At 39.3% G+C, this 60948-nt stretch overlaps 1 pseudogene; it reads right to left on the bottom strand.

Annotated features, from left to right (window-relative positions):
* Positions 1 to 16972: 16972 nt before the first annotated feature.
* LOC118996967 (exonuclease V-like) lies at positions 16973 to 18136 on the bottom strand (annotated as a pseudogene).
* Positions 18137 to 60948: the final 42812 nt, after the last annotated feature.

Here is a 60948-nt window from a genome sequence, read left to right as displayed (position 1 = left end):
CTATTAGTGATAACATTTTGTGTTATGATGCCTCCTCCCCAGTTATTTTTTATGGACTTAAAAAAGTTTCTAATACAAAGGTTATGTTATCAACAAATGCTAGCTTGAAAGAACCAAATAGGATTTTGGAGATTATCCTTCTTTAACAATGCCTTAAATTTTTATCTCCTTACTCATTCCTCATTGCTTTCTTTCTCAAGACATTATGGTTTATTGTGTCTCCACTAGGCACCTTGCATGTGATTTACACAGTGAATGGCCCTGCTTTCGGAGCAAGTTAATGATATAATATTCCCATTTATATTCAGAGCAGTCAACACTTTCTAGCTCTCAGAATAATAAAAGCACCTGCATTTAATATACATGGAAGAATGGAAACGCAAATAGCAGATAAGGCACAATCAGGTAAGTGTAATCAGATAAAATATCACAATATTATAGTAGATCAGCATCTGGTAATGACTTGAATTTTGAAAGACTGACAAACAGCATGGCCTAAAGCAGCCAGGCATACCTCATTCAGAGCAACTCTTCCCAGAGTTGATTGCTCCTCTCCTGTGTTTTCTGGCAGATTAAAGAGGTAGGGTTTCTTATTTTAACTCTTATAGGACTGCATTGTGCCACTGGAAAAACACTGGTAATGTTCCGTATGAGCCCAGATTGGGAACACAAAGAAATGATGTATCTAAAAGTAAAACCTTGCATCTCCCAGCAGTTATATCAAAGTGATCCAAACCAGTTTTATTTAAAAAATAAGCTTGCAGGGATAAGCAGAGCTTTCATTTTCATCTCTATTTGTCTGCATGGCACTGACATTTTATTCTTATTTTCTTTAAAGCAGGAGAAAACACTTTATTAGAAACTGATTTGTCTCTCAGAGCATCTTCACTTTGACCATGGGTGGCAGGTACACCTAGTTGTGTATATGTCAGATTTGCAGGAGCCCTAATGTAATGGGACCTTATGGTGTCTGATAGAAAGCTGCAGATTTGCAAAAGTCAGAACTGAACAGACCTGGTTTGTGTACTGGAATTTAGCAGTTTTCCTTTCCTTTTAAGGAACTCTTTGTTGGAGGCCAATGATATTTTCAGTTAATTCGCTTCACTTTACGGGATGAAGATCTGGGGAGTGTGCGTGCAGGTGTGGGAGGGCGCCCAGGTAAGGAAGGGCTGTCTAGCTGAACCTGCCTGCCCAGCCCACAGTCTGCCCCAGCAGTGGCCTCCACAGTGGCAGGACCCCAGCTCCTTCCCACTGGGGTCAGGAGATGCCTTTGCATCTTGTCTGCTACAAGTGAAGTAGGAGGGATGTAGGACATCATGGATAGCAAATAGAATTGACTGCTCTATCTTCTGAGGAGGACTGTATTCACTCTTGTTCCTCGGTTCTTATGCTTTTGTTTGCTGTACAAAGAAAGGGTGGCAGCCCTGGACACTGGCCAAGCAGTGTCTATTTGAATGAAACTTTCATGAATATGAATATGAAGCAAATGAAATAACTGACCAATACATTTAGAACAACTCTATTTTTATGGAAATGACTCTTACCAAAATGTCTGTCTCTCTACCTGGTTTAGTCAGCTCAGCCTGTGATGACAAAACACAATAGCCTGGCTGGCTTACACAACAGAAGTTCATTTCTCATCATTCTGGAGACTGAAAGTTTGAGGTCCAGGCACCAGCATGGCGGGGTTCTAGGGAGAGCTCCCCTCCTGGCATACTGGCAGTGGACACTTTGATGTGGCTCAGGTGACCTCTTTGCACAGAGTGAAAGAGTGAGCTCTCTGGAGTCTCTTCTTATAATGACACTAGTCCCATGAGCCCCCACCAGCATGACCTCATCTAAACCTATTTACTGTCCAGAGGCCCTATCTCCAAATACCATCACTTTGGGGATTAGGGCTACACCCAAATGAATACAACTCAGAAGATACAACTCAGAAGATACAACTCAGCCCATAGCATACCCAACTGTGTTACTGTGGCCAAGGTAATGAGCAATTGTAATATATTGGCTGAGACAAAGAAAGCTACTGTCTGGCCAAAAAGGATGACAAGAAGAGTATATATTTTTTTTAATTAGTATATAATAGTTCAGTCCATGATGGAGCAAATGTCAACCAACTGAAATCTCAGAGCCATATCCTTCACCTTTCTTCTCACACACTCCCACACCTGCACTCGCCCATCCCTTCCACACCCACTTTGGCTTTTAGAAAACGAGATCACAAGAGAAAGTACTGTGTCAGGAATTAAATGGAAAATGGAAAGTAACTTTCATAATGTTTATGGTATCAACATTCTCTTGTACTTTCTATGACACTTTCTATCCTTGCAGTAGCATGGGTTGATCTCTGATTTCAGAATGATGAATTAATCCCTAAGGGGGCTTTATTTACCCCAAAAGTTTCTAGTTATATGAATACCAAGGATGGAGAGAAAACTAAGTTGCAGAAGATTTCTAATGACAGGAGTGGAAAGAAGAAGGAGTTTGTGGAGAATCCTGGGTTAGTTACAACACTGTTTCTCAAGCTTCCCATTAAAAGTAATATTTTTCTTTCATAGAATTTCATTGAATGCTTTTGGTAGGTGGGCAGGTTTTGAAAAATGGTGAGCTTTTTCTTTTTCTTTTTCTAAAAAGATTTTATTTATTTATCTTCGAGGGGAAGGGAAGGAGAGAGAGAGAGAGAGAGAAATATCAATGTATGGTTGCCTCTCATTAGTCCCCTGCCGGGAACCGGGAACCAGCCTGCAACCCAGGCATGTGCCCTGACTGGGAATCGAACTGAGATAGTGTGGTTCGCAGGCCCATGCTCAATCCACTGAGCTACACCAGCCAGGGCATGGTGAGCTTTTTCAAGGTCATGAGGAGAGAGCTGGATTACCCATTTAAAGTTGAACTGTACAATATTGAAAATTGAAAACACATCCCCCCAAACAGTTTTTTCTTTTTTCCTTTTTGGATTAGTTGGTTGAGGTTTTGGGGTGTTTTGTTTTGTTCTGTTTGGTTTTATTTTTTTTTTCATTTTACTTGTGGCCCAGGAGGAATAAACAAAGCAACTTACTGTTATTTTCACTTGTCATTTTGTGAGCCCAGGCCATGTTAAAAAAAGAGATGTATCACCATCTGATTTGTGATAGAGGCAGCCTTTTATCTAAGCACAACTCAGGCTATTTCAGCCTCCAAATTGAAAATGGTTTTGCTTCTGCTAGAAGCCACAGTAAGAGGTATTTCATAAACAGTGATGGTCGTAATGCAACCAGCCGTATCATTCTCTGGCTGCACCTGCATTCCTCTCCCTTTCCTCAGTGCCCTCTTCCTGGGGGCTAGGCTATGCCGTCAGTGAGCAGTAACACAGTCATCTTCAGTATAGTGTGAGCATGGATTCTTCCTGAGTATTTAGAGGTGGACTGTGATATGTGTAATTGGATATGAGGCATAAGACTTTCTAAAACACCGTGAGTTACACATTTCACCACACCACCATCCCATTTTGTGCAGATAAAGTACTGATCTCTTAGAAGTGACAGTGAAAATAGATTGAAGAAAATAAAGAGACTGGGGAGACATGTGTGTGATGGTATTCACCTCTTAAAAAGGATAACAATCATTGCCTTAAGAGAGAATTTATATTTTAGGTAACAACAAAAATAAATACTTATTAGTTACTTTTCAATACTCTTTGAATTATATACTCTAACCAAGAGAAATACCTGAGTGTGCCTTTGTTTTTTTTTTAAAAAAAATATTTATTTATTTATCTTTAGAGGGGAAGGGAAAGAGAGAGGGAGAGAAACATCAATGTATGGTTGCCTCTCATGCGTCCACTGCCGGGAACCGGAACTGGGAACCGGAACCAGGAACCGGGAACTGGCCTGCAACCTAGGCATGTGCCCTGACTGGGAATCGAACTGCGATCGTGTGGTTCGCAGGCCCACACTCAATCCACTGAGCTACACCAGCCAGGGCTCTGAGTGTGCCTTTGTCAAATGCACGTCTCAAAGCTAAACTTAGTATATGTTAACCTTCTAGAACTAAAAAATTTTAGATTTTCATGCATGTTCATTCTTTAATTTTTTTGTTTCAGCTGTCTCATTTCAAAAGCAAGAACATCAGATTTTATGCCAGGTTTAATAATCTACTCATTTCTTAGCTAAATTTTTAGATATATGTCAGAATGTTTTGTCATTATGTGATGAGGCACAATAATTGTTTAATTTGTTACTATAAAGACATTATAACATACATATATAAATAGAGATCTAAAGGACAAGTGTGCAAAGATGCACATGACAAATTGTTAAATATCAAAAATGATTAATAGAGAAAAACTATCTGGAAAAATAGTAACTTAGCTGAATAATGAGTGCTAGAATTAACATATTCTACAAATTTATCAGTGCTATGGTTCAGCATGTCCTTATTACTCTCTAAAATTAATAATGACAGATATCAAGACCCTATTAATATTTTAATAGTTTAATAGGCACCGGCAAGCATGCAGCAGAGAAGAATGCAAATCAGTGGTCAGGGTAGCTGTGCCATCTTGAAAGAGTCTGCTAGGCGGGAGAGCTAAGTCCTCGTAAAGCTTGCATAACTGCTTCCTGCATTCGTGGTCGTGTCAGCACCCACTTTCGGGAAATGTATTGATTTTGAACAGAAGGATGGATGTGCTTGTACAAAGCCAAACACTCTGAGTATTTACCATTCTTAATGCCCACAATGTATTTTAAGAAAATCTTTAAGATATTCTTGTCAGTGTATATCCTCAAATGCTCTGTCATCTGAAAAATAGTGGAACTTTTACAAAGAATATATGTCTGGGAACTTGAAGAAATAGGTTTACTCTGACTCTAGCACTGGCTGTCTCCTTGTTCTAATCATCCCCAGATTTACCCTTAGTAAAAATGATATAAGTGTACAGAATACTGTGAAATACTGGAAAGAATCAAACTGAATGATAGAAGGAGAGAAGAAAAGAAAAATGCTAAATAACACATGTGAAGTACTTAGGGTAGGGGTTCAGAGAGAAAGGAGTTGGGGTGCAGGGAGCTGGAAGAAAGGAGGTATGATTCTAGAAAAAAAGGGAAAGAGAGGATCTTTTGCCAGGAAGCCAGAATTTATATGCTCCCTTCAGGCCGAATGCCCCAAAATGTAGGTTTGGTAGCAGTTGCCAGTATCTGTATGAGACCACCATGACAGTTGTCCCTTGCTATATCACAGTTCACTTATTGCATCTTCACTGTATTGCAGTTTTTAAAAATATATATATCTAATTCTGTATTGCAGAATTTTCACTATATTGCAGGATTTTGTGATATATAGATATTTATATAATATTTATTATTTTAATTATTTTTGCCTAAAAATTTAAGGCAATATAAAAATATAAAAAATGTTAATTCAAACATATTAAAAGAATATTAAATCAAAATACAATACAGTATGTATTTCATCAGTGATGGATACCATACTGTACACAATGAAAATGCAGTGCGCCACTACTGCTTGCACAAGTTTGCCCATGTGAGATTGTACACAGCACACTGTTGACTGATGGAATGGAAGGCGACCAACCACAGCACTGTGTTCTGTATCCTGGGTGCTGATTGGCTCAGTGACCATAGCATCGGTTTGTTTGCTCTCCTGCACTGTGCCCATACATTCAGCATCTCTCTTTGTCCACTTCACATTGAGGTCTGATCACTGTGAATAGTGTTGCTCTGCGATGTTGTGTTTTTGTGAAATTTTCCTAAAAGTTTGAATTTATTTCAAGCCCTACAATGCTACCCAAACATTCTGCACCTTCTAAGCTTCTGGCAGTGAACCCAAGTGCCAGAGGAATATGCTTATCATCAAAGAAAAGGTGGAACTTCTCAACATGTTAAAGGAAGACAAAAGCTACACTGCTGTAGGCCGCCATTAGGGGATCGCCATTAGTGAATCTACTGTTCACTACAAAAGAAAGATGAGAAGAGTACTAGGTCTGCGGCAACAATGACTTTTAACAAGACTGAATAGAGGATGATCACTTCCTGCAATAAGGCCACTTTGAGGTTGGAGTCTGCATTGGCCCTGTGGATAAATGACTGCAGGGAGAAGAATGTCTCGCTGGATACCAGCACTATCCAGATGAAGGCCAAGAAACTTTATGATAGTTTTGTGGAAAGCATGGACATTCGCAACAGTGACAAGGATAAAGACGAGGACGGTGATGCAGAAGCAGGACAGTTGAGTGCTTCTCCCACCAGACCAACCCCATTCAGTGCCAGCAAAGGCTGGTTTGACAAATTTCACAGATGCTTTGGCCTCAAGAGGGCGGCTCTGCATGGAGAAGCTGCCTCTGTGGATAAAAAGCAGTGCCAGCAACCCCCCAATAACTATGTTCATCACTCGGATGAAGATATCAGTTACACCTACTCCTTTAGTGGAAATAGAAGTTATAGCCCAGGGCGAAGATATTGCACCACCTGATGAAGCACCTGATGAAGTGGTGCCTTCAGAAGAGCCGTGATGCTCTTCTTGGCTGTGCAGTACATTCATCTTATCATCACCTTCATCGCCATCAGTACTGCACAGCTACCTAATTCATGATCTTCATCATTCAAGTTGTAGTATACTTCACTGGTAAGTACCCATATAAAATTTTATATGTTGGTAAAATGATGTAGCTTTAAGAGTATAGAAAGTGTTTAAGAGCATATGAAGTGTTTATAAGAGTGTGACAAAGGTTGGTAAGAGAGTGGGAAAGGTTTATAGGAGTGTGGGAAGGGTTTATAAAGCCTTAAGATATACATAAGTAATAAAATAAATATAACACCTCTACTTCGTAGATTTTCACCTATGGAGGGGGTCTCTGGAACATAACTCCCATGATAGCTAAGGGATCACTGTAGTTTTGTTCTTGTGGATTTCCTATAGTTCAGCTGGTAGTGACTCACTTTTAATCACCTGATTACAGTTAGAGCCCAGAAAAAAGAAACATTCCTTCTCTCTGTCTGTCTGTCTCTCAAATAATTGCCTTACAATTTAAAATATGTTGGTTTTCATTTGGGTCTTAACTCAGCTGCCGTTTTGCCTGGCTGACTTTTCTCTCCACAAGCCCCACCCAGCTCCCACTGCTATGTGCGCTTGCTGTGTTGTCTGATCATTTTCACAGTTTCACCCCTTACAACCCTTCACTAAGCTGTTATGCCAGGTACAATTAAAAGTGACCAACTTCTCCTGTTTGCCATGGTTGGTATGGCTTAGTGGGTTGAGCACGGGCCTGTGAACCAAAGGGTTGCTGATTCGATTCCCAGTCAGGGCACATGCCTGGGTTGTGGGCCAGGTCCCCAGTACGGGCATGAGAGAGGCAACCACACGTTTGCTGTTTCTCTCCTTCTGTTTCTCCCTCTATTCCCCTCTCTGTAAAAGCAAATAAATAAAATCTTTTTTAAAAAGTGACCACCTTCTTATCTCCTGCCTAAGGACCAAATGTTTTCCCTCAGAGTTTATTCCAACATCATCTGTCAGTGCAGTTTTCTCTTTCTCCTCTTCTGTCTGAGGTCTGATGAGCTCTATTATCTTTAATTCCACAGCACAATGAACATTATAAAGTGTGTTTGCAAGATTATGCTCATATGTAGGCATGCTTGTCTTCTTTACTGGATGGCTGGCTCCTTGATGACAAGGTTTGTGCCATTCATTGTTTTAATTTAAAAATGTTTTTCAATTCCACTTGACATACAATGTTATATTACTTTTAGGTGTACTGCATAGTGATTAAACATTTATACACCTTACAAAATGGTTACCCTGATAAGTTGAGTATGCATCTGACACCATACGTAGTTATTACAGTATTATCGATTATATTCCCTATGCTGTACTTTAACATCTCTGTGACTATTTTGTGACAGCCAGTTTGTACTTCGTAATCCCTTCACCTTTTTCACTCATCCCCCAACCCCACCTCCCATCTAGTGACCATCAGAATGTTCTCTGTATCTGTGAGTTTGTGTTTGTTTATTTGTTTTATTTTTTAGATTCTTCATATAAGTGAACTCATACGGTATTTGTCTTTCTCTGTCTGACTTATTTCACTTGCTATAATACACTGTAGGTCCATTTATGCAGTCACAAAAGGTAAGATTTTGTTCTCTTTTTATTTTTAAAAATTTATTATTTTTTTATTTTAATTGTTGTTCAGGTACAGTTTTCTGTCTTTTACTCCAATCCCAGCCCACCCTCCAGCCCTCCCCACCTCCCTCCCATTTCCACATCCCCCCTAGTTTTTGTCCATGTGTCTTTTATACTTGTTTCTGTAAACCCTTCCTTTTTTCCCCTGAAATTCCCTTGAAATTCCCTCCCCTCCCCACTCTGGACACTGTCAGTCTGTTCTCTATTTCAGTGTCTTTGGTTATATTTTGCTTGTTTGTTTGTTTTCTTGTTTAGGTTCCTGTTAAAGGTGAGAGCATATGATATTTGTCTTTCACCAAGATTTCATTCTTTATTGTGGCTGAGTAGTATTCCGTTATGTAAATGTACCACAGCTTTTTTACCCACACTTACTGAAGGAAGCACTTGTGTTGCTTCTATACCTTGGCTATTGTAAAAATGCTGCAGTGAACATAAAGGTACGTATATTTTTTTTCAAATTAATGTTTTGGATTTCTTTGGAATACCCAAAAGTGGGATATGTAGGTCATATGGTAGTTTTGTGTTTAATTTTTTGAGGACCCTGTATACTGCTTTCCACAATGGCTGCACAAGTGTGCATTCCCACCAACAGTGCACAAGGGTTTCTTTTTCTCCACATCTTTGCCAGCAATTGTTGTTTGTTGATTTATTGAGAATAGCCATTCTGACAGGTGTGAAGCGATATCTCTTTGTGGTTTTAATTTACCTCTCTCTGATGATTAGTGATGTTGAACATTTTTTCATATGTTTGTTGGTCATCTGTATGTCCTCTTTGGAGAAATGTCTGTTCAGGACCTCTGCCCATTTTTTAATCAGATTGGTTGTCTTTTTCTTGTTAAGTTGTATGAGTGCCTTATTTACTTTGGATACTAACCCCTTATGTGATTATCATTGGTGAACATCTCTCATTCAGTAGGTTGTCTTTTTATTTTACTAATGGTTTTCTTTGGTGTGCAAAAACTTTTTAAGTTTGGTGTAGCTCCATTTGTTTATTTTTTTCTTTTTGTTTTCCTGTGCCATTCATTTTTATATGCCTGGCACATAGTAAGTGCCAATGGAATATTTGTTCAGCAAACATGTTTTCTTTTGTTATATACAACAAAGTAATTTGAAATTAGTAGGAAGCTTTGTGAAAAATATTAGTGAAAAGAATAAGTGCTTGTGTTTTACTTGAGAACTACAGATATTTGATAAATATGAGGGAAATAGTTGACTTTGAAATAGGTGAAATAGGTGATGGTAATGGGACAACCCATCTTAAAGGACAGCATCCTGAGGTGTGACACAGCACAGGTTTCAGGATTCACTAGCCAGGCTTCCAGGCACGGCTCTGCCATAGAATTTTGTGATAGTACCTGCAGCCTTCCCCTTTCTAGACCTACTGTTCTCATCCTCCAAGATAGAAAGAATGAGATGATCTTACATGAATTCCATGTCGTCAAGCACTGAACTCCGTCATCTGCCCTAACAATCTCCAGTAGGGATTGTGTGTCACTGCCCAGAAGCCTCATCTCTCTACCACCATGTAAAGAAAGGCACTTGAACAATTCTCGTGCCTTATTCAGATTTGGGGTTTTCTGTGTTCTTTGTCTTAGTTTCTTCCTTTCATACCCTTCGTCTTCTCCATCTAAAGCTGTAGGTTTTGCCTTGAAGCTTAGAGATAGTTGCAGTATAGCGAGGGGTAATATGGCTCTCCCGTTCCTCGCATAGGGAGACCCTACTCACCTATACACTGCCCACCTTTGCATCATTCAACAGCCCCTCACACAGTCTGCAGCCCCTCTCCAACTAGCCCTTAGCTCAAGCTGGCCTGGATGAGATTTTAAAGCCTCACTGCATTTTGAGGCTTTAAATTGATTTACATTGATTATCTTCATTTTTAGTGCAAAAACCGTATCACCATTAAAGTCTGTGTCAACTTCATCATCAGTTCACCTCCCTTTTTTCTGTTTTTCAGAACTCTTCCATCTTTTATATGGCAATAGCAATAAGTATGATTTACTGAATGTTTCCTATGAGCCATATATTGTGATAGGCACTGACTTACCCTCTCATCCCCACAGCACCCCTGAAGGGTCGATGACGAAACTGATTCTCCGATTGTTTAAATAACTCATCCACCTAGTCTGTCTCCAAAGACAGTGTCATTTCTATGGCATTATGTTACACTTCAGCAGAGGCAAGGCCATGTCAATTTGTGGCTGTGTTGTTCACGGCAGCTTTTTATTTATTTCAGAATCAATAGTAGTATACCATCAAAAAGAAAAGAGATTTTGCCATAGTTTGTGATATAATAACCTGCTGTTTTAAAGAGTTATGACCATAATGTGGATAAAGTCCTTATTGTAAAATAATAATTCCGTGAGAATTTTCTTCATTGCGCTCTTCCATATTGTCATTTTAATGGCTGTGTGATTTTCATCAGATCAGTTTATCAGAGTTTTTATTTCTACTTCAGAACATTTAGATTATTTCCATCCAGTTCTACAATAAATTATGTTATAATAATTATATTTATGTATTTTTTAGATTAAAGGTAATGCATTGGCATTTAAAAGCTATATTATTACAGAAATTTTGAAATATTCACAAGAGACTGGAAGGCACCTGCATCTAGTTACCACATAGCTTCCTTAATAATCAACATATTGTCCATTTTGTTTCATCTACTCCCCCACTTTTTTCTTGAGAACATTAAATAAAATTTCAAGTATCTTTTCATTTTACTTGTAAATACTTAAGGATATACTTGTAACTGGTAAGGACTTTTTGCTACTGTCACCTGATACTTAGGCTATGTTCAAATTTTCCTAAATATCATGGGTCACATTTGGTTTGTGCAAATTAGGATTCAAATATGATCCCCACATTGCCATTGGTTGTTACATCATTCACACACACACACACACACACACACACATTTTTTAATGCCATCAACTTGTTGGAGAATCTATGTCAGAAGTCCTGTAGGATGTATCACATTCTGGGGTCGGTGTTTCCTCAGATTTATTTACCTTATTTTTCTATCTGTTATATTTGTTTTTAGAGGTTGAGATCTTAATGATATTGTGGCTCAATTCTTTAAAAGAATGTTTTGAAATAGGGTTTTTTTTTCAATTTGAGTTCAAGCTTAACATACTTCTCAGAACATTTCGCCAGATCATAAGCTTGTTTTCTTGCTTGTCCTGCTAGAAAACCTCTTCCACAGGCAGTTTATTCAGATAAGAGCCCCTTCATGTCACATGCATATAACTGCATCCCTGCCAATTCCAGCTTCTTCTGCCCTCCTGTGTATGGGACACTTTGTTAATATCAACCAATTTCCTCTAACCCCTTCAACCTTGGTAGAAAACCAGGAATTGCTCAAAATACTTTTGAAAGCAGTTGGAGATCCAAAACCCTGGATTTGAAAGAGGCGTAATTGAGAATTGAAAAAGGATGCCTCAACCCGAGACACTGAACGTTATGGTTCACGGGTGAAATTCCAGTGGATCAGGTATGACTATCAGATTGATGCCTCTGCAGGTCAAAGAAGGGCTGAGACGCCCACCCATTTTTTGGCCTCTGTACTCTTTGAGGGTAGTTTAATGAGGTTTCACTTCTTTTGGTTGTTAGTGTGGAAAACCATCAGAAAGCAATAAGTTCAAATGAGTCTGGTTTCATGATGCTGTATCTCTGGGTACGGTGAAGGAGCCATGGCTAGAGCAGGGGAGTGAGGCACCTTCCTATCTCCTTATAACACACTCCTCCCTTGTACTCTAGATGGGGTATTTGAGGCTTCTGTTCAGGGCTACATAATACTCAAAGTCCCAGGAATTGGGAGATCACTGATATTTTCCTTTTTCCCTGGTCCCACAACATTGCAAGACCTACTTGGCTTTCTCTTTAGATCATAGGTGAAATCAGATATTCCACCTCCCGGTTTGCCCAGCTATTTCAACCCACTGTATCTTCACAACCCATTACAGCTCTATAGGTAAAGCTGTAGCATTACTGAACAAGAAGGCATAAGGCCCCACTACAACCTTCTCTATCATTCCTGCAACTGAAATGCTGGATCAAACTGCTAGTACATTTTCCAAATGAATGTCAGAGGCAGTTATGCCATTGTGTTCACTGGAACATGGGTGGAAGGGCTATTGACAATTACTTCAGAGAGAGCAGGTTGGTGAAGTTCTTTATTTAATGAGATGGCTTTTCTTTGGGGACAAAATTCAAGTCTCTGAATTTCTCCCTTTTATCTTATGGATAGGCTATTAAATAGCAACTTTGAATTTTGACTTTGAGCTATAGGAATACAGAGATTTTTCTCATTCTTTTAGCTGCTGGTTGCTCATTTGTTTTATTCATTACCATTGTGGTTACAGGCACCTCACTGGAAGGTCAGCCAGAAAAAAAGCAAATCTGAAAATAGAAGAAAAGAAACTCAGCAATGACTGTCTAATACTATAAATCCCTGTTTAAACCTAGTTTCGACAACTTGATTTTTGCCCAGTTTAAGCTTAAGTGGTAACCATTTTTCTTCTTTATTTTTCCTAAGAAATGGCTTTGCCATGTGGTAGGCATGCCCGAGAACCCTGTTATTTTTCCCCTGGTTGTCTACAGGTAGCCTCTTTGCGGATAGTAAGCAATTCCTCCTCTTTCTTATTTGGAGGTTTTAAAGTTGCTACTGGTAAACTGCACTGTTTGCAGCATTTGTTCTTTGGCTGTATGATTCTTGTTACTCTTGATAGTTTATATAATGTGTGTTCAGAGAGTATAGGTAATGTATGTGCAAGGAGTAGTGTGCAGTGAGTCGTGTGTGTGGTATGAGAGAACAGCACCCAACAACTTCTGGTTTAGAGCAAGTCGTGTAAGGAATAGAAGTGAAATTGAAAGGAGGATGTTGCTTCAGGCTTGAATTTATATGACTAGTTTTAAAGATCCCTTTCAATGCTATTGCTCAGTATTTCTCAGGAGTAGTGAGACCTAGACTATAAATATAGTGTGCTTTTCTTTTAGACTAGCTAGTAATTTGTCAGTTAAGCATACTTAAAAGTTGGAAATTAATATCTAAGAACCCATACTCCATGGAAGGCAACAGTATCACGGCTCTTAGAGTTAATCATAGAACTTCATGGCGAAAAGAGGACCTAAGAAATTGTACTGTTTTAGTACTCTTACCTTGTACGTGATGGAGCTGAAGCTCCTGAATTTTTCTAGCTCACTCAGCTACTTAGTTGCTAAGCCCAGTTAAATTTTTCCTCCTAATTCTATGCTTTATTTTTTTATTTTTTATTTTTAAACTATTTATTTATTTATTTATTTATTTATCTTCAGAGGGGAAGGAGAGAGGGAGAGAAACATCAATGTACGGTTGCCTTTCATGTGTCCCCTGCTGGGAGTTGGCCTGCAGGGAACCGGCCTGCAACCCAAGCATATGCCCTGGCTGGGAATCGAACCGCGATTCTCTGGTTCGCAGGCCCACACTCAATCCACTGAGCTACACCAGCCAGGGCCCTCTATGCTTTATTATGTTTAGTGAATGCTGAGTGGGAATGACCTTATGTACTACAATTTCTGTTTTGTATTTTTTAACATTTCTATCATGGGTTATTTCTCATTTCACAGTGAATGTTACCTTGATGTTCAACATTGCTACTTATTATTATTATTTGGCAAATACTGAACATGTCAATACATTAAGTTCTTCCAAAATGATGTCAGACTATGAATTCTTGTGCTGGCCATTCTGAAATTGTAAAAACAGTGTCTAGCTCCATAATGTTGTTTTGCCTGAGTTTGTATCAGCATCTAAATTATATATGTTCACCAATGCAGAAAGGACAAAAGTTATTCAGGTAGTAAATGAAGAATGTTGGTAATCATTTCCAAGGTCAACAAATCTTTTGCCTTTCAGGCTCTTAGATGGAAAATATAAATAAGGAAGCACCTAAAATGGAGGATCAATTTCTAACTTGAGACCTGGTATGGACATAACTTTATTTCTCTCCTGTGTGCTTATCTAGATTTTTTGTCTTTGAGTATATTCCATTATTTAATTGTTTTGTTTGTTTTTTAAAGCCACTTAATATTGAGGTATGATTGACATTGACATAAAACATTTTTGTGTAATTTTATTTAGTGTATGAAACTTGATGAGTTTGGAGGTAAGTGTATAAGTGAAACCAGTACCACAATTTCTATCTTAAACCTATTTATCACCTCCAAAGGTTTCTTCTTGCCAACTTTATTTATTTTTCATTTATTTAATTCTTATCTGCTGGCATTCTGTTTTTTAAAGGAATTATTCTGTAACTCATGGACACCATTTTTTCTTTGTTTTACCATGTTAATTTGCTATATTCTGGTATATCCTAGTCATTCCCTGTGAGAATAAATAATTTGTAAGATCAGTAATTGGTATATGCTACCTAGTAATCAGTATTCATTTCCTTCTATTGCATATGCAGTTCTGGTTTTTAAGCAAACAAAAAAGTACATTTCTGTATATATGGAGGAAGCTAAAATAAAAAGGCTTGAACATCAGACATGAATCATACATAAGTGCTTTGCAGACTAATCCATTATTTGAGACTATCTGGGAGTACATGAATTAATCTTGATCATGTTTACTTTTTAAAAAGTATCAACAGTTAAAAACTGCATATCTTATTATTAAAAATGGTTTGGAGCTGAGATGGAATCTCCTGAAGGAAGGAATAAAAATAAGAGCAGATGTTCCAGCTAACCATTTTTCTTCCTAACAACTTTAAATAAATGAAGATCAGGAATGTTACATCTTTAAATAAATCAGAGGTCTAATGATACTACTAATATTTTATTAAGAAATGTTTGATTTGATTTATCTATTTAAAATAACTATCAAGGTATTCTCTAAGTGCTGAAATACAAATTACAAACACAAAAGCTTGATTTATGTTAATGGTAGATAATACATGGGACATAACAAGTTATCACACATTTTATAATATTTCCTGAGTTGGGGAATTATAGAAAAGTACTGAAAAAAGTGCTGCCTTAAGCTGCATTTGTTGATAGATAGAGGTGACAGTCTTGTAAGAAGTGACGTGAACTTTCCCTTCTATTTCAGACACTTCTGGATTTTGATGAAACCTGCTCAAGATTTCTGAGTGTGTCTGAGTCTCTGATGGATCAGACACATTCAGATCTTTGTGAAGATGGCACCAGAGCAAAGGAAAAAGTTCTGCTTAGGTAAAGATGGGGTCTCTCTGCTCTCTGGCAGAATGTTAACATGTTTGTATTCCCCACTTAGACCCTTAGTGACACCGACTGCCAATTCCCAGTCCTGTATCCATCCAAATATGCCTCCTGTGTTCTTTACTTGGCTGCTGAACATTACTGGACAAAAGTCACATGGTTCTGCAAATTGGTGCCAGTTCATGTTTTTATTTTCCAGCTTTAAGAACTCGTTTGCCCCCTGCACTGTCTGTCTCCCTGTTCTTTGCACGACTGTTCTCTTCTGAACCTTTCAGTCTCCCCTTCAATGTGAGTATCTCACAGACTCCTTTCCTGCTCTCCCTGTGTAAGCCAGGTCCCCTCCCCAAGCCCCTGTTCACTCATTTCAGGCCTTTTGCACTTTTTGTAATTCTTTATTTAGTGTTTGTCTGACTTATTATTTGTCCCACAACTAATTTTTTACGCATAGGGACAGCATCTGTTTTACTAATTACAGTGGTGAGTGCTTCCTGACACACAGTAGGCACTCAGGCAAAATTTTTGTATAAATAATAAATCATGAGATTGCATTTGAAAAAAAAGCATGCCCTAATGAAAAGCACTGCTTTAAATAAATGTGGTTATAACCCAAGAGATATCCTTAGATGTCAGGTTGCAAATACCTTTCCTTTTCCTTTTTCTTTTTATACCCAACCCAGACAGTATTTCATTTTATTTAATTATAAAATGTAGAAAGCCTTAAAGACCAGTTCAAATGAACCTATGCACCCTTATGTTCATGACAGTGTTATATACAATTGCCAAGTGCTGGAAAGAGCCTAGGTGCCCATCAGTAAATGAGTGGATCAAAAAACTGTGGTACATTTACACAGAGGAATGCTATGCAGCAGAGAGAAGGAGCTCCTACTCTTCACAACAGCGTGGATGGAACTGGAGAACATTATGCTAAGGGAAATAAGCCAGGTGGTGAAAAATACCATATGATCTCACCTATAAGTGGAACCTAATCAATAAAGAAACAAGCAAACAAAAGAGAACCAGAGACATGAAAATAAAGAACAAAGAGGCAGTGACCAGAGGAGTAGGGGAGGGGGTAACGGGAAAGAAGGGGAAACATCAAGTCATGGAACACGTACAAATTACCCATAGACAAGGACAATGGGGTGGAGATTGTCTTTGGGAGTCGGGGTTAGATGGATCAGGGGAGAGAAATGGGGGGAAAATGGGGACAGCTGTAACTGAACAACAATAAAAAATAAAATGTAGAAAGCCTTGATTGAGAAAACATAGGGAAGAGACTTAACAGAAACTATAGAGTCTTTTTAGGAAAACAACGATGGCTTTGTACCAGCTATGATGAGCATCTGTCTTCTTGGCAAACTATGGTGAAGCTTCAGGTACAGTATAATCTCAGATCTCTCCCACTCATCTACACTTTGGACTGAGATTTGAATGGTTATAAATGGAGAAACTATGAAAAGAACCAAAATAAAAACACTGTCCATGAAAGCCAAGTTCAGAGAGACTGGTTCTCTTTTACTCTGTTGAGTACATCAGGGGCAGGAAGGATCAAAGTTCAAGACATACCTTCTATTCATTTGGCCTTTTTGGTTTGAGGCTCTGGCATGGAGCTGTGCCCCCCACTTCCCTTCCTTCACTCACAGATATCTGTGTAGCTGCATGTCCCACATTTCCAAGCCCCCTCCACATCAACCCCTTCAGTCTCTCTGTGGTCCACCCAGTAGGCCACACCGTGCTGCACTTTGTTTCTCAGCTTCTGCTCTTCAAAGGACACAGTCTCTGAACCCAGCAAAGTGACAGTCTCTTGATGGTTATACTCAATTTTCAGAATATCAATGATTGGAAGGTCAGACAGTGTTAGAGGCAAGAAGACCAGCTCCATGAGGTCACCCAAGGACATCACAGAGAAGCCTCCCTGCTGGACAGGCTTCAGCACTGAAGGTCCCACTGGCTTTTCTGGATGCAGTTTTGTGTGGTGGGTTAGGCTAGCAGTGGTCACTTTTCTTTGTACCATGGCATCAAAGATACCTTTGTATAGGCTGACTTGAAAACAGTCCTCTTTTTTTTTCTGAGCTTCCAGAGGGAGCATAGGACGACTGCATGTCTTGAGTTTAACCAGTTCTAGTTCCCCCTTGGCTGTATAGTGCAGCTCATCATCAATCACGTCCTCCACCTCTCCAGACACTGGAAACACTGATGCATCCTCTGACTGCAGGGTAGGAATCACTGATAACATATTCAGAATCTTAACTGCCCGAGCCTCTTCTTTCCTGGTGATGGGGACAGTCACAAGATCATGAACTTCCAGTTCTCTAGCTCAGTGGATGCTGGCACCAGTGTCCAAAACAGCTGCCTTCTCAGATGCCAAGAAACCAGGAAGCTCCTTCCCATATACCATTTGCTGTTCACAGCAGTTCTGAGTAGACAAGTCAGTCACACACAAATATTTAAGGTAGAATAGCTCCATGGGCCGGTGAGACATTCAAATCTCTTTTCCATTTTGGTAAGCTTATGAGCCTGCCATTCTTCCCAGGGAGTTCAGAAGAAGGGCTGGCTTACTAAGTGGAGCACTCGACACTTGAGTATCTTCCAGATCCAGAAACTGAGTCACTCAAGTTTGAAAATCCTGAGTCCTCTGCAGACATTGTTCCCTCTTCCCCAGTTTCTGCCATGGCACAGCTCTGGCCTCAGCCAGGCCCTGCGACTTCACTGATCTTCCTCCTCTGAAGGAAAGTCAGAATGCTGAAATGCCAAAGCTGACCAGTCCTTTACATTGTGGCCATTCCTCCTCTCTGTTCCACACTGTACAAACTGTATCCCACCCAGGTCCTAGGTAATGCTTGCCTCTCTCCAGGGGCAAATCCTCCATGATTTTTTCACTATCCTGATACCCTGGATGTAGTTTCTTGATCCATCCCCTGCTCCCTGAGATACTCCTGTGAACTCCAAACTCCACTGAGCTCCGCCATAACCTCAGAACTGCTCTTGGACTCTATTCCCCACCAGCAAGAGCAGGTTATGCAGTAGCCCTTCCCTTCCAGGCTTTGCACAAAACTTCTGGGAGACCAGGCTGCATCTGCCTTTCAAATAAACTTCTTATGTGTAATTACATAGTTAAAGAGAACCTGATTCAGAACAAGGAGCATTTGCTAAGCCATTTTAACAATGGTTCTAGACCTCCCTTTGTCTGCATGTGCACACAGGTGAAAGCTCTGTTGAAATGTGCTGTGAACACACCCAGTGCTGCCTATGGTTCCCAGAGCCTTGGCTGGTTCTGCACCACTTTCTAACCCACTTCAGAAACCATGTTGGGATAGAAGTGAGTGAGTGTGCACATAAGGCTATCAGAGGAATTAACTTAAATGTGTTCTAATTTATATTAAAAAGCAAAATAAAATAATTAGGATTTTTAATAGTAAGGAATTACTCATAATCAAAACACATCAGTGTGCCATGATGCATGATTTTTTAACTGGTGTTTTGAAAATTAGTTTCAAATCACTGGGTAGAGCGTCATTGCTTATGCAACTTTTGAGGAAGAAGAAACTGCATGAGTTGAGAGTGCAAAATAGCAATCTTTAGAGTAAAGGAACCCATGAAAAGGATAATTGCAGTAAAATGTCTACTGTTACATGTAGGACATTGCCTCTGATGTCCTCCCTCAATGATTAAAATAAAATACTAATTATTTAAGGTGATTCATATGAGTGCAAATATTTGACATCTTGGGCCTAAAATTGCAATTCCATATGGTTCAAACTAATTAACTTGTTAATATACTTTATCACTCATCTAAAATGCATTTGAAAATGAGCTATAAGCACTTGTAAAAAGAACAGTGATGTAATAATGGATTTTTTGGTGTTTCTTTTTGATTTTTTTTTACTTTTTTATTGTTGTTCAAGTATGGTTGTCTCAATTTTTCCCCCACCATTCCCCCCAACCCCAGCCATTCCCACCTCCCACCCTCAATCCTACCCCCCATTTGGCTTTGTCCACGGGTCCTTTATTCATGTTCCTTGACAACCCTTCCCCCTAATCCATCCAATATCCCCTCTCACCACCCCTCTGGGTACTGTCAGTTTGTTCTTTATTTCCATGTTTCTGCTTCTCTTTTGTTTGCTTGTTTGTCTTGTTGATTAGCTTCCACTTATGTGTGAGATCATATGGTATTTGTCTTTTACTGCCTGGCTTATTTCACTTAGCATAATGCTCTCTAGTTCCATCTATGCTCTCGTGAAGGGTAGGAGCTCCTTCTTTCTGCAGCTTAGTATTCCACTAGTACATTGTGTAAATGTACCATAGTTTTCAGATCCACTCATTTACTAATGGTGTTTTTTTTAGTGTCTTCGTTCTCGGGTCAAGTTCACCAATCAATGAGTAGCTGGTCTTGATTGTCATCCTTATCCCAGCAGTGGGGATACTAGAGCCCAGGAACTCTGTTCCATAAGAAGTCACAATATAGAAGGAAGAACAAGATGCATGCAGAAAATAAAAAAGTTTATGCATGCTAAATTATGCAGCCCTAACAGCTAAAGCACACCNTTACTGCCTGGCTTATTTCACTTAGCATAATGCTCTCCAGTTCCATCTATGCTCTCATGAAGGGTAGGAGCTCCTTCTTTCTGCAGCTTAGTATTCCACTAAGTACATTGTGTAAATGTACCATAGTTTTCAGATCCACTCATTTACTAATGGTGTTTTTTTAGTGTCTTCGTTCTCGGGTCAAGTTCACCAATCAATGAGTAGCTGGTCTTGATTGTCATCCTTATCCAAGCAGTGGGGATACTAGAGCCCAGGAACTCTGTTCCATAAGAAGTCACAATATAGAAGGAAGAACAAGATGCATGCAGAAAATAAAAAAGTTTATGCATGCTAAATTATGCAGCCCTAACAGCTAAAGCACACCATTGTGCTTTATGGTGTGCTTCCTGCCATTATGGTTTCTAATGTGGCTTGCCATACAAGTATTTTTAAAAACTTCTTGTCTTGCCCTGGCTGCTATGATTCAGTGGATTGAGTGCTGGCCTGTGAATCAAAGGATTGCCAGTTGGATTCCTAGTCAGGGCACATGCCTGGGTTGCAGACCAGGTCCCCGATAAGGAGTGCATGAGAGGCAACTACACATTGGTGTTTCTCTCCCTCTCTTTCTTCCTCCCTTCCCCTCACAAAAATAAATGAATAAAATCTTTAAAAAATTACATTATTAAAAATACCTGGCTGGTGTAGCTCAGTGGATTGAGCGCAGGCCTGCAAACCAGAGTATTGTGGTTTGATTCCCAGACAGGGCACATGCCTGGGTTGCAGGCCAGTTTCCAGTAGGGGACCCGCAAGAGGCAACCATACATTAATATTTCTCTCCCTCTTTCCTTCCCTTCCCCTCTAAAGATAAATAAATGAAATCTTTAAAAAATAAAATAAAAGTTACATTATTAAAAATAAAAAATAAAAAGTTTTTATCTTGAAAAATCATTTTATATTTATAGAAGAGGTTCAGTGTTAGCACAAGGAGTTCTCATAATAAATTTTCAGCTTCCCCTAATGTTAACAAGTTGCATAACCATGGTGCAATGATCAGACTAAGATAATGCCATGGTTCATTACTCTTAACTAATCTATAGACTTTTTCCAGATTTTCCAGGTATTTCCATTACTTTTTCTGTTCAAGGTACAACCTAGAATACCACACTCCATTTAGCCTACAAGTATTTTAATAATGGATGAGACATAAAAGTAAGAGGGAAAGCATTTTTCCCCCTCATACTCAGATATCACTGCTGTTACCATTTTGGTATATTCTCTCCCTAACATACTCAAATAAATATGCATCATATATATTGTAGGTTCAAACTGCATACCTATTTTTGTACTCTATTTTCAGCATTGAACAAATCATAAATATTACCCTGTTCTATTAATTACTGTTTGAAATGTTTAAGTGTACATAGTTTTTATCACATGGATATAGTTTAAGCAAACATTACCAGATTACTGAATGCTTTTTCCATTTTTCTTCTTACAAATGACACTGATGATTTTAAGTGCACATGAGCTCTGGGAAGCTTTCGTACTTCTATAGGCTGATCACAAGGAAGAATATACAATGTGAAGATCTGGGTTTTCCCCCTTTTATTATAATTTCAAATTCAAGAGAAACACATTTAAACTATACTGAATTCTGTAAAATTGAAAATGAAAATCTCCCCCTGCCTTATTCCCTGAGGGCAGGAGAGTGGTGTGAGGTCTCTGGCTTTAACCTGCAACAGTGTGACTGAAATTACTAAGGATATTTCCAGTAACTGTAAAAATGAGCTTTGATGTGAGCTTTTAATAAAGATTCAAACTTGCAGTGAGTTCTCAGCAAGAATATTCTAGGCCCAACATCTTTTTAAAAAATATTTTATTTATTTATTTTTAGAGAGTGGGGGAGGGAGAGAAATATCAATGTGACTGATCCATGACTGGGAATTGAACTGGTGACTGTTGTTGGCACTCCTGGCTCCCCAAACTGCTGCCACAATGGCTAGATGCTGAGAGACAGCTCTCTGTTGATGCTGGGGCTTACTACTACCAGGGAACAGAGTGTGAAAGATGGAAGAAGTGTGGCCTCTGAAGTTAGACAGGCCTGGACTCAAATCCTAATTGGTAGTATTCAATACCTATTAGGAACTCTGACTTTAAGCCAGTAACTGAGCCCTCTGAACTTCAGGTTTTCAACTGTGAAAATGAGAACATTATACATGCTGTTGTATAATTTGAATAAGATGTGACAATATCAGGTACAGTGCCTGACCCATAGTATGCTGTCGGACAAAACTGGTTAGATGGAGGATAGATGGACTCACGGCGCAAGTTAAACACACTATTTTTTTAAATAGTGGTGTGGCCATTGGTAACAGAAAGCATACGAAATATCAGTGCAATTAGTTAAATGTCCATTTCATTTCCTCCCCAAGGTGGCAGACAACATAAACCAATTCCAGCTAGCTAACATGAAAGGAATGTATTGACAAGACATTCCCATCCTGAGGTCTCAGAACTAAAACAGCCATCTTTGGATAGACTGGAGTGGGTGACTTCAGGGACCTCAGAAGCATAAAACCATAGAGCTTTTCTCTAGAACACTGAATATATTTGTGTTTCTAATCTTTAGTGACCTGCCACTGGATGAACCAGCTCTGGCCAGGAAGGCAGGGACATGGGGCACAGGCCTGGCTGCTGGGACCCCTCTTGTGTCTCAGGGGCAATTCCCAAGGCAAGGGAAATTCTGGGAGCCAACAACTACATATACATAGAGTTTACAAAACTGATACATTCATTCCCTGTCTCCCTCCAGGACACTATCATCATGAGGCAAATAACATATTCATCATCTCTGAAAATTTCCTTGTGTCCTTTGTACCCCCTCTGCCTGTCCCTCAGCAATCACTGATTTGCTTCTGTCACTATAGATCACTTTGTACTTTTTAGAATTATATAGAAATGGGATCATACAATATGCATTCTTTCTCATCTGACTTCTTTCATTTAGCATAATTATTTTGAGATTCATCCATGTTGTAGCATGTATCAGTACTTTATTCCTTTTTATGGATGAATAATATTTCATTGTATGAATATAACACAGTTTGTTTATCCATTTCCTTGTTCATGGACACTTGGGTTGTTCCTAGTTTGGGGCTATTAAACCACAAAGCTGCTATGAAAATTCATGCACAAGTCTTTGTTTCAAGAAAATATGTTTTTTATGTCTCTTGGGTAAAAATCTAGGAATGGAATGGTTGGGTCATATTATAGGTGTATATTTAACTTTTTCAGAAACTGCCAAGCAGTTCTCCAGAGTGTTGGTACCATTTTACATTGTTACCAGCAAGGTATGAGAGTCCCACTTATTCCATATTTTTGGTTTGTATCCAGAATTTGTTTTTAAAAACTCTTAGTTTTTTTAAAAACTAAGAAGACTAACAAGCTAATTTTTAAAAATGGGTAAAAGATTTCAATAGGTAATTTTCTAAAAGGATATAGTCACTGAAGAAATGAATACTAAAACCACAATGGCATGCTTATTTCAATGGCTGACATTAAAAAGGAGCCAATAATTTTATGCTATTATGCTTTCCATTTTACAGATGATAAAAATTAGTCTCAGGGAAATAAGTAACCAGCGTTAACCAGTGGTAGAATTTAAATTTGGATCCAGGCCTGCTAACCCCCACCTAACCTCTGTGCTGCTCCAGCAGCATCCTTTGGAGGAAAAAAGAGAACTCACTCACTACCCAGGAATAGGATTCCCATTTCCTCTCAAATGGGACAGCCTACCACCCATCACAGTATATACCATGTAACTTCAAGTTTTGGCACCTATTTTGCCTAAAAAATAAAATTTATGTTTTTTCAATATCTGGCTTTGTCTAGATTCCTCTTGAAAAGATCACTCAAGGTGCAGGACACACACCAAAGTTGCTCCAACAAATATCTAGGCCTGTCTAACCATGATGACTAAGGAAAAGGTTTTCTTTTTTTGTTGTTTTTATTTCTGGTTTGTACAGGTCTGAGTTTGAATTATAGATCTACTATTTCTTTACTGTGTAATCCTGGACAAGTTGCTAAACACTTTGAGCTTTGCTTTCTTTGTCTATAAAGTGGGAACAACACTGACCTTACAGTGTTTAAAGGGTTAGAGGGACTGATGTATATATAGTATTTACCACAATATCCTGTACTTAATACACTCTCAAACACTGTTACCATATCACAAACAATAATGTATATCCACACTAAGCATAGGTGTGCTAAGCTTCTCACTCACTACAGAGCCTAAATAAAATACTAAATCATTATTCACTAATGTTTTGCATCTCTCTGGGGACTTGCTCCTTCATTGAAGAAATGATAATTCACCAACAAATGGTGGGGCATTTAAGTCTATAAGAATTATTAATAAGTCAGTGAAATATTTATCCTTTAATTATAAACATTAGAAACATTCTTCGGAAGGAATATATATGGTTGCTGAGTATCTGCATGGAGTTTTACAGTTCAGTTATTAGATATTCATGGCATAAAGAAATCAGAGTAACTGGGCCCTAGGGAGCACCATTCCTCATGCCAAGATGACTAAAGCCTGGCCATGGTTTTGTGTGGCGTATAAGCCTTATCAGGCACTCACACTCGGTATACTCCCTGCATCCTTTACCTGCTTTAACTCCACAAGCTCTTTTCCCAGACCCCTGGAAGTGCTACTTTTCCAACCAATGATACATTTTCCTCTGTCTTATTGTGTTTTTTTTTGAAACATAATCAGTGTTTTCAGTCAGTTCTTACACAGTGAAGCTTCCTCCAAGCACTTAGATGTACGATTATATGAGGAGAGACAAGCCAGGTTCTCCATGGGATGCCTCCAGCAACTTCCTCTTAGGTAGCTCAGTAATGAGCTGGCCCTGTAGAGAGAGCCAAAGTTCTACTGGTTGGCACAGTGTTGATATGCAAACTTCTCAGAAGATGAGCCCTGAGAATAGAAAGTTTCTCCATACAGGCAAGGCCGTGCCTCATTTTCAGAGCCACTGGGACCAGGTATCACTGTCACCTCCCATCTGTAAATATATGAGTGACAGGGAACTAGAAGGTCTCTGTCCTGAAGAAGCACAATTTAAATCATCTCCAAGCTGTGCCAGTGTAAGCAGGACGTACTCAGCTGAAGCTATGGGACGGCCAGAGTCTAGGCGTCTGCTAGGTGTATCCTGTTCCTTGAGTCCAAATGTTGACATTTCATTGTGTGTCGTTGTGATGTTTAACCCTATCTCTTCTGCAACAGAAAAATAATAGTCATTCACTCATAATTCAACTAAAAAAAAAGCACAGCACATAGCACTTCAGAGTGGAGACACCTAAAGTCAACTCCGGAGCCTGCAAGATATACCTCATCTGATCCATTCATTTCTTTTTCAAAAATTGTGATAAAATACACATGAAATTCACCATTTTTTGCCATTTTTAACTGTACAGTTCACTGGTATTAAGTACAGTCATGTTGTGTAACCATCACCACCATCTATTTCCAGAATTCTTTTCATCTTGCAAAACAAAAATTCTGTACCCCTTAAATGGTAAGTCCCATTCCCACTCTTCACAGTGCCTGAAAAGTACCATTCTACTTTCTGTCTCTATAATTTGACTACTCTAGGTACTTAATGTAAGTGGAATCATGCAATATTTGTCATTTTGTCCTATTCATTTGCAGGGTACATTGATAAGATCAGAAGCTAGCCAGTAACTTAAGGATCCTTGGCAAGGAAATTTCTAAAGAGTCGAGTGGATCTGCTGTCTATCTGGATGACATTAAACATTTGTGTGTCTGGATTTCTTCTGATTCCATGTTCACAAAGCAACCCTGTGATTATTGTATGGCTTCTTATAGCAGATGCATTTAATTGCCTTCTGAGCACGCATCCCATCCTCTTTGTATTATATAGCATTGTAGTACAGTTTGGGTGGTACTGCTACCCCTTAACTCTGGAGATCGGTGTTAAACCAGTTTTCACAAACCCATATTCTTTGTCACAGTGATTGATTCGGGGATGGATACTGACCTAGGCTTAAACCAATTTTCTGGCTACTGTGATTAGTTCATGGACAGGTACTTATCTAATTTAGCTCAATTAAAGTGACGTTTGGGACCTGTATTTGATGGTTGGCCAGAAAGAACCCTTTTTTCTTTTATTAAAGTTGAATAAAACAATACATGTCATATTACTGTTACCAACAACCATGAAAACAAGTAGCCCTAGAGGGTGCCAATATAATGGAAAATAGAGGCAATACATTGAAGGGAATTTGATTCTTGGTGACATCCTTAAACTGCAGGATTTAGCCTTGCCTGGAGTACTTCCTACCACAAACCTTTTGAATTGTATGAGTCAACAAATTCTCTTTATTTTTTAACCAGATATGAGCTGGATTTTCTATTACTTGTTTTTGAGTGCATTCCAGTGGACTCTCCGTAAACAACTGTGTACAGGGTTAGGAAACAATGGTTACATAGACTTTATGTTCCCTTTGATACTAATTTCTCACTGTGAAAACAATATCTTGGCATTGTAGTTATATGCATTAGCTTATTTCTTTATCTTGTTTAATGTGAAATGTGGATTCATTTTCAGGATCCTGACAAAGTTTCATTTCTGACTTTGTCCTACTGGGACCCATGGTATACTTTCAAGATAATGAGTAATGTCCCATGGTGACATCTTAGGAGACCTTAGTGATTATACATAGTTTGCTTTGAAGGCTTTCTTTGAACCTGAGCTTCTATTTCATCCCTTTGAATTTTTCTAGCCACTGGAAATTGTTTTGAAGATTAGTGATTGTTCTAAAATAGCAACCAGCACCAGTCATACTGTTAGCCACCTGGTCTCTCTCTGACATTTGGACTCACAATCCTGGGAGCCTCCTAACTTAGGTCCTGTGGCATTCACTGGTGAGCAAAAGGTAGCCAAGTCTTCTTCTGGTCATTTCTGAATGCTTTGCAAGTGGCCATGTTGGAAGCCATATGATCCAGCACAATGTCTAGTGTCACTATATAGAGCATTGACTCTGAACCTAAGGGCCTCCTCTAGTGTTATCACTGGCAGCTCTGAGAAATTTGGAAGATATGCTATTCATGAAGGCTCAAACTTTTCTGACTTATCCAGAGGCCATGGAACTTTCTTGTGGCATAATTGTGTGTTCTCAGTGATTTTCCCCTTAAAGAAATCTATGGTTCATTCCTCCTTTTGCTGGCCCTGTGTAAAAATATATTATACAGAATAGAAACAACACATTAGCAGTAGGGTTCTTTCTACATGGTCTGCTCAAGAAACATGTTTTTATTAATCATTTTTTACTTTTCAATTACAGCTGACATATTATATTAGTTTTAGGTGTATACCCCAGTGATTACACATTATATAACTTACTAAGTCATCATCCCATTATATCTCATAGCATTCTGACACCATACAGTTATTATAATATTATTGACTATATTCCCTATGCTGTAAGTTACATCTCCATGACTATTCTGTAACTGCCAATTTGTACTTTTTACTCCCCTCACCTTTTTCACTCATTCTTCTAACTGCCCTCCATCTGGCAACCATCCAAATGGTTCTCTGTATCTATGAGTCTGTTTCTGTTCTGCTTGTGTATTTATTTTGTTTTTTAGATCCAATTGTTGATAGATATGTATTTATTGCCATTTTATTGTTCATATTTTTATTTTCTTTTATTATTTTTCTTAAAGAAGACCTTTTAACATTTCGTGTTGTACTGATTTGGTCATGATGAACTCCTTTGCCTTTTTCTCATCTGAGAAGTTCTTTATGTGTCCTTTGATTCTAAACGATAGCTTCTCTGGGTAAAGTAACCTTGTTTTTTGGCCCTTGCTTTTCATCATCATGACTATTTCTTCCCAATCTTTTCTGGCCTGAAAAATTTTTGTTGAAAGATTAGCTGAAAGTGTTACAGGAGCTCCCTTGTAGGTGACTAACTGCTTTTCTCCTGCTGCTTTAAGAGTCTCTCTTTAACTCTAACCTTTTAATTATGATGTTTCTTGGTGTGGGCCTTTTTGAGTTTATCTCATTTGGGACTCTCTTCACTTCCTGGACTTGTATGTCTATTTTCTATACTAGGTAAGGGAAGTTTTCTGTCATTTTTTCAAATAGGCTTCCAATTTCTGAAGCATTTCTTTCTTAAGGGACACAAAATACAAAAAGAAGATGCTAACAAAGGATTAACATTACATAGAAAACCTGAGTGTTTATTGTTTTTAATTTTACCCTAGAAGTTGAGGATCCTCTGAACGCAGGGGAAGTTGTGGATGAAATTATGTTCAGCCATCCTTTGGGAAGTGTCCAGAGTCACATCTTCTATCACTTGTGGCTAAATGTGGAGCTATTTTCCTTGTCAGCATCAAGAAAAGATATACTTGAAATTCACTGTCTATAAACATTTAAATCTAGTCACTTTAAACTTATGTGGTCCTGTCTTCTATTTTCTCATTTCCCGTGATGGGATCATTTTTTAACAGAGCATACTGTGTACACTGGCTAAATGGAGTGCCATGAAGGTCTTCAATAAATTATAGGTGGATTTATGTGTTCTTCTCAAGGCCATGGTAGATTGGCTGAGTTGCAATGAAATGGGACATATTTATCCAGATGGTCCAGTGGGTCCTAGGTATTAGGAAAGGATTCATGAGTGGAAACTTTTTTTTCCCACCTTATAGGTGAAGGTGAAAAAAGAACCTTTTTTTCCACCATGTATAATATTTTCTATTATACATGGGCAATTGTCTCTAGGATTCAATAGTCCACCACATTAAAGTGACACATTTTTCTAATTGGTTACTTGGGAAAATGCCTTCAGAATTACCCAATTTACCTTCTGCAAAAACACAGCAATGTGCAAACTCCCAAAGTCAGCCCCACAGTTAAAACAGAAAAACGTTAAAACAATTCAAGACAGATGGGCCTCATTTATATGTTTATCATTTCTAAGAACAGATATTTTATACCCTCTCTTGCAACTCGTGTTTCTCAGCATATATTACATCTCCACCTCCCCTGCCCTCACTAGAAGGAGGTGATGACTGTAAAGGAAATGCCAGCTTCTGCTGAACTGGCCACTTCTAGGGATGTCATTGGTTTTGTTAGTCCATTGTGACTTTCCATACTCCATTATAGATAAACCTCCTGTGAGAAACCTCCTGTGCTTGTGAGAAAAATGGAAGATGAGTGGGAGTTAGGTTCTAAATGAAAAAGTAGTATCTTAAATTGGGGTCAGTGTGTTAACAGAAGCAGTGGTGTTTGGAATTTTTTGCTGAAATAAATGGCATTTTGAAGGAAAGTTAAGAAAACTTGAAGGTTGTATATATTGAGTATGCATATTGAAATGTAAAAGAATTGTTCCATTTGCTGCCAAAAGTGTTTACATGAAGCTAATTTCTAGCTAAAGTGATGACAGCGTGCATTGTGCCTCTTTGTCCCTTGACATGGAGTTTCTCTTCAGCTCTGTCTTTGGTATGGCTCATAACTACCACGGATGTTTGCTATTTGTCTTCATTGAACTTGTGTATTCAGTTTATGTTGATCAAGCCAGTGATATAACCAGTCACACCATTCTGCCTGTGACTAAAGTTTCTGAAATAAAACCAGGACAGTTTTATTTAAAATTTTTATTTTCTCTTGTTTTCCTCTTCCAGAGTTTGCTAAAATGGCTGGAAGGTCAATGTCATTTGTGCTCTAGAAGAGCTCCCAGTAGATAGTGTGAAGTACAAGGCAAGAGTAAAGAGAGAAAGAAAACAAGCAAACTCATTTTTGTTGACAAAAATAATATTGATGTTTTGCTGCCCCCCAAAGTTTTTTTTACCTGTTTGCCCTTACCTAACATCTGTGTTCTGACAAGTTTCTGTGAAGGTCCTACTCTGTGTGAAGTTAAGGCCAACGACAGATCAAGTTCCAGTGCATGGGGTGGAATTGTCTCTTTTTCTCATAGAATCAGGTTATGGAATGAATCTGGACATTTGTTGGATGTGTCTTAACACTGGAAGCAATTTCATGCAAGGATGCAGCACTGTTTTAAATGGACTCCTATGAATCACTCAGGGATCTGTTTTCTTAGAGAAATGCTAAAAATGTCATCTTCAAAGAGAGCAGGATACACACTGGCCCCTCTGCCTGGAATATCCTTCCTTTACTTGGCCACCTGCAAAACCCTGAACATCTGTTAAACAAAGTGCAAGTGTCTTTCACCTCTCTTTGCTATAGAGAACTGCCTTCCTTTGCTCCCCTAGAATATTTAGTTCTTAGTTTGTTTAGTTCTTGCCTCTGTTATAACACCTTTCAAAGTATAATGAGTAGCTGTTGACTTACCTTATGTCAGCAACTGGCTAATTGCTTCATAACCACCTAGGATTATCCCCACTTTACAGATGAGGAAATGAGGTAGTGTGTGAAAAATGGTTAGTATCTAGCACAGAGTAAAAATGCAAGCTAAATTACTAGAAATCATTAATATTATGTGTTGACATAGTGTCCTAATGTCCCTTGAGATTAGGGTGAGTCTTCTTCTTGTTTGTAGTTCTAGCACCTCACAGAGTGCTCGCGATCTATTTAGGTACTTAATAAATTAATTAAAGGTGTGAGTAATTGACCAGTTGATCTGAATATTCTTTAGAGTAGAGCAAAAGTGATTTATGTTAGATAGAAAGCAGAGCTTTTTATCGTTTATACCTTACAAAAGATAAATATATGTTCATTGAAGAAAATTAGGAGAATACAGAATGTATGCTTGTCATAGTCTCTATCACTCAGAGACAGTGATTTTTTCTGGTCTTTTCTCTATGCGTTTTTACTCTGATATCATGTATCACTTTATACACACACACACATCTTTGTATGCTGCTTTTGTGCTATTTCAATATCATAAATATATTCCATGCCATCAAAAACTTTTGGCAAGCCTTGCGTCTAATTGGCATATGTAAATGTGTTTATTATATAAATTTACTTAACCATTCTTTTATGTTTAATATTTAGAATGTTTGTAATTTTCACTATGATAAGTAGTACTATAATGAACATCTTTGTGCTTATATAAGTCTGTGCACATCTTTGGCAGGTACTGTTGGTATAGGGCTTTCTAGAAATGGAATTAGTGGTGGAAGTGCATCAATATTTTTAGGCTTCTGATACATACTGTCAGTTGGCAGCCAAGAGGGGTTATAACAGTTTAAAACACACATTAGCTGTGTCTGAGCACACTCACTAACATTGTTACTACCTTTTACATCTTTATTAATTTGATAGACCGAAAAAGACAGTAAGTCAGGCTTAGAAGGCTACTTACTGTACAATTTTGTTTATATTACATTTCTGAAAAAGGAAAAACTATGGGGAAAAAAGTTGAGTCAGGATCTGGGCTTGAGGAAAGATTGACAGGAAAGGGACCTAAGGAAACTTTTGGGGGGTGATAGAAATATTTTATATCTTGATTTTGATGCTGCTTTCAAGATTGTATATATTTGTCAAAACTCACTGAACTATACACTTGAAAACAGTGAATTTCACTGTATGTAAGTTATATTTCAATAAACCTGACTTTTTAAAAAGTGCCTTGTGGTTAGCCATTTATAATCCTTCTGTGGAGAATTGTCTTTTTGTTCTTCTGCAGAATTGTCTACTGAGTCTGAGAGTTTTTTCTTGTTAATTTGCACAATCTTTGAATATCGTCTGTCATACTTGCCACAGATATCCTAATTTTTAAAATTTTTAGTGAATATTTTATGTATTTCTTTCATATAGCCAAACTTGTTGATATTTGCTTTAGTGGTTTCTTTAATTTTTTAACACAATTTCATGATAAAAACTGTTAAAACACTGAAATGTTTCAATAAATTTTACTTCAAGTTCTGAAGTATAATCACCATGTGTGGTCTGGGTAGACCTGTCCAATTAAAAGAAAATAATCCCTCTACACGTTGAGCGTAGTTTTTGACCTTCCTGAACAAAGTTCTTTGGGCCCCGCTGCCGTCCTGTTCCTACTGGCACCACTGGGCTGAGTGACTGGAGCTCGCCTGTGGCCAAAAGCCCTATCCTTTCCCCTCCGAGGCAGCAGCAACAGGGTAGGCGTGGGGCCCTGCAAAGTGATGTGTAGCAGTAGAGACTGAATAAAACCTCAACCAGTGGAAAACCTCATTTAACATTTCCCTCTGTTCTCCAGGTTTTGGAAGGTCTGTTTTGTCTTGATTTGCTCCGTAATGGGATTGAGGAGAAAAATATTATTACTTCAGTTGTACATTTCATTAAATAGTCATTGAATGCTTACTCTGTGCCTGGCACTTTGCTAGGTGCTGGACAGGCAATGGTGGATAAGATGGGCTCAGCTCCTGTTCTCTCAGAATTTCCAGGCCAGCTGTGCAGACAGACAATGATACCAAACAAGGACAGAAAACAATCGGAATTTACGATAAGTGTTGTGAAGCTAAGGCACCTCCACTCCGAGTGGGGATGTGAACAGTGGCAGGGCGCCGTCTTCTCGCTCTGCTCAGAAGTTTTTTTGGCCTCAAGTTCCCCACACAGTTTCACTTGTAAGAAGTCTTCAGCAGAAGAAAAATGTTTGCAAAACCACTGCCTTATGGAATTATAAATAAACGTGAGAAGCTGAGTGAGCTTGGGCAAGGCCAAGTTTTTTCATCTATAAATTATAATGTTATCTGTCCTAGGAGTTGCTCTGAGAATTAGCTAAAATAAATGTATAAGAGGCAGAAGAGATAGTGGCTGAAAACCGGAGGCAGGCAGCCAGGGTGCAAATCCTAACCCCACTTAATAGCTGCTGCTATCTCAGGTAATTTGCTTATTCTCTCTATGCCTCAGTTTCCTCGTGTAGAAAATGGGGATAGCAATAGTGCCTGCCTTATTGGGTTGGTTTGAGAATTAAATGACAAAACAAAAAACCACATATATGCGGCTTTTAAAATAGTGCATGCTGTGTGGAAGTGTTCAGTCGGGGCGGGCTTCTGCCGTTGTCATCCTCATCATCACATAGTGCAGGTCCCAACATGAACAAAAAAGAGACGGTAACCGTGTGGTCAGATTACTCTGGAGCAGCCCGGCCCTGGGAATATGAGAAATGGGCACATGGCACAATGACAGTATGTGAGCAGCACACTGGCAATAGACTCTCTGTGTGAAAGGGGTCAGGGGTCTCATCCCAGTTCTAGCCCCATTTCCCTTTCCCTGCTTTACTGGGGAAAATGACCTTGACGCAGGGAGAAATGCACTTGGAGTGGATGGAACAGCCTTGGCTGCCGCCCAGCTCCACCACCCAGACCAGAGGAGAGCCCTCTGATGTCTCTTGAATGATTTAGTTTTATTGCCTATTCTCGCTCTGTCCAAATTGCCTTCAGGATAAATGTCCCAGCTGGAACCTGTATAGAGGACACTAGGTTCCAAGCATTTCACGGGATGCTGATACTATCCCTTTATATGAAACATCCTTCAAACTGACCATTAATGGAGGCTGTATTTTGCACCTTACGAACACAAAATTACACTGCACTAGAAGTTCTGCACCCTGGCTTAGGCATTGAGTTCGATGAGGGGTCCAGGCTGGGTGCTTTCCTGCTGGGTATAATACCCAATTTATTTTCATTTACATTAACTTCTCTGCATCACTGACCACTCGAGGCATTAAACTGTTAAACGGCAGCAATTCCCAATTGCTTGACACAGATAGAAATGTTTAATGAATAATAATAAAAAGGAGCCTGTGGATGACATCGATACGCAAAATTGTGAGAGCGCATTAATCAACACTTCTCATCGGCGAGAACTCCACAAACTCCTATTCTCCCTCCTTCCCTCTTTCCCTCCTTCTCCATCCTCCGAAATTTGTTTTGAAAAGACAAAGCGAATACATTTCATTGGGACAAAAGAGAGTAGTGTAGCATTAGTAACACAGCTAATAAAATGCACAGATGTGAAAGCCTTTCTCTGGAGGATTCCAAGGTGCAAATGCCTTTTAAAAGCCTATTTTCCTTAAGCTCATGGATGGAGCAGTTTGGCTGCTAGTGTGAAAGGGGTTTTAATTTATGAATTTTCTCTCAGTATGAATTACATTGACTTTAGGTCCTGTAGCCTCACTGACCTGTTAGACTGGGAGTCAGTTTAGGAAAAAGGAAGATCAGCACCTCATCCCCGGGCTTGTGGGAACATTGGGGGTCACCTCGGGCAACAGTGGAATCTTAAAGCCTTCCTCAAAAGTGATGGGTGTTCCCCCACAGTTTCACACTCACCTCCTAACATCATGGTCTGCAGTGGGTAAAAGAGGTTTGTTGTTAAGAGAGATCTAGGTGGGGATCCAGGTTCTGCCCCTCATGAGCAGTGTAACTGGGCAAAGTAGCTCTAACTGCTTCAACCCTCAAATTCCTTATCTACAAAACAAGCAACAACTATTTGTCATCCATGCCTATTTGTAACTCTGAGAGCAGAAGCTTAAGTCTAAAAATATGCATAGAAAAGAGACTGGGAGGAGAGACAATAGAATGTCAACAATAGCTGTTTATTTTTCCTCTTTCCTGAACATTTTAACTTTCTATATAGGTAAGCATTATCTTTTGATAGGAAAAGTATGAGTTATAAAGGTACATTTTTTTCATGCGCACATAGATTATAATTATTGAAATTCCTTTTCTTTTGCCCCATGTAATCCACTTTTCTCTGTTCCTCTTTTGAAGGGAAAACATATGGGGTATATTAGTCTCCAATTGCTTCTGAAACAAATTACCCGGCAAACTTAGTGGCTTAAAACAACACAAAGTTATTCTCCTACAGTTCTGGAAATAGAAATGTGAAATGAATCTTGCCAGGCTGAAATTGAGGCGCAAGCAGGGCTGGCTCCTCTAGAGGCTATGAAAGGAGAATCAGCTTGCTGGCCTGTTTTCGCTTCCAGTGGCTGCCAATGTTCCTTGCCTTGTGTGTCCTTCCTTCATCCTCAAGCACATCACTGCAGTCTCTGCTTCTGTCATTCTACCAACTTCTCCCCTTGTAAGGGCCCTTATAATAACATCCGACATATCCGCATAGTCTAGCATAATCTCCCCCCCTCAAAATCCCCATTCACATCTGCAGAGTCCTTTTTGCCATATTCGATAACACAGGCACATCTTTTAGTGGCAGATGGGGGTGGTGTGGGAATGGGGTGCACCATTCAGCCTAACACAGGGGACTTACATAACAGGTGGAAGAGTAAATAAACACACCGACAAAGTTCCTGATAATGTGGAGTAACAAGCCAGGTCCTCTCTACAGAGTGCTATTCGATTCTTACATGCTGTAACCGTACCAGACCAAGTGCCCTGACAGGAACGACAAGGCATTTGGGTCTGGTGTGAACGTAGAAGCTGATGTAGCTTATTAAAGAAAAAACAGAATCATAACACACAACCATGAAAACTGTCAAGTCCTTCCTCCCCAAATCTCTACAAGGCCAGAAATTCAGTCTAAAATTATTGTTATTATTATGTCTTTGAAATGTCAGTTCTCCCAGTTAAAAGGCACCAGAGAGACCCGTGTCAGGAGTTCCTGTTTCAAACGCAGCCTGTTTTCTCCAGGTTGATACTAAGATGTGCCAAGAATGATTTTTTTTAAGCAAAAAGATTTAAATTGTTATTTTTTTGTTGAAAAATGCCACAGGTTATTAAACTAACATCAGGAATGGATATAATCAGATCTCATCTATTATTAATGAGGTTCTGCCTTAATGTGATCATTATAGGTCTATGCCTTACACCTAGACACTATCATCTAACATAATAACAACCTGAAATAATGAGTTGCCAGCATGATATTTTTCTTCTGTGGAGGGTTATACCTGTAGGGTTACTTTTTCCTTTTCTTATAACAACACCAATAACAATAAACTATAACATTTTAGATAGACACAGTTGTAAGTTTTATTTGTAACATAACAGTTACTGCTTAACATCTTTATAGTTAAGATCTTCTACAGAGCCAACCCAAAAATGTTTTGAAAACCATTATTATTACTACCTGTAATAATGATCCTAGAGCTAGAAAAACTCACATCGCTTTCTATAACAAACATCTACTCTGTGTGTGTGTGTGTGTGTGTGTGTGTGTGTGAGAGAGAGAGAGAGAGAGAGAGAGAGAGAGAGAGAGAGAGAAATAGAGAGAGAGAGTCAAGACATGATTGTGCTTATAGGTCAGTTTACTAAAATATTTAAAATACTTTTTTTCTCATGTATAAGCCTTTTCACTGCGATCCCTTTCCTTTTCTAAGGGATGGGCTCCAAAGAGACACAGACTGAGCCTTTGTGAACAGAGGCAGAGACAGGCCACACGCTGAAGGGCTTAGCTTGCTCTGTAGCAGGGTGTTGCAGGGAGCTGTGCTGGGGCTGGCTCACAAAGTCCTGTTTACTCCTTAATGCAGTGGGATTATGTGAGTGTCATTATCTAGAGACCAGATTGGACCAACTGAACTCTCAGAGGTAATAGTGAATGAGACCCAAGTGTCTGATCAACGGACACCTTCATCTCTCACATGGATATTCTACTATTCCACCATTCCCTCCCTTTACTACTACACTCTACTTCCTCATAATCCACTCGCTTCTAGCTCTGCAGCCTGACTTTTGCTCTTCGGGCTGGTTTCTGGGCAGCCTCCAGGATTTTTCCAAACCATTTGTCAGACTTGATCTCTCTGGTACATTAGCTCTGTTACAGTCTAGAGGCTCTTCTCTGGCATCTTCAGCTCCCACTTTCCTGAGTTTCCTTCACCTTTCTTCCCATGGTGCTCAGCTGGCTCCTGTGCCTCCATCTACTCCTGAAACATCATCACCCTCCAGGCCTTTTTGTGTCCAGCTTCCATGATCAGATCTTTACTGGTAACTCCTAAGCCTACCTCTCTAGCCCTATCCCTGCTAATGAAATTCAGTCTTGAATTTTCACCCACTCACCAGATGGCTTCATAGGAATGTTCCAGCAGCCTCTCAGATTGACCAAGTCCAGTTTTGCTTATGAGCTTCCATTCTTCATCTTCTATTCACCTACTCTGTTCTTATTGATTGTCTTGTTTAAAGGCCTCATGTTCTTCCAACTCCTTCAGTCAAAAAAACATGTCTTCCTCCACTAGGGTCTTTAATTTGTAGGTTTCCCACTTTCATTTTTTTTTTGACAAGGGGACATGCATCTTCCTTACTGCTTTTCTTGCTATATTGCCTGGAAGATTATAGTACCCACAAAACTGGTCTCTCTGCTTCAACCCAGCCCTTGTGTTGCTGCCAGAGCTAACTTGTGCAAACACAGGTGGACTCATGATAGTGCTGGAAGAGCTGCTTCACAGAGTAGTTGCCCAGCAAATGCCGTCTCGTTATTCTTTGGCTTTGGTAACTTTACATGGTCAACTGAAAGGTTTAGACAGGATGCCTCTAAAATCCAGCCTCACTATGATCTTTTATATGACCCTAAGAAATAGAGGATAGAATTTCCATTTGACTTTTGCCTGCAAATCTTATCACTGGGTCCAAATCTAAAGAATGATTCCAACATTTGAGGCTTATTTTTACTTTGAAACTCTCTTTTCTCCATGGATTTAGCCAATGTCAGGATATCTCAATCTCTCAAATCAATGATGCTCAGAATATACACTATATTCTGCTGAGAAAGAGGACGGTGGGCCATTTTCTATAGGGTGGATGATCTGAAATAACTTCATCTATAAAAGAAGGATGATTGGTTAGGGAATGCTAAGTCCATTCTTTCTCCTTCTAAAAATAAAGTGTCTCTTTGGAACCTTATCGATATGCTGAATTTGGAGATTTAAAATTATTCATGTTATAGAATGACACACTTTCATACGTATATTTTCTATGGTTTTCTTTGAATGATGATCTCTGACAAGCAGGGTAATTGTTAAAGCTGCTAGCCTCCAAAATTCAGGCCTGCGATTATATGAGGCCATACTTCCCACAGGAGAGTGGCTAGGTTGTATAGGACACCTATGGCTGGGAGACGCACATTCCACCCGTGGGTGACTTTGACTCAAAAGCTCCTCATCAGCCTTGAGGAACTTTTCTTAGAACTTCACTGCATTTCCAACTGCTTCTACTCAATCTCCCTTCTTTCCCCTTCCCTTTCACTTAGGGTCAGACCTGCATGACAGTCTGACTGCTTGCCCAGCTCCTTCCCATTTTCTCACACAGGCATTTTCCCTAATGAAGTTCTTTTACGTCTTAGCTACTGCTTCTTGGTTGACCTGGACCCACATACAATCTATATTCAGTATCATTAGAAATTCACATTTGTCCATGGAGGAAAATGGAACAATTGGTCTTGTTTCAGCATCGTCTGTACAACTGCAACCTGTTGTACAGGTTGCAGATTCTTTTTTCCCATAGTAATGGTGCTTACTCACCTTTTTTTTTTAAGTTTTATCTTCAAATTAAAAAGAAATACATAATATTTGTAAAACATATACATGTATAAAAAGGAGATAAAATGATCCATAATCTCTTCATTCCTAAGAAACCACTGCTTTCAGGTCTTTTTTACAGAACACATAAAATTCTTATATATCAATATTAAGTGAGAGTTGATACCCATGATAGTTTAGTGGAAGAGTTGGCAGACTTTTTCTCTAAAAGACCAGATTAGAGAATATGTTCAAGTTTCTTGGCCACACAGACTCTGCTAAATCTTGTCAACTCTGGCTGATAGGGTGAAAGTAGGCAGAGACAATAAGTACATGAGAGTGTGGCTGTATTCTAATAAAACCCTGTTTAAAAATCAGGTGGGGCCTGGATTTGGCCTTGGACCCATAGCTTGCTGACCCATGATTTAACGAAAAGATCTCAGAAGACCTAACCTGTGGCTGGATGAGGATCTCCAGATCCTACTGAAAGTGGCCCCCTGGGACCTGTGGAAATCAGCCTGGGACTTTTGCAAAGTGGCTGCTGGAAGACAGGGCCCTAGCTATCAGGGTCTCGGCAAGAGCACACCACTACGTGGCCAGCTTACCTCTGTCAGGGAACAAAGGTGGAGAAATTTCTCCTTCTTCCCTTCTAGGTTCTTTGGTTGGTCTGACAATTAGCTCAACACCAGAAAGGTTAATAGGAGAGAATACAAATTTAATTTTCTATATACAGACGCCTCAAAGAGATGAGACCAGAGGATGAGTGGGATATTTGAGGCTTGCATGCCATACTGAGCTAGGGGATGAGTTTTGGGCCTGGACTCCCAAGGGAAGAAGAGTAATTCCCAGGGCAATGAGAAGAACGGATAGATGATTGGTAAGCAGAAGTTTGCCCTGCCTTAGAGATAGGTCTTTTTGATAAAAAGTTATCTTTGGTAATAACTTTTTCTGCTACAGGTTCCTTATCTAAATTGTTTTAGGTAGTTAAGAGAGATGTAAAAGTTTTTATTGAGTCAGCTGTCTTTATTGTCTTGATTGTCTTTAGCCCAAAATAATGTTGATGCCAAAGTGGTGTATTTTCAGGTGGCATGTCCTTCTCCTCCCCAGGCCACAGGAGGCAGCCATTGGATGTGTGACAGTCTCCTGCTTGGATGGAACTTTCCCAGAAGGACTAATCATGACTTAAAGTGGAAAGAAGAACAACCAAGCTGACAGCTATGTTGTGGTCTTTTGCTGTTGTCAGGCATGAGTTAAATAGGTTTCAAACCCTTCCTAATGTGCTTTTCTCATTTAATTTTGTGGCTGCATAAACTTTCATAGCAAATAATGAGTCAGGGCTGAAGCCCAAATGTTATGGACTCTTTATGGATCTGGAGAATCGCTGTGCATTCTAATGGCCTGCTTAACCAGGCGCTGCCTGGGCCCAGCAAGCTTGTTTTGGCGTGGAGAGGAATTCTGCAGAATGTGAGGGGAGCCCACTAGAGACCTCCTTGGCCTTACTGCCACTCTCTCCTCTCCACAGAAAGTTTTTTTCCCAAAGTCTTGACAGCTGGTTCTCTCAGGTTAGAGTGAATTTGTCCCTCAGCTAGAATTCTGATTGTGTCTGTTTTGATTTGAGTGTTGAGGGATAAATTCTTACCTAGGAGTCCTGTTTTCAACATCTACACTTGATACTCCTATTAGTTCATGGAAATCAACACTGACTACCTATTCTCCAGCCCATCTGCTGGGATGGCACCTTGCCTGGTTCCTGGCAGGGTGTGCGTGCTCCACAGGACTGGGGTTTCAGTGCCCTGTGTTTGGATGGATGGCTGTGAGGAATGGGGAAGGGAGAGGGCTCAGGAAGAGAAAGGTTGCAGGAAGCGTCTCTCTCATGCATTACCCCCATTTGCAGGTTCCTCACCCGTTATGTCAGCAGACCCTGCACTTTCAGTCTATCTTGATCATCTAAAAGTGAAGCCCTTCAGAAAATCTGGGCATTGGAATTGCTTGTTTGCATGGAGGGTAACAAATATTGGGATCTTGTTTCAGTGCTCTTTCCAGAGCAGTCATCACTCAAGACAGAGTAGAGAGGGGGAAAGCAGATTACAAAATGATAATGCAGAGTGTTACCATTAATGTAAAAAGTGTGTGTGCATGTGTGCATTTGTGCACCTGTTAGTATTTCCAGAGGGAGGTGGAGGAATTATGGGTGATTTTCATTTTTTATTTCTTTTTTGTCTGTTTTTATGTTTTCTATAATAGATATATGGATGATTAAAAATCAAAGCAAAACAAAAGTAGCTGCAGGGTGTTAGGTATAAGAAAGGACTTCACTGAAAGACCTAACCTTTGGCTGAGAAAGAATTTCTAAGTCCTCTATAAAGTGCCAATCTATTGGTGCTGGTGAAGTTCAAGCTGAGACTTCCGGACATGAGGCAAACAACCTGAGAACAGAGAAGATGATGCAGAGGCTGGCACAGAGGGATGTGCAGTGCTGATTCTGGAGGTACTGGGGTGGACAGGACTAGGAGCAGAGCCGGACCTTTGCGGGGCAGTACTGCCTATGTCACTTTCCCTGAGATGGCTTCAGTTGCTCCCCACCATGCCCATGCCCAGGCTTCCCTAGAAGAATTGATTGCTCCTTTTCTGAGTCCAAAGAAGCCTTTTACAGGCTGTTCTCTTGAAGTAGTGTTTCCACTGTGGATGTGATTGATTGACATATTCCAGTCCCTCTCTCCATCAGATGCATGGGTTCTTTGATGGAAGGAATCACCTCCCAGGGCTTAAAAGAGAGCCTATTTTATGGTGGATGCTCAAATGAAATCTCTCACCCAAGGACAGAAACTTTACTCATTTTTATTTTATTGCTTTAGTTTGTTTTTATTATTTCTTTGCGATAATATATAGAAAATTTATCATCTCAACCACTTTTTAAGTATATCATTTTGTGTGAGTAAATGCATTCACATTATTGTTCGGCCATCACCACCACCCGTCTCCAGAACTTCTCATCTTCCCCAGCTGAGACTCCATGCTCATTAAGCAGTAGTTTTCCACTCTTGCCTCCAGTCATCTCTGGCAACTACCATTCTTCTGTTTCTATGAATCTGAGTACTCTAGATACTGCATGTAAATGGACTCATAAAAAACTTGTCCTTTTGTGACTGGTTATTTCACTTTGTATGCTGTCCTCAAGGCTTATGCATGTTGTAGAATATGTCATAATTTCCTCCCTTTTTAAGACTGAATAATACTCCATTGTATGAATAAACCACATTTTGTTTATCCATTTAACTGTTGATGGACACCTGAGATACTTCCACATTTTGGCTATTGTGAATACTACTGCTATAAACATGGGTGTATAAATCTCCATTCAAGTGGCTGCTTTTACTTCTTTAGGGTATATCCCTAGAAGTGGAATTGCTCACAAAACTGTACTTAAAGTGTAGCTGTAGCCTGGCATGAGGTGGAAGCAAGATGTAAAAGAGGTCATAGCTACAGCAGTTAGAGTCCAAATGTAGTTGGAGAACTACCTATCCCAGATTTACCTACTGAATCAGAATCCTTCTGTGAACTGGGCTAGGAATATGTAGTTTTAAATAAGATCTCCAGGTATTTTTAAAGATTTTATTTATTTATCTTTAGAGGGGAAGGGAAGGAAAGAAGGAGAGAAGTATCAATGTATGGTGGCCTCTCATGAGTCCCCCACTAAGAACTGGCCTGCGACCCAGGCATGTGCCCTGACTGGGAATCGAACTGCAATCTTGTGGTTCGCAGGCCCAAGCTCAATCCACTGAGCTATGCCAGTCAGGTATTTTTGATGACCAGTGCGGTTTGGAGATCACAGAACTCTGTGATTTTCAAGTTATCTTCCCACTCTACTACTGACTAAATAACTGTTACCCCATCTATCTATGGGGCTTTGATGAAATACTTAGATATTTTCCTTGCAGATGCAAAATAGAATTTGAAGAGTAACTCACTATCTAATTTTCATAAAAGGAGTCAGAATGGTAAACAAAATTGTACCTATTAATGGGTTATTTTTCTCCATGAGGAAACAATAATCTTAAAACTACACCTTAAGTGCATTGCTGTCACTATCTTCACCCTGCAACTTTGCTGCTGATTTTATCAGTATTCCATGCAGATTTACAGTAACACTAGCTACCATTTTTGGTAGCAAAGAATATTCTTGGCACTCTTTTGGATATACTGTATTTAATTTCCCCTACATCTTGCAAGGCAAGATCACCTTCCCTTTTACAAAGGCAGACAAGACACTAAGGCATCGAAGCCTGAAGCACTTACCTGAAGTCACATGATAATATGCACCTGTTTGTCTATATGCATGACATACCAGAAATGTACTTTTAAAGGGAATCCAATCCAGTGCCCCCATTTTCCAGACTCATGTAGAAACTAGGAGGTGAAATGTCTAGCAGAGGACCCATGGTGGACAGCGCTAGGGTGAGAAGCCTTCTACTGTGTCTGTAGAGACTGACTCCCTTGAAATTATTTCATGTTTCTTCCCAGACAGACCCTGACTTTCTTATAGGTATGAACTCATTGCAGACCTCAGTCCCATTGGGCCTAGGATAGTGCTATGCACATAATAGGGGGTAGCTGAGTGAATGGAAGGGGTAGAACAGATGAAAGAAAGAAACGTGATGTGCAGAATGACTCTCCTTAAACAGCATAATTTGTATCTATGAAGAGTTGTTCTTATCAGTTTTCTGTGTAGTGGGAAGAGTGCATGGGATTTAGAGCCCAGAAAGACTTGGGTTTAATCTCATTTTATTGTTTTATTACTGAAGGGGATCAGATTTTGCCATCCCCCAAATGGACCACTTTGAAATAAGAATTATTTTGAGTTAAAGACTACTGAGAATGAACAGATGCAGAGAGACTTCTCAGCCCTCTTCTTAACTGCCTGGAGGCAGGGCACAGATTCCCATTTGTAAAAGAATCATCCTGTAACAGGAAGAAGAGAGCCCTATTATTATCATAGATGGAGAGTTGAAGCAGAGACAAGTTTACATAACAGACCTTGCTAAATAATCCTTTTCTTCCATTAGTTCTATCATACATTTTCTTATCACTTACCCATAACTTATTGTCTTGTGAAACCCCAAGGGGACAAATCCCCTGTCCTTTGTTAAAATGGTTTATAAGTCCCAGAGTCTGACCTATTCTTTGAATTTTATTTCTTTTCTGTGGACTCCTGTACATGTAAATATTAATAAAAATTGCCCACCTTTATTTTCTGTTAATTTAGATTTGTTAGCTTAACTTGCAAGTCTCCATATGCTCTGAATAAGAGAGTTGATGACATACTATTCCTCCCTGACATTACATAGAGATCTTGCACAAATGGTTAAATTCTCGGCCTCAGTTTCCGAATTTCTAAAACAAATAGATTAACATCTACTTCAAAGGATTATTAGAAATAGAAAGCAAAAGCACCCTTCACAGAGCGGGACCTCTAACCCACTCCCAGGAAGAAGCACATCAATCTCAAAGAGAAGTCTGGTTCACCAGCTGCAGGGGGTGCATTGCAGAAGCAACTGGGCAACCAGAGACTGAAGTCAGGGTCAAGTTTCTGGCCCAGAAAGTCTCTTTTTATACCAAATCAATAGAAGGGTCCAGCTATACACCCATGTTCATAGTAGCACTGTCTATAGTAGCCAAAAGGTGGAACAACTCAGGTATACATCAACAAATCTATACAAGGCAAGATCTTGCAAGGCAAGATCACTTTGCAAGATCTATACATTTGTATAGATAAACAAATGTGGTGTATACATATAATGGAATATCTATTCAGCCTTAGAAAAGAAGGTAATTCTGACATATGTTACATCATGGATGAACCTTGAAGACATCATGCTAAGTGAAATGAGTCAGTCATAAAAGACAAATACTGTTTGGCCAAGAGGGAGGCATAGGTAGATACACTGTATCACACTACTACTAAACGATCACACTTAAAAAATGGTTCAGATGGTAGATTTTATGTTATATGTATTTTACCACAATGAAAATTTAAAAAAGAAAAGAGTCTAGGAGCCATGATTATTATTTTATTTCAGATGCACCTAAACCCACATCTTTTCTCTCTGAGTCCAGCTGAAGGGCCCAAAGCCCTTTCTTTGGAGGCAAAACTTCATCTGTGCTGCTATGGGTAAGAAAGAGCTTCATAATTTTCAGATTAGCATCCTTTCTCTGTTAATGTCTCACTAATTATCATGTAGTCTTAGCATTAAACCATAATTATTATCAGTTAATTAGACCTTAAAATGTATCTTTGATAACACCTCTGGCATTTAATTATATAGCTAGTAACTTATGAAAGTTATTCAGGGAATATATGACTACAGTAAAGTATAATTAGATCTCATTTTTGTTTCTTGATATCATATTGATTGTGATAACAGTTTTGTAGTTTTTATAGGTTAAATGGAAATGGTCACATTAAATTGATGGTCTATAAAACAAATGAACACTTAACATATTTTAAAAGCATATTAAATGAGAGAGGCTATAGGAAGAGAAAAAGTGTCTGTCACTCAGGATTCCATTTAACAAAAGTTCAAAATAGATAAATTGCTTATTTCCAAGGTCATATTTTGCCTAAAAATAAATAACATTTAAAAGTTATGTAATAAAATTTACATAATAAAAATTAATTTTATTAAATCCTACTGTTGGCAAACAGAAAAAAACAAACTACCAAATTCTTCCCAGTATTGCAAAAGTAACTATTTGCCCCCAAGAGTTGTGTACACATCAACTCACATTTTAAACATCCAATTGCAACTCATATTTTAAACATCCATTAGGAAATGCACAGCAAATCTTTTTATAAAATAATCTTTTTTCAGAGTCACGTGGTCAATTTTCTCTCTTTGTAGGAGAATTCCAGGTCAGCTAGAAATCAGATGGTCTGGTTACGGCTGGTGGGTCCTAAACCCCTGGAGAGCAGTGTTCTGTTCCCATTACATAGCTTTAAATTTTATTTTTCAATTACAGTTTATACTCAATATGATTTTGTATTAGTTTCAGGGGTACAGCATAGTGGTTAATACAATCATATACTTTAAAAAGTTGCCCTTTTACGTATTAACATCATTAATAACTCCTAACCTGGTGGTTCATTCGTAGCAGGTATTTTTTCAGCTTTTATTGAGGTAAAATTGACACTTAAAATGGCAAGATATTTGGAATGTACATCATGATGATTTGATATACGCACACGTACACACATTGCGATAGGGCTCCTCTTATCTAGTTAAGTGACACATCCATCACCTCACATATTTATCTTTTTTATTTGTGTGTGGGAACATTTAAGATCTATTCTCTTAGTAAACTTTAATTATACCATACAGTGTTATTAACTGTAGTGATCATGTTATCCATTATATCCTCAAACCTTAGAAAGTTATTTCTATTTCCCCATCTTCCAACCCTGGGCAACCACTTCCCTATTCTATCTATGAGTTTGACTTTTTATTTAGATTTCACATATAAATTATACTATGGTTTATCGTTGTCTGGCTTATCTCACTTAACATGATACAATGCCCTCAAGGTCCATCTATGTTGTTCCTTCCTTCTCATGGCTGAGTAATAGCCCACTGTATGAGTGCAGTATATCTGCTTTATTAATCCATCTGTTGATGGACACTTGAGTTGTTTCCATATCTTGGCTGTTGTGCGGCAAAGAACACAGGAGTGTGAACATCCTTTTGCTATCCTGTTTTCAAGTCCTTTGGATGTATACCCAAAAGTAGAATTGTTAGATCATACAGTGTGAATATGAACTGCCTTTTGAGTGAGAGAGCTTGGGGAAAAATAAAGAAACTCTGGGACTTCCGGCCAAGGTGGAAGCATAGGTAGGAACACTGTACCTCCTTGCACAACCAGGTTTATGAACAACAAAGATGTAGAAACCAGAATGCAACCAGAACAGAGAGAAAATTGAACTGTACCAAAGTCCAACAACAACAAACCATTCAGCCAGACCGGTAAGAGGGGCAGCGTCTGTGGCTGACTGAGATGGGTGGTACAGGAAAAAGCAGCCAGACTGACCCAGGTGCACAGGTGGCGGTTGGCAGACCCCGGGGTGGCAACAGGCAGACCCAGTGAGGTGCAAGGAGGCTGGCTGACAGCAGTCACACATTTGTGCTCAGATAAGCCAGACAAAGGAGTGAGCAGTGAGACAGATCACGCGACCCAGGGCCCCAGTGCTGGGAAATAAAGCCTAAAAGCACCAATTGGAAAAACTTTTGGGGGTCGAGGTGCCGGGAGAGGCACCCAGGCTCACAGAGAGTTTGTTGGAGAGACCTACAGGGTCCTAGAATGTACACAAGCCCACCCACTCAGAAACCAGCACCAAAAGGGCCCAATTTGCTTGGAGGAAGTGGCAGAGGGGACTGAAATCCAAGAGAGAGCAAAAAAACACCATTGCTCCTCTCTGACCTCACCCCCACATATAGCATCAAAACCCAGCAACCTGAGTTGCCCTGCCCTGGTGAACACCGAAGGCTCCCCACCCCATACAAAACAGGGGCAAACAGACCAAAACATTATGGCTCAAGAAGAACAGCTCAAAGCCCCAGAGCCAATACTTCTAAGTGACCAAGAGATAGCCAACCTATCTGATGCACAGTTCAAAATACTGGTGATTGGGATGCTCACAGAACTGGTTGATTTTAGTCACAAATTAGAGGAACAAATGAAGGCTAAACTAAATGAAATGAAGGGAAATGCACAGGAAACGAATAGTGATGGGAAGGAAATTGGGACTCAAATCAAGGGAGTGGACGAGAAGGAAAATATGAAGAAACAAGAATTCAAAAAAATGAGGAGAGGCTTAGGAACCCTCCAGGACATCTTTAAACATCCCAACATCTGAATTATAGAGGTATCGGAAGGTGAAGAGGAAGAGCAACAAGTGGAAAACTTATTTGAACAAATAATAATGGAGAACTTCCCCAGTCTGGCAAAGGAAGTAGACTCCCAGGAAGTCCAGGAAGCTCAGAGAGTCCCAAAAAACATGGACCCAAGGAGGAACACACCAAGGCACACCATAATTACATTAGCCAATGTTAAAATGAAGGAGAGAATTCTAGAAGCAGCAAGAGATAAGGGGACAGTCACCTACAAAGGAGTTCCAATCAGACTGTCATCAGATTTCTCAAAAGAGACCTTACAGGCAAGAAGGGGCTGGAAAGAAGTATTCTAAGTCATGAAATCCAAAGACCTACATCCAAGATTGCTCTACTCAGCAACCCTTTTATTTAGAATGGAAGGGCAGATAAAGTGCTTCTCAGATAAAGTCAAATTCAAGGAGTTCATCATCACCAAGCCCTCATTATATGAAATGTTAAAGAGTCTTATCTAAGAATAAGAAGATAAAAACAGTGAAAGGTCAGCAAACTCATAGTTATTAACAACCACACCTAAAACAAAAGCAAACCAAGAGGACAGCTAGATCAGGAGCAGAACCATAGAAATGAAGATCACATGGAGGGTTAGCAACAGGGGAGTGAGAGGAGGAGAAGGGGGGAGAAAGTACAGAGAATAAGTAGCATAGACGGTAGGTAGAAAATAGACAGCGGGGAGGGCAAGAATAGTGTGGGAAATACCGAATCTAAAGAACTTATGACACATGGATGTAAACTAAATGGGGAATTGGGGGAGGAGGTGTGCAGAGTGGTGGGGAATGAAGGGGGGAAATGGGACAACTGTAATGGCATAATCAATAAAACATATTAAAAAAAGAAACTCTGCTTTATGTACTTTCTTTCCAAAAAAATGAACAATAAAACATGCCTTAGGAAAACAAGGAAACATTCTGGAGTTGAAAGGATACTTAGAGCCTGGTGAATGTATGCGTATTTGGTCACACAGGAGACAGTGGAATATACTTGTATAAGGAATAAAGGTACAAAATAACCTTCCAAAGTTATTAAGAATCATTGTAATACATTCTCTAACCAACTTACCATATCTATTAAGTAAATATATCACATTCTTGAGGAACTTTTCTCTTTATAATGCTTAGTGCCTTGTTACCCTGCACAATAAAGAATTTAAACTGCTTTAGATAGTATTTTAAGAGTTCATCAAGGCAAAAGTCATGAAATAAAATCATATTACCATCATTACCCTCTTGCAAAGCTTGGGTGCTGCTCCCTGGTGCTGATGACATGTAATTACACTTCACAGAAGTTCTGTCCAATGTTCGAGTCAAATGTTGATGGAACCTACACCAGCAGTTCTCAAAACCAAACACCCCTGCACACTATCTGGATAGGAAATGTGAAATTACAATCCAGACCAACTGGGCAAAGCAATGGGGAGCAGGATGACTTCACCTTTTAATAGAAACAAATCCATTTCTGAGAAATCATCGTGGGCAATTTAATACAATTGAACTTTGTTTTTAACCTTTTACTATAATTTATGTGATTAGGCCCCTAGGGGAAGTGGTTTTCAACAGCATGATTAAAGCACTTTGAAGAAATAATTTCTGTCTTTAAGCACCTTGTGTACATTTTTGTTTTCAAGTGTTTGTCTTTTCTCATTAAAAAAAAGAGGCAGGAAATGAAGTAATATTGACTTTTAAACATTGTCTTGGACAGAAAGAAAGATCCCAGAATGGCAGAGTCAAAGCCACGATGCTGGTCTAGGCAGCCTGGTGCGGAGGCACAGCTCTGTGCCTCGGGAGTGCTGGGGCCGGGGGTGCAGGCATTCAGCATTCCCCAGACTGGAAAATTCCCCTCATCAGCCATTTTCCCCCTACATTTAGGACACCCACAAACTTCTACATTTCACTAAGCAAGAAATTATTATAAAGCAAACAACACATGACTACCATCTACTAAGAACCAATTTTATAAAAGAAAGGACATTTTAATGCCTGAAAAATAGGAAGGGCATAATTTTATAACAATAGACAATTTTATCCAAGAAAATACAGTTGTGCCTTGGCTGGCTGTAGCTCAGTGGATTGAGCATGGGCCTGCGAACCAGATGATCGTGGTTGGATTCCCAGTCAGGGCACATGCCTGGGTTGCAGGCCAGTTCCCAGCAGGGGACACACGAGAGGCAACCATACATTGATATTTCTCTCCCTCTCTCCTTCCCTTCTCCTCTAAAGATAAATAAATACAATCTTTTTAAAAAAGGAAGTTTTTTAAAAAGGCCCCTTTCAAAAAAAGAAAGAAAAGAAAATACAGTTGTTACATTACTCTTTGGTTTTCTCATTTTGCCAGAGGGTAAAACAGGGTGACAGACCAGGTTTAAAATTTCCTCTTCAAATGAACTGCTTAAATCTAGTTCTGACTAATTTTAGGCCAAAAACATTTGACTCTGCCTCTCTATTTGCTACTGTGCCTCAAATGATGTTCAGAGTTTCCCCAGTCTTAAAAATCAATGAAATTTGTAAGTAATATATATGAGTCCACATTTTGGGGAGTAGGGAGGAATGTTATAAGAATTTGACTAAGAATAGTAAGATTTCCAAATCCCAAGATTCTGAGTCATCATTCCGAATTCTGCTCGTCCTTTGCTATTTTCTTTTGAGACACAGGATCTTGTGTCACTGTCCCACAGAACTTTACATCTCAACAAAAAGGAGAAGAGGATGTGTTCTTTCTGGAGAGAGAATAGATTGTGGGTGACCTATCTGGGTTAACCAGCTCACTGAACAGTGATTAACATTTAAAATGTATGCAGACTAGACTCCTAATTAAAGTTCAACAATGTAAGATTTTGAACCTGTTCATTGCCTTTGGAAATAATCACAGATGCCCGCTGCTTATCATGAAAAAGTCATTATGGTAAATGACCAACTCCCCCACCTTCTCCTTTCCATCAACTGCAAAAGTGATTCTACATTGCAGGGATTTGCAAATGGTGCCTGTTGCAGAGTCAAATGTCTCCTGGTAGCTGTAATTGTTATGCAAATTATCTGGATATAGGAAGAATAAAAATTTGCAGAGCTCCTATCATCTGTGAATTTGAAAACATGTACCAAATTCAGGAGGGTGGGCACTAGTGTTTATCTAGGGGGTCAGGAAAAACTCGTAATGGCAATTTGATGTGAGGGACAAGTGATCCTGCCTCCCATTCCTTGTTCATCCTCCCTTGCTTTCCTGACTCTACATGGGAGAGTGAATAAGAAACTCCCACAGAGAAGGGAATCAGGCAAAAGGGATGGACTCCAAAAGATGTCAAAGGATGGAAATATCCAGGAAGCAGATATTAGTTGCAGATTGAAGAATTAAAGGCAATTTGTTTTCCAAAGGTAAAGAATCTGGGTAAGAACCAAAGACTCAAACTGAGAAGGGAACATAAAGGAAAAGAGAGAATAAGTATTGTTGTGCCCTTGCTGTGTGCCAGAGATTCCAGTAGGTATGTTACCTGTTTTCTCATTTGGCCCAGGTGATAGCCTGGTGGCCTAAGCTGTATTATTTTACAGATGAGGAATCAGGGGTTTGGAAAGGTTGGTGAACATGCTTCTAATGACTCAGGTAAACTTCAACTCTAAATTATCTGATTTATAAGTTCACAGTCTTTGCCATGTCCAAGCTGCCTCTCAAAATTACTCGAAAATGCACTCTCAGAAATGAACTTTGGAAACATTATTTCAGAGCTGCATTATCCCTCCCTCATTCACTGGGACTTCGGGGACACAGAGACAATGTGGCTACTGTAGCTGTTTGTGACAGAAGCAGTTGCTAAGCAGAGCAGTGCACCGTGTTCCTGGAATAGACCGTGATGGGACCCGTCGTTTCAAAGGAGCTTCACGAGGCTCTTCTCTGTGCTCTGTGGCTTTCTTACCATGCTCCATGGCAGATGTGGGGGGGTTAATTTAATGTTAATATTGAGTAAGCCAATATTAAAATGTAGTCAGCAAATGAAATTATTTTCACCTTTCAGAAATCATTGACTTGATGGAGACATTTAAGAAGTGGAAGTTATTCCTTTGATGATTTATAAACAGAAAAAGTGGCAATGAGCTATGAGAGAATAAATTCCCCCCTTTATTCTTGTCCCTCTCTTTGCTCTGACAGGAAATATTTATGAAGCTCGGGGCACAAGTACACATACAGGCCTAGGTACCATACGTCTAAATATTTAAAGTTGTAAATCAAGCCAGCAAACTATGAAATATATTCTATCATTCTATTTTTAAAGATGCCTTCATAGTAGTGTGGAAGTCCAGGCTCGAATTTAGACTTCTTGGACCCCATGGAGCTGTCCTCTAGAATGTGTGAGCACAGCAAGAGAAGGCCCAGTTCCTGGATGGTCCATTCCCTTCACTCCCCAGCCTACTTACTCCTGCATTGTAAGAGGCCTCAGATGCACCCACAGGTGAATTGACTACTTCCCAGGCTAAATGTGCAAGCTCCGTCCACAAGCTCCACCAATAGCCATCCTTTCTCTATTCACTCCTTGGGCCTAGGGCTGTGTATCCTGGTGGTGCAGTCTGTATCCTTCAGGACAGACCTGGGGAAGAAAACCCTACTGGTCCTAGAAGAGGTTTGGGGTTAGGTTAAGCTGGGGATTCTAAGCATCTCTGGGCCCCAGAGGTAGTCTGGTAAAGGGAAGGTATGGGTTTGGGGTGGGCAGGTCTTTTTGGCCGTGCAAACTTCTCACCCCCTGGGAAGAAGAGCGGCTGGAGAAGGACTCTGGCAGGGTCCCTTGTAAGCCTGGGATCCAGGGCGGGCCCCTCTTGCTGAGTCCAAGAGTGGCACTCCTGTTCAAAGTATGTGGAAGAGAAAGGCAGCCTGTAATTGGGAGATGGGAGTTGCAATTTGTTACAGGACAAATATTCTTTAATATATTTTTATTGTACTAAGTCTTCACTACTAAAAATGTTTCAGCTTAGCAGTTTCTTACAAAACTAGACTAGCTAGTATTATTCTAACCAATACAACTACAGAGCTCTTTGCTCTTGCGTGAAGTGGAAAGGTCACCAACTGCTTATTCGCAGAAAACCATGTCAGGAAGAAAATTGCTGGTGCATACACCCAACAACTTTAATCTTGATATTATTGGAGGAGAATGAGCACAGAATTCATAAAGGCTATTTACAGAGAGTCACTTTTCTGCTTTCAGTTGCATTCTAATTAATATCACGGAGTGTTAGCAAACTAAGTATGGAGCAATTATTAGCTATCAGATTCTGGGTTGGGGAGAGAAATGATGGTATACTGTGCATAATTTTTGCATCATTAAAAATTAAATTCCATAAGCATAATGACTCAAACATCAGACCCTGACAGCATCCGCAAATGATAAACTATGGTACGTAAAAACAATTTACTAGGTGATGGTACAATATTTTCTGTATTTAGACAGACATTCTCCCAAAATGGGGCAAATGATATTTTACATAAAATTACTTCTAAGCATAAGTTAGCATAAAAATAAGGATAGTATTTTCTTTTACTTATGAATCCACAGATGTATAGGATGGCCCATTGTATAGAAAATGGGCACAATTTTTCTATTTTATAGAAGATAACAATTGGAACATCATGGATTTCATTGTCAAATAGACCCATGTTTGAATCTAGGTTTATATAAACTCAATAACTGTGATAACCAGAGCTGGTTTCCAAATCTCACACATCTTCAGTTTTAACACCTGTCAGAATGAGACACTCACCTTATCTTGTAGAGTTTTTGTACAAATTAAATGAGATAACATAGTTAGAGAACTCCATGTCGGGTCTAGTACATAGTAGACAATTAATAAGTGGTAGTTCATTTCTTCCTTCTCTTCTCCATGTTGTTGAGCTCTTTCTCTGAGGAGAGTACCTTAAGATAAGAATCTGTTGTTATTGCAGAAAGGCAGTCTGTTGGGATGAATCACGCTATGGATCAAAAAATGCTAACTGAAAGATTCCAGCCTTGAAGGGCCACCTGTGAGATGACTGAGCTCTAAGCCGGTGATGGGTGCAAGGGCAGCCAACCTCTGCGGCGGTTGCTAGGACTTCCGTGGGATGGGAGAATGATTGGCATTTGTGCCTCTTGGTTTGCTTTTCCCTGGGGAATTGTCATAGTTTCCTCAGTGAAGGCTTTAAGGCTTTAAGGAAATAAAATGCAGCTGATGTCTGAGCCCCCTCACGGGCATGTGTCAGTGAGAACAAGACCATGGATTTGGTCTGGCTCAGGCTCCAGAGCCATAGCCTGCCATTCTAATGTCTGACTGGTCATCTCACGAATGTACACTCTGGGTCAAAGTTGGGAGTATAAGAGAAACCGTCGATGGTGACTATTACCTGGAGATGAGATGACTTCTGTTCCTGAATGAAGCTTGTGACTTCTGTGACCCTCAGCCACTGATGTGTCCTTTGCTTTCTTTAGTTTTCCTCACTGTTAGCTATTTTTGCCTTACTCAAATTCTTTCTTGAAAATCCTTAAGCAGATCAAACTACCTACACAATGCAATGTCATTAATAATTTTGTATCTGGTTCTGTGCCCATTGTATGCAGTGCAGTGTGTGGCAAGTGCTTGTCCTTCCACTGTGTGGGGGCACATTTTGGTGTCATGTAAATTGCTAAGGCCTCAGAGCCAGAAACACCCGTGTTCCCATCCCTATTCTGTGACTTAGCAGCTGTGAGACCTCAGTTCACTTAACTTCCCTGGAATTGAACTTTCTCTTCTGAAAAGTTGGGTTAATAATGCCAAATTTATAGAGTTATGTCGAGTATTAAATAAAATAACATAAAAATGTTATGTTTTTTAAATTCCTTTTAGCTCTATGCTTAAAAGTAAAATAATTTAAAGAAGGTGTGTGCTGGGTGGCTTAGCCATGAAGTAGTTAATAAAGTATTATAATGGGAATACAGAATTTCTCTGTAGCTTCCCAGATGCTTTGTATATTTCAGGGATTCCTCACATTTTTCATGGTCTGTTGTGAGTTCCCTTTTTTTGTTTTCAGGCACCCTTTATACACACATACTATGTTTATTTGAAAAGCATGTATTCTTTTGATCCATAAAGGGAAATGTGTTCAGTCCACTATCCTGAACCTGAAAGTCCTATGCTTGCAAATACTTTTAAAAGCTTAGTTTTCTTCCTTTCACTTGAGTTGCCTCTCAGTCAAGAGGGCTGTGCACAGTAGCAATGGTAGGGCAGTGTGATACTGAGAAGGAATAAATATAGTCACAAATATAGTCAAGGTTTTATGTATTCATCATGAAGTGGAAAGGAACAGAAAAATATACATCAAGTGGAATGAAAAGAGATTAAAAATAATAAAATACTTCCCTCCAAAAAGTCAAGATTCGAAAGAAGCCTCAAGGCTCTCCCAAGAAGTAAAATGATGAAAGTGAAGAACAAGGCATTGACTTGAGATTGAGGGAATCTAAACTTTTTCCTGGTTCTGCCATGCCCACTTTGAAAATTGGGCAATTTGCACCAGCCCCTTGAGCCTTGGTTCTATCTTTCCTGAAATGGTGGTGTAGGAGGGATATTGCACAGATGACTTGCATTGTCTCACTCAAATCTTGAAACAATTAAGGTCAACACCTAATTCTTTGAGTGTCACTGCCAGAGGCTTAAAAGCAGAGTTCTATGGGAAAAAAAAAAAACAAAGAAAAACAAGTGATAAATCCATGACATGAGGATTCTATTTGAAAAAGAGAGACTGAGGGTGAAACTCTAGGAGTCAAAGATGCCATAACATTGTCATAGGAATATTAATATAAAATATTAAACTGTGAAACTCTATGACCTAACCAGAGGAGAAGAAGTCAGTCACACTGAGCAATTAAAAATATTCATATGGGAAGAATGTCCATTTGTAACAGTATCTGCCTGCCTTACACCCTTGGTAGTAGGTAATAAGATATAAATACATTGATTTTTTAAGAAATTAGTGCAACTCACCAAATATTTTGTGTGCATATACTCATATACACAGCTATAGAAGCTATAATTGGATATCAGTAACCTAATATGGCTTGCCCATGCAGAGATTGTAAGTGCCTTATCAATCAATAGATCATACAAAAAAATTGAAAGTAGAGTGTTTTTCTAGTGAAAGAGGATTAGACATAAGCACACTGCCTTAGATCTTTGAATACCTTACATCTTTGTGTCTTTGAAGTTTTGTTTTATATTATAATACTAATGGAGAGAGTAGAATAGAAAAGGGAATATGACCCAAGTTTATTCTTCCTTATTCAGGATAAGAAAATATCAGCTTTCAAAAAGTAAAAGCCAAGGCATTTGGGAGGGGTAGCACAGGAAAGATTGATGATTGGAATAAATGGAGATTTCACTAATGTTTTCTCTCGGTGGATGTTTATCAGGAACCTATTATAAACCATAGTTTAAAAGCTTCACAAAGGAAAAGTGAGTGGGCAAAGATGAATTTCATGTTCATATAAGATGTATGTGATCTGATGTGCAATTATTCTTCAAAATTTTAACCATTTAAGTTATTTTCAGTTGTAGTTCATATTCAGTATTATTTTGTCTTAGTTTAGGTGAACCACACAGTGTTCAGACAACCACACACCTCACAATGTGCTCTCCTTTATGTTTCCAGTACCCACCCGACACCACACATAGTTGTTATAATATTTTTTACTACATTCCCTATGCTGTATTTTATACCTCCGTGACTATTGTATAACTACTAATTTTGGATTTGTAATTATTTTACTGACATGTGATATTTCTAAAAAGCATGGGCAAGACGGTGGGGAGTGAGGGGTGAAGCTGAGGGTTGCCTGGGAGAGTGAGATGGTGTGGGGGTGGGGGTGGGTAAGGACAACTCCAGAAACCATAAGGAGAGAGAATAGGAGATGCATGAATATCTAAAAAGATGTCATGAGCATTGGCAAAATAACTCGAAGATAAGATAGGCTGCCAGGAAGCAATGGAGAAGAATATGGTTAACATAAAAATGTATTGACGGGATGGAAGGAGTTACTGTGATGACTGCACCTGGAATTAAGGCATTGTGGAGGAGCTAACAGGGGTGATTTTAGAACTACAATTGGCATAATATGGGTTGTCATGAAGGATAAAGAATGAATTTATTCTCAGGAAGGAAAGAGCATAAAACTCTTATCTGCTATAAATGAGAGAACTCAAACCTATAGAAGGTGAAGGGGAAAGGAATCAGTTTTGTTAGCCCCTATTATGTATAAGCCACTTGACACAGAGTATCTCATTAATCCTGACAACTCTAGGATATTACACTCATTTTATACAAAGACAAAGGAAAGCTCAGGAATGTTAACAAATCTGCCAAGGTCACATACAGCTGGTGAATGGTTAGGGATGGCATTTCTACCCAGGGCTATCTGATTTGAAAATAAACAAGGTGTATCAGTCAGGGTTGTCAGGACGACAAATGACACCAATTAATTTGCAGAATTCAATACGAAAAATTGTAGGAAAGGTATTAAAGAACTGAAAACGCAAAAGATGAACATTAAGGTGTTACAGAGGTAGCAACGGCAGGAAGCAGTGACTACAAAGGAAAGGATGGATTATCAAACCTAGAGGCTTGGAGGAAGGGTCCCTGGGGCTGGAACCTGGATTTCAGGTGGAGGCGAGCAGCTGGCTGGTTCTGGGGTCTTGGAGTGCGAGACAAGGTTGTTTCTGCTAGTGCTGGAAAAACTGTGGACTGGAATCAACTACTGCTGCTGGATGAAGAAGCTTTCTAGGTTGATGCTCACAGGAACTGCAAGCTGAAATCCCGTCTTCTTCCTGACTTCCAGTTGTTTTGGCGCCCCCTGCTAGCGGAGTGTAACAGCAGCTGGCCGATGAGAAAGGCGATTCAGAGTTCCAGTCCTCCTATCTATCACAAGGCCCAGAGTGTGTCCGATGCAGAATGCTTGGTTGATGATTCGAACAAAGAAGAGAAGCTCAGAAATGCGGTTTCTATTTCCTTCCTCCACACAGGACCAGTTCTGCAGAATCTTATGACCCATTTTAATATTGGTTTTGTTGAAAGGGGCATGGACAGCCACATTACACTAATTTCTACAAATTAATGTAAAATCTAAGCTTCAGAATATATTCGGAAGAAAAATAGCTTTAAAAATGTCAAGTATATACAGAACTGCTTTAATTGGGCCTTAAGTAAATAAAATGCATATTAATTGCCCTGTGCAGTGAGGTAAGAAAAGACAATGATTCGTTTAGGTACTGAAGATTCTCTTTTACGATGACACGAGGACATTTACCTTCAAAAGTGTCGCTCAGAACACACACTTTTCCTCCCCAATGTTTCTCTTTTTCATAAGGGAAGAGAAAAAACCAACCTCTTTCCACAAGAACTACACTCGTGGAAAAAAAGTGATGCTAAACAGGAATTAGGAAAGAGAAAACATCCCCCAAAGCCCATGGGGATGACAATTCCTGGTTAACTATAAAAAATGAAGAACGTAATTGAGACAGATGACCAGATTTAGGAAAAATAAACCTCACCATTAAAATCTAATTAAATATTTGCATTTCAGCAGTAAGTGTCTTCTCAAAAGTTTTGTGAGCAGCAGGGTGACAGTGAAGATTATTGACTATAATTTGCCAAAGTTTTTTAAACTAAATTAGTTTTGTGCAATGTATGGAAGGTTTACTCAGCTGTGCTTATCCAGTGGCTGCTTTATTATTCTTTTAAAGTGAATCATTTATAACTGTTCTCAGAGATCTTTTTTTCAGCCACTTATCTCCTTCAACTGGACTTGTGACACCAAGGGATAAAATGAATTGCTGGCTAATACTGAGAATTAATCAGACCTCAACAGCAGGAGAGTAATGACTTACTTACACTTAGATATTTACATTAGGCAGTAAAATCACAACAAAAATACAAGGACATTTAATCTTTGGCTTCTACTTGAACATTGAAACATCTTGGCAATAAAAAAAATGACATATAAGAACCTTGTGTTTGAATTTTGGGTTATTAACTAATCTGAGCAATTTATTTAGGAAAGAAAGCTCTTATTTGATGCAAAGGTTTTTTTTTTTTTCATTTTGCAGTGCCTTTGAATCAAACTGGTCTAGTTTTCTTAGATTATTTTTCCAGTTAGAGGCCCTTGGGCTGAAGACGGGAGTCTTTTACCCCTCATCTCTCCTTCCTCCGAAGTCTGCTGGTTCTGTTTAGTTCTCTTTGTTGCCTTTCTGTTTTTCCACTTGGACTTCCATTTCCTCTGCTGCACAAGAACTTAGAAGAAAACATTGGCAAACCCAAGACCAAGGTGGTGGAAAAGAAACATTCCTGCTGCTGTTCTGCTGAAATGATTTCATACATTGCCAGCTCTCTTTCCTTAGAGTCTGGCATCTTCAAATAATAGACTAGGTTCTTGGTTGCTCTCTCAGCCTTGCAGAATGTATATAATGAGAAATTTTCTGATTTGAGTCCATTGAATCAAGTGCTTTGGAGAGCACTGACTGTAATCAAAAGCCACTTCCTTAAATGTGTATGCCTGCAGTCAGTGTGTTAATGGCATCTGTTAGTGTTTTGTTCTGATTGTTCAGTGAGAAGCAGGTGTCCTCCTCCCCAGTGCTGTATCATTTTTTTAAAGATGTTATTTATTTATCTTTAGACAGGAAGGGAAGGAGAGAAATATCAATGTATGGTTGCTTCTTGTGAGTGCCCCACTGGGAACTGGCCTGCAACCCAGGCATGTGCCCTGAGTGGGAATCGAACCACAAACGTGTGGTTCACAGTCCATGCTCAATCCACTGAGCTACACCAGCCAGGGAGTGCTGTATCATTTTTGGCCCTTGCTGGGTATATGCCCATATATATATATACCATATGCATGTACATGTGTGTACCTGTTCACACAAACTCCCATACATATTTTTTCCCTTTTCAGAGGTAGTGTGGGGTAGTATAAATCACCTGGGCTCAGTGTGATCTAAGTTTAAGTCTCATCTCCACCCCAAGCTATTTTCTGGTTATGTCGCTTCAGTTCTCAGAACTTTAATTTTCTCATGAGTGAAACGAAGATAATAATACCTCCCTTGCAGAGCTGTCTTGAGGATAAAGGCAGTAAATGGAATGCACTTCACACTTGCTCAACAAATGAAAGCACTGAGTATGTCCATAATCAGTAAAGAGTCAGCACCTTTGAATTCCCTGCATTTCTTTCTTTTTTTTTAGGATTTTATTTTATTTATTTTCAGAGAGAGGGCAAGGGAGGGAGAAAGAGAGGGAGAGAAATGCCATTGTGTAGTTGCTTCTCACACAGCACCTACTGGGGACCTGCCACACAACCCAGGCATGTTGCCCTGACTGGGACTCGAACCAGTGACCCTTTAATTCACAGGCAACTGTGTTCAATCCACTAAGCCACACCAGCCAAGGCCCTGCATTTCTTTTAAAAGGGCAAGTATTTCTTTTACCTGGCTATAATTGACAAATAGCATATAAGTCTTAGGTGTACAACATGATTCAATATTTGTGTACATTGTAAAATGATGATAGAGAACTTATTTCTCTGATCTCTCATCTTCTTAAAAATGAAAATGTTAGACTTATCACAGACACATTGGAAGTAAGGAAATAAAAAAAATTTAATTATTATTTTTAATATGTTTTATTGATTATGCCATTACAGTTGTCCCATTTCTCCCCTTCACTCCCCTCCACCCTGAACACCCACTCCTCCCATTCCCCCCCTTTAGTTCATGTCCATGTGTCATAAGTTCTTTAGATTTGGTATTTCCCACACTATTCTTGCCCTCCCCACTGTCTATTTTCTACCTACCATCTATGCTACTTATTCTCTGTACTTTCTCCCCCCTTCTCCTTCTCCCACTCACCTGTTGCTAACCCTCCATGTGATCTCCATTTCTATGGTTCTGCTCCTGATCTAGCTGTCCTCTTAGTTTGCTTTGGTTTTAGGTGTGGTTGTTAATAACTGTGTGTTTGTTGTCCTTTCACTGTTCATATTTTTTATCTTCTTTTTCTTAGATAAGACTCTTTAACATTTCATATAATAAGGGCTTGGTGATGATGAACTCCTTGAACTTGACCTTATCTGAGAAGCACTTTATCTGACCTTCCATTCTAAATGAAAGGTTTGTTGGATAGAGCAATCTTGGCTGTAGGTCTTTGGATTTCATGACTTAGAATACTTCTTTCCAGCCCCTTCTTGCCTGTAAGGTCTCTTTTGAGAAATCTGATGACAGTCTGATGGGCACTCCTTTGTAGGTGACTGTCCCCTTATCTCTTGCTGCTTCTAGAATTCTCTCCTTCATTTTAATCTTGGCTAATGTAATTATGATGTGCCTTGGTGTGTTCCTCCTTGGGTCCATGTTCTTTGGGACTCTCTGAGCTTCCTGGACTTCCTGGGAGTCTACTTCCTTTGCCAGGTTGGGGAAGTTCTCCTTTATTATTTGTTCAAATAAGTTTTCCACTTTTTGCTCTTCCTCTTCCCCTTCCGGTACCCCTATAATACGGATGTTGGAATGTTCAAAAATGTCCTGGAGGTTCCTAAGCCTCTCCTCATTTTTCTCAATTCTTGTTTCTCTATTCTGTTCTGGTTCAATGTTTCTTTCTTCCTTCTGGTCCACTCGATTGATTTGAGTCCCAG

Source organism: Sturnira hondurensis, unplaced genomic scaffold (assembly GCF_014824575.4).
Source record: "Sturnira hondurensis isolate 20B ecotype Veracruz unplaced genomic scaffold, ASM1482457v3 Scaffold0012012, whole genome shotgun sequence".
NCBI lineage: Eukaryota > Metazoa > Chordata > Mammalia > Chiroptera > Phyllostomidae > Sturnira > Sturnira hondurensis.
This window is presented reverse-complemented; position numbering and strand designations above follow the sequence as displayed.